Source organism: Adiantum capillus-veneris, chromosome 8 (assembly GCF_014529385.1).
Source record: "Adiantum capillus-veneris isolate H3 chromosome 8, ASM1452938v2, whole genome shotgun sequence".
Taxonomy (NCBI): Eukaryota; Viridiplantae; Streptophyta; class Polypodiopsida; order Polypodiales; family Pteridaceae; genus Adiantum; species Adiantum capillus-veneris.
The window spans coordinates 22152067-22224155 of NC_140938.1; the positions used below are offsets into that span (position 1 = coordinate 22152067).

The 72089-nt window shown below is 43.2% G+C and overlaps 2 protein-coding genes across 10 annotated transcripts; both read left to right on the forward strand.

The window, feature by feature from the left end:
* The first annotated feature begins 9473 nt into the window (after positions 1-9473).
* LOC147451791 (orotidine 5'-phosphate decarboxylase) lies at positions 9474-42438 on the forward strand. Of its 9 annotated transcripts, none has more exons than XR_015188980.1 (9): positions 9474-9610; positions 10397-10524; positions 10610-10712; positions 10816-10923; positions 40789-40947; positions 41183-41367; positions 41643-41748; positions 41885-42040; positions 42205-42438. XR_015188980.1 is itself a non-coding variant. In XM_086518822.1 (9 exons), exons 3-9 carry the CDS (start codon positions 10463-10465, stop codon positions 42322-42324), a joined length of 843 nt encoding a protein of 280 aa, XP_086374948.1. In that variant the 5' UTR covers positions 9558-9610; positions 9735-9823; positions 10397-10462; the 3' UTR covers positions 42325-42438. The 9 variants fall into 9 exon arrangements, 7 of the variants coding, with proteins under 7 accessions (XP_086374946.1, XP_086374949.1, XP_086374950.1 ...); XR_015188981.1 differs by having other exon boundaries at positions 41885-41985; XM_086518822.1 differs by lacking the exon at positions 41885-42040 and adding an exon at positions 9735-9823 and having other exon boundaries at positions 9558-9610.
* Positions 24278-26092, forward strand: LOC147451792 (uncharacterized). Its single transcript, XM_086518818.1, is given in 2 exon segments — positions 24278-25690; positions 25692-26092. Coding segments are annotated over 2 exon segments (1599 nt in total). The 5' UTR covers positions 24278-24445; the 3' UTR covers positions 26046-26092.
* Positions 42439-72089: the final 29651 nt, after the last annotated feature.

A 72089-nucleotide genomic window follows, 5' to 3' on the forward strand; every position in this document is an offset into this window, starting at 1 on the left:
TTGTGCAAAACGCGGTCTTTAGGATATCTTCATCCACTATCCTTATTTGATGATAGCCACTCTTAAGGTCAATCCTACTAAAGTAGGTAGAGCCTTGTAGCTTATCAAACAGATCTTCTACCCGAGGCACAAGAAATCTGTTTTTGATAGTGATATGGTTTAGTGTTCGATAGTCCACACACATACGATATGTACCATCTTTCTTTTGCACTAAAAGGATTGGAGAACAAAAGGGAGAGGAACTAGGCCTCACCATCCCTTTGTCTGCCAATTCCTGTACTTGCCTCATGATCTCCTCTTGTTGAGCTTGTGAGACTCGATAAGGAGGTTTGCTAGGCAGGGAGCTTCCTGGAAGGAGCTCAATGCGATGGTCATCATCCCCTCGTGTTGGAGGTAATTCCATAGGGATATCATCGATGAACACGTCTTGGAATCCTTTAGAAAATTAGACAAGTCTAACTCTTCTTGATTCCTACCATTTACATTTGATGAAACATTAGTATCTTTTAGAGACTCTTTGACAAAAATCATGTACGCAAAAACTGAGCTCTTCATTGACTTATCAAAAGAAAGAGGATTTACAAGTGGAATAGTGCGACCAAGTTCACTAGCATCTATATACATGTTCTTTCCCCTATAGGTGAAGTAGATTCTCCTTTCAGGGAACTTCATGTTGGCAGCCATGCGATCAAACCATGGCGCCCCCAGGATAGCATCCTCATGTTGGAGAGGAGAGATGAAGAAGTCTTCTTTGTCGACATAGCTTTGGACATGAAGCCTCAACTTCCCAATCAAGGGAGTAACGGAGGCTTGCTGTCCCTTGAAAGCTGCGTCAGCCATTACCATATCTCCCATCTCAAAAGCTTGAATGCCCAACTTGGTGCCCAACTCCATTGATATAAAGTTTAGAGTAGACCCAGGGTCAAACAAGATGAAGACATCATGCTCTCTTACCTTTCCCCAAGCATAGGAAAGTGATGATCCTTTGCAATGAGTATCCTCTTTTGGAGCTTCGATGGTGGAAGCCCTAGGAGTCTCATTGCGAGTATTCTTCTTGGGGCAAGAATGATAGCCATGTCCTTGCTCCCCACACTTGAAACACTTATGGTCCTTGCGAAAAGATTCAAGCTCTTCAGGAGAGAGTTTATTTTTACCTTTGTAAACTCCCTTCTCCTTGGACCGATTGTTGTTGTTGTTGTTGTTGTTGGAAGCGACTTGGGAAGTATTTTGAACATTGGTTTTCCCCTTTGCATCATTTTTGTCTTTGTTTTCCATGGGCTTGACATTACGTCTAGCCCCTTGATGGAAATTGATATGTGAAGCAACCATGGTGTGATGGATTACTTCACTAATAGTACCAGGCCGTTGAGAGTTGATGTATTCGGCCATCTCTTCAGGTAATCCCGCACAGAATTGCTGCCTTTGCTTAGCAAAGTCTATCTTTTGAAAGACAGTAGCTTTGAGATGTAAATCCCAAAACTTGTCTACGTACTTGTGGATAGACTCATGAGAGAGAAGCTTCAAGTTGCGCCATTCGGTAAGAACTTTGTCCTTTGCATCGCTTGCAAGGAATTGCTTCATGATGGAAACTCGTAGAGTTTTCCATGTCTTTGGGGCTTCACCATTGCCACGAACGCTAGCCCACCATTGACGAGCTGATTTTTTGAAGTGCATAGCTACATGGCATAGCTTGGAGGACTTTGTGAAGCCCTCGTCTCCACAGGCCGCATCAAATTGCTGGATGAAGGCCAACACTTTGTCGGTAGCACCAAAGGTGCCATCATAGGTGAGAAAAGAGATACTCTTTCCTCATTCCTTGAACTTATTTAGCTTTTGTGACCTTCGCCATGCAGGAAATGATTTGCGATGTCCTCCCCTCTTGTATTCTCTAGGAGAATAGCCATAACTTTCTTCAGAAGAGGAGGAAGGTGAAGAAGAAGGAGAAGAGGGTGATCTCTTCCTAGCCCTTTTCTTCCTTTGTTTCCTCTCTTGCCTTTCAGAGTGATGAGGAGAAGGACGTGTTGATCTTTTCCTCTTGGGAGGAGTGGGTGATTGTCTAGACCGCCGTCTTCGTGGAGCCACATCTTCAGAGGAACTTAAACTTTCATTGCTTTCTTGCTCTTTGGATTCCTCCTCTAGAATGGGAGAGAGTCTTCTTTTGGGGGTCTCTTCAAGAGGCCTCCTAAGCTCTCTCTCCTCTTGGAGAGGAAGGGAAATTCCATAAGCACGAAGTTGTTGAGTAACTTCGGCTTGCAAAGCAGGGTTGCCCATAGCTTGCTGCAACCTAGTGACGAGATAATTCACAAACATGGGAGCATCATCATTAGCACCTTCATGTGCAAAATCAAATCTATCAATGTTCATTCTACTCTCTTGATTATTGTCATCCATGTTAACAAAATTTATGTATGTACTTAGTGTATGCTTTGGCAATTCAAAACCTTAGTTGCCACTCCTCTTAGCCTTTGAAAATCGGCTCTTAAGTATCTACACCCACGGCTCAGAGTGGTTAATTATAGAGAGTAGAGGAGTAGGTCTAACATAGCAGAGTTGCCGAGGGCTAGCTCCTTTCGGACTTCTTATGGCTCAATAATGGTAAAGCCGTAGGCAATTCTAAAAGGACTCCATTATTAAGTCCAAAGCTCCTGAGGTGTGCACCATACCCCACATAGTGGGCTCAACAAAACAAATAATAGATCCCAGTTCCACTTACCCTAATATAATTAACAACATCAACCATTTATAGGCTACTTAAGGACCTCTCTTCTTAAGCAAGAAAAGAGATACCAAATGCTCTGATACCAATGTAATGGAATTGGCCTATTTAACTTGAGAGTAGCGGAAATTAATCAGAGTACTTTTGAAAAATGACTTTGTGAGCATAGCGGGTGAACATAGTTGAAGATAGCAACATAATCATAGCAATTAGTTAACTTGGCATGAACAATACTTTTGCAAGAGAGAGAATTTAGAGAACATGACAACAATTGAGGACCGGATTATGTGGAGCCGGTCCCCCCTCCAATAGGCATTGTATTATGATTTCTCCCATTAAGAGAGACTTGTTACAATACAATCTTTGTGTTCCTTGTGACCTAAGTGATGCAATGAAGATGGAAAGCTTTAACTATCCCAAGCCTCAGTCCCAAGACCTCAAACACCTTCGAAGGTGGAGAGAGCTAGCAAGGAATGAGGGTAGGGAAGAGGAGAAGAAACATTTCATAGGAGAAAGAATTAGTTCCTCACTTATCATAACTCTTGTTGCTAGCATACATAATAGCATAGTAATGAAGAAGAAGGAGATGGCAAGCTTAAGCATTGAAGCATGGCTCTTGGTTGGATTTGCACTCCATAGCCAAGAGTGTTGGTGTAGGCTCTCAACCTCTACTTGCTTGGAGAAGGAGAGGGAGCTCTTGCACTTTGCATAGCACACAATGAGAGTGTTTGTGAGTGTGTGTGGGTGATTATACCCCCTAAGCAACCCCCTAGCTTGCTTGGGTCGACCCCCCCTTGTAGCTCATGCTTGAAGCTCATTGGACCCCTCCAGGCCTAGCCAATCATAAGCAGGAGGCATTACAAGCAGCAAGGGTAGCCTTGAGACAAGTGTCCCCCTTTCCCCTTTGAGAGAGAGGCTAGATAAATGCTAAATCAATTAATTAAATCTCCTAATTTATTATTGGACCCCTTGGGTGGCCAATCAATAGGCTTTAGGCACACCATGAGGGCAACATGAGGAGGAACTTGACAAGTGTCCCTTTTGCTTTCTTTGTACCATGCATGCCTTGTGTGAGTGTGTGGGTGTTCTCTCTCATCCCCCTTCATGTAGGGCTCGCCCCCTCCTTGTAGGGATTGAATCTTTGAATTTTTGACACCTCAAGCCCCTCATGCATAGGCCCAGTTCCCACCACAAGCTTGGCTCTTAAGCACTTTAAGCTTGGGCTAGGTTCTCACCTCAAGTGCAACCCCATCATCTCAAGCATGTGAAGCACCTCAAGCATCTCAATCATTAAGCACCTCAAGCATCTCAAGCACCTCAATCATCAAGAACCTCAAGCACCTTACTCATCAAGCATGACAAGCAGGACAAGCATCTCGAGCTGGGTCGGGTTCCCACGCCTCAAGCTAAGCCCTAGCTTACCTAAGGTCAAAGGACTTTTACACACATTATTAGAGGTCTTCAATGAAGCTAACCCTAAGGTCTTATGCTCCATTGGTTAGCCTTGCTCTGTGATAGACCATCTCTCATTTGGGCCCCTTTACCATTGGCCCCGTGTTGAGATAGATCTATAAGCACATGTCTATATCTTAACACTTGTTCCTGCTTATTCTCCCACATTAAGTGATCAATTTAATATGAGAAAATCATTTGGGTTGGTTAGATATTAGATATTAGATTTTATGACAAGAACATGTTGCATCATATAAGCCCACATAGGGTAGTTGTCCCCATCCAACCTGTTCTCAACAGCAAACATCTTCAACACATCGTGTTGTTGTCAGCCATGGTAAATGCTGCACCTGATGTGAAAACTGCCCGAAAATAGGAGAAATAGAGCGGGAACAACACGTGCTATATAGCACAAACCGTAGAAGACTATGAGGCACTGTTATGCAGAAAACAGCACTGACAAAAATTTTGCACAAAATGACGAAATAGCATGTGCAGTACTGCCTGTAGTGGAAACGGAGGCCGAAATGAGTTCGAATCAAAAATCTGAGCAGACTAAGCTCTACTTTTTGTCGACCTGCGAACGCTTGCCAAAGCTCACTGAAATCGGAGAAAGTGAGCAGGCGTGTGCTGGAGCAGCTGGCGACTAAGCCCGAGAGGATGCAACCTGCTCTGATACCAATTGTTGGAATTAGGGTTGCAGAGAAACGCACACAGCTTGGAGAAGACTAAGGAAGCTCAAGGCACACAATAGAGAGTGTGTTACTTAGTATGCAATGGAAAGATAGATAGCCCTAGAGTGATGGGCGTATATACAATGCTCGGGGGAAAAAAACCTCCTAAAGAGGGAAAAAATGCCCCGGCGGTCCTAATGTGTTCACACACATCACTACCACATGTATATGGTAACATGTACATGAACAAAAGATGTATGTCTACAAAAGTAAGCATAAATGTTAGCAAAGCCAGCGTCATGAGCATACATATCAACCATTTTTGAAAAAAAAATTAGCAGACACAATGGAGATGCTATTAATCAATGGCATGGGATTTATTGAATCTGCAACCTTATTTTCATGCCCTAGTTGATATTGAATGAGTGGATGAATAAGAGATAAGTCATGGGTTAGTCAATGGGCAACCGGACACCAAACGTCTGGGCCAAGGCAATGCACATGTCGCCTTTACCCCAACATACTCCCACTTAAAGACGAATGTATCGATAAGTGGGCCCTACTAGATACCTACTAGCATGTACAAGATATGGGTGAGAGACTCTCTCTCAATCTACACCCATTGGCTTGCTCATTCGATCTACATACACGCGTGTAGGTGAGTGTACATATCCATGCTAGAGCCTAGACGTAGATCTTGCAAACATTCCATAATGATTTTCAAATCTCCATGATGTGTCTTGACATCACCATATCATCCTCTAGCTTGAGCATATTGAAGAACTCCATATCTGTCATCTTTGTCTGTGTCTCTAGGGAGCAAACCCAATCTACCTCCACACAGCCTATGATGACTGTTGTTGTGTCTCATTATAGCACTTCCTCTATAGAATCCCCTGACATATCTTCTAAAAATAAATTCTCTATCTCCTAAGGATACTAGAGCTCACTCGTGAACGAGACATGTCTCATCTCTCACTCCTCACATGGTAGCAGTAACACAATGAAGACTATGTCGTCTCATACCTGAGAAGCATCTAATGGTGGGTAGACAATGTAACTCCTAGCTCCTCGTGCAATCACTAGGGAGCCCAATTGTATGCAGAATGATTACTCTCTAAGCAATACCTAACATCCACTATCTCTTAAGCATCTCACTGAGATCAAACTCTGTCTCAACTAAGAAACATAATGCACATGTCAAAGTGCATATGATGCACCATTGGGCAATGACATTCATACATCTCCTGCTCCTGCAATGTCAATTGTACGGGTTGAACCAATCACCCTAACCTTGGCATGCCAAACCATCAACCAAGTGCACTCAACCAAGACTCCCACTAGAGAAAAAGCTAAACCACTCACAACATGGTGTGATGTGAAAGATTGCATCCTCGTCTAGCAACCAACATGAAGAAATGTGACGTGTTAGCCAGAAGTGTAAGCATAAGGAACGCTAGAGGTAAATGTGACATCATCATCATTAGCATATTGAGCCACCTCTCTAGCACGTTCCAAAATTGTCTTTGCATGTCGCATACATCACTGCTAGTGCCTCATCCATTGGAAGCAACAATGTTTAATTTGCCCTATGTGACCACAATGCTAACAATGCAAGAATTGGCATGATCAAGACTGCCATCTCTCATGAGTCATCTTTGTAGACTCTCAAACATCACACGTATTTGCTATAAAATCAAAACTATTGTGAGAAATCTTGGGAAAATTCCGACAGAGTCTTTCCTATAAATTGAGAAAATCTCAACCATAAACCGTATCAAAGATGACAAAGTAGGAGATCACCTTGACCATTACACAACCATAACCGATCAACACATCAATCCAATGCTTCCATATGCAATCTGTAGCTCAAGTATGGCTCTACTAAAAGATAACAAAAAACAATGTCCAAACCAGCAAGAAATTGTGCTTAATCAAGCACCAAAAGATAACACAAGCATAACCAATAGCAACAACTCAAGATTGGGATAAACAGCTATCAACCGAGCATAAAATGCACGATCACATGCATAAGTAGAAAGCAAACATGATCTAACTACACATCCCACAAATAGTGCTATGAAATTCGATAATTGTGTAAGCCTTTATTTGTAAGCCCGTAGAGCTATAACTTGGGACTACCTGTAAGCTATAGCCACTACGAGCATACACAAATCCCACTCCAGTGAGAGTGGATACAGGGACACTAAACCGTGTCCAAAAGCAAAAAGACCTGTCAAAGTGAGAGTCAAAACTCGATCACTATCAAAGTGGGAGTAAACTGACCACTATAGCATAAAAGAGTAAACCATGAATAAATAGAAACTATCGTGAGAAACTTGGAAAAATCCGTTAGATTTTCCCCTATAATTTGAGAAAAAATTCAGATAAAATCTTAGCTAATCAGCTAGCATACAAAACAATACATAAAAGCCTAAAGTAAGCCAATCCGGCCATGCGCATAAATAGAGATCAAATCTCTCATCCACAGACACCATACACCTATCCAAAACCTGATCGTATGGCTCTCTAAAACCCATTAAGAGAAGTAAGGTAATCTGATGGGTGAAACCAAAGCGCATAAACATGTATGAGGCAATTTTTTTTTTGCACAAATCCACATAGGGCATACACATGCCAAAAGCATGGCAATGGAGCTCACTCTCGCACCAGTTATCTCTGGACAACTCCACATGTCCAAAACCTATACGCGTGTGACCTTGCAGCCTATGAGCTGTAACTAGCCCACTTGTATTCGCATATGTCAAAAATGAAAAAAAAAGGCACAGAACCTTTGCATAAACATTTCTAACTCAATCCACATAGTTATACATGATCACAAAGGTGTGCCGCATAATCCACACAAAAGAGTGCAACTTGTGAGTAGAAAGCCTCATCTCGAATGCATGTCAGCCAAAAAATATGGACGCTGGAATCCGACACACTACCTTGTTGGCTGGAAAGCTCGTTGACCAAAAATCAAACACATGGAAGAGCCAACCACCTATAACAAATATGGTATACATATCCTCTAGACTTTATTCTTGGGAAAGTACAATTTGGTGTACAAATCCCTGTGATGGTTCGAGATGTACCTGTGGTCGTAAAGGTCCAAGAGTCGAAGCCACTTGTGGAGAAGACTACTCTGCAAAATCCATCAGAGTGGTATGAAGCAACCAATTTGGAAGAAGAGGTCGTAATTGATATTGATGTAAAGGGGATGTCAGAGGAGAAGACCGTTGATGTCGAGGCTACGCTAGAGAAAAGCATAAATCATCTCTCTCTCTCTCTCTCTCTCTCACACACACACACACACACACACATAGTATACAAGGTCACCGTGGGAAGAAACCGAGGGGATGTTAGGCGTGCTGGATGCTCCCCCTATGTTGCTATGGTGTCGATGTTGAAGACATATTGAAGGAGAGTCAAAGTGCTCTATACCTCCCTCACTATGTTGATGTTGAGATGAGCACCCGATGTTGAATTGGTGGAAGCAGGCCACCTCTAGGGGATGATACAACCCATGCACACTTTTTGTGCTTTCGATCAATAAACACCTTTGGCATACATGTTAATCAGAACATTGCCAAGCTCATGCTGCTTCCACGAGGCCCCTCCCCCAAAAATATTGCACCATGCATTTGTTCACCATCTTCAGCTTCTTGTGTAGCAACGACGCATATGTGGAGGAATGATGCATATTGACTTGATTCCTGAAGATGGGACAACTGTCAAGTTTCAACGTTCTCAAAGTCCTATGCCGATACCTCTAGTGAAACTAAGCCTAAGGCCAAAATTGCAATCCAAGCATGTAGACCTTTACTGCTGAAGGTCGTAACTCTTAGTGTCTGCATTGATGTTTATGAGCAGAAATTGAGACTTTTTGCCAAGCACATCAAGCGGCAGGGGAGCAGAGGTTGTACTTGGACATAAAACCTTAGTAAGCTATTTAATTATGGCATGTGGCCTAGCCGAGGATTCAAACTTCTCTTTGGTGCCTCTATGCACATGCACTTAAAAAGGTTTGGCTTCATTAATTTGCTATGTGGCATTGATCGACAAGGTTTATCCACATTCCATAATTGCTCCCAAGACTTCCATGCTTTACTAAGGCCCATGTCACACTGGGGCATCCACCTCGCTCTGTTATTCTTCTGGCTAGCAATGCAGTTGTCACTCATAGTTTTTTATATACATTTGCTGGAGTGCACCAACGCGCGAGGTGGTGGAAGCTTCAATGCTTCATGTTGTTTGCAAGAATTCAAAACCAATTGCATGTCTGGGCTTTTGAAATTGGCCACGGTGCTTGAAACATTGGTGAGGGGTTTTTCCTGCCCATCCAACAAGCCAAGTTTAACGGCAAATACTTGCTCGCCACCTAGGCATTGTTGCCTCATGCGTCCTGAGTGTCACATCCACCTAAGGCTGGATACACACTGCCTATGCGTCTGCCCATTACTTTTGGGCACGGGCAGGTATGTGTTACACATCACCCAGTCCATCGCGACATGCCCTGGCTGAGCTGTATGAAGTTTAACAACCGGCGCGGCTGTCCATTCTTTTGGGCGCTGCCCGTTTTTCACATTTTGCCAGCTGTCTTCCACGTCGGCACGCCCAAGCCTGGGCGAGCGGGTGGTGTGTAAGCAGTTTAAGGCCTTATGAAAATGAGCGCCCAAAAACTCTGCCACACATGCGTGATTGTGTGGCTGGTGTCCTCCCTGTCTCTCTCTTTTGACAGGAGAGCGCAGAATTGCTTCGCAGCCAGGTAATTGGAAACGAGTTTACTCTGTATGCATCGCAGGCATACGCGCAGTGGGATTCATGTAAGCTGTGAAGTGCCTCATGCCGCGCTGTAAATCAGTCTGAACTCTTAGTTGACGTGTTTCCAGCTTTTGTTTCAACAAGCCGGGCTATCACCTAGTTCCTCGAAACCTTGCAGGAGCCGCCATAGAACGGTGGAATAGACAAGGGAGTACCAGTATGTGGCTAATTCCTGTGCAATTTAAGGACCCATGCCTCCACTCACATTCATTGCCATGCTCTTCTTATACCTAGTCCATTGTGCTTTGTCAGCATCATTTTTGTACTGAATGAAATTCTCTAGGCATGAATGACCTTGTGCCCTGACGTTTCAACAGAACTTCCCCGCAATTGGAAGTCCCAAGAGGGGCATTTCAAGCACACATATTTTATTAAATGTTTCGCTTTTTCAAAGATTTGGAGATGAGTGAGAAGGACAGTGCTCAATATTACCACTTTTGCTTACCAATTTTTTTATTAAATATATTTGTTTTTCAAAGGTATGGAAATCGCACCTTCTATTAATTATTTTGTTTTTTCAAAGCTCTGGAGATTGAGTGAAGAGGGCAATACTTTTGCTACTAAAAATTCCTTGAACATAGAATTGAAGCCATCATGGCAGGTTCACCAGACAATATGGTCGTAAATTTTGCAAACACGTTTGCTGGTTGTTTCTGTGCCAATGTGGTGCTGATAGAGTTGTTTCTAGTTATCATTTGATGCCGATCAGTTGCTTCTCTTTGTTTCCCAGGTCCGTGACAAGTGATCAAACAACGTAAAATACGATAGACAATTCTGTAGCTTCCAAGAAGTTACTATGTTGTCTGAGACCTATTGCATGCCGCATAGCGAGTTCGAATCTAAATTAAATTGTTCAAGGTGTGTAGAGATTGAGAGCAGGGGCCCTTTGTGTTTCGGAACTATCAAGGTGAAAAAACATTCAGTTTTCCTTCATGTTTTCCAGTTATCTACTTTATCATCGTGGAAGTCGCTCCTATTGCAACAATTCGTTGGAAAAGAAGATCATAAGTCCTTGCCAGTCAGCTGGAGGAAAACAAACTTTGTTGGTTAGTTGTGTTCTTTCTAGATGTCACCTTGTTTTATATGTTTTGGCAATGTTCTTATTTTATGGGTAGATTTCATTTTACTGATTGCTGGACCTTTCAATAGGTGATTGGGTGCATTGATGATGAATTTCGATCTTCTCGAAACATAGCTTTAAGTCTACATCGGAGATACAAAAATGTGGTGGACGGTGGATTCAGCAAGTATCTCAAGGTATATTACTCTGCACTGAATGCATCTATGAAACCATGTTGTACACAGCTTTGAATCAATGCCGCAACTTTCTTTAGTGGTAGACCAAGTTTTCAGCTTGTTTCCCCGCATTCATAAGCTGTACAGGTCCACACACACACACATGCACGAGCGTGTGTGTGCGGGTGCACACACAAACACTCCCCCCCCCCCGGCCCGGTTAGAGTTTTGGCATCTCAAGTGAACTGCCCAATGTGATCCCATTATTTATTTTGGCTTTTAGGTATTTATTTTACTTATTTGTTAAAGTTTGGGTAGGGCAATTTATTGAGGTTGCTATTTAAGCAACCCCTTGCCTCCATTGTAGTAAACATTCAGTTATGCATTGCCAAGGTTCATTGGTTCAGTAGACTCTCTCTCTCTCTCTCTCTTGCTCACTCTCCTTGGTCTCTACGCTTCCGCATTGTCGACTTTGACATGGTATTAGAGCTCTTGGTGAAGCTTCATGCTTGAAGAACCTTGGCGGAGAAGAGCAAGTGGAGAAGCTTGAGAAGTCCCCTCCTTCGTTGCCGGTGCCGTTCATTTCCTCACACTCCTGTAGACAGCGTTCCAAAACGCTGCCCCTCCTCGGTGCTTGTTGCCCACCACATCATCTCAAAACACTGCCTCTCCTCGACACCAAATCCCCCCTCCTCTATCGCGAGCGTTTTGAAACGCCGCTAGCATTAGGGCAGCCGCCCCCACTCCCTTGCTGCGTTTTACAACATTGTTGATGGCGATGCCTTCCCCAGCAGCGTTTTAAAACGCTGCGTGCAGGCAGGGCTTGGGTGAAATTTCCCCTTTTGTGACCAGCGTCCTGAAATGCCCAACCGGTTACTTGGTGTCAATAAGTAAAGAGACACGGCTTTATACGTAAAGACACATCCTTTCGGCGAAGAGCTGCAACCGTTGGGCAAAGAGTCGCACTCGTAGAGCGAAGTGGTGTGACCAGTCGTCGAAGGAGTGTGGCTTTTGGCGAAGAGGCACGTCTCTTGGGTGAAGGGGTGTGACCATCCAAGCGCAGGGGTCCTCCTTGGCATGACACTTCGCGTATTTGCAACTAGGAGTAGATGTGATGTTGTTAACATAGTCACAATTGTGACATTCCCTCCCTCTTTAAATAAAACCTATGGTAGTTGTAGAAAACTCCGAGAGAAGGAAATGATTGTTGTCGTGCTTCTGCATCCAAAGCTATTTGTGTTAAGTCCCATGTCATGGCACTGTTATTGACCATGACTATTTTGCCAAACTAAAAACCGATCATATCTGTAACTTGTCTCATCTTTGTCAAAAGTATGAGTATCACATCCGCATCTTGATTAGTGCCTTTGTCAAAGTCTTTTGTAGCTTCGAGCTTTGTCCAATAAAAGACTGAATCCATATCTGCTTCAAGTGAAATTATTGGTAAACTGACTTGAGTTTTCTGTTGAGTTATGACCACTGGTTGGAAATCTGGAAGGTATTCCATTGGTTTGTTTGGAACAGTAAAATCCTCCTGAAGGGATGTCGTAGACTGAGACAAAGTAGTTTTTGAAGGTATATCCATCTGTAAAGGTATTCCATTGGTTTGTTTGGAACAGTAAAATCCTCGTGAAGGGATGTCGTAGACTGAGACAAAGTAGTTTTTGAAGGTATATCCATCTGTAAAGGTTTATCAATAGAACAAGTTGTGTCCAAAGATTCAATTGCAGCGACTGAAGTCATGCTGCAGTCTGCATCTGCTTTATCCTTTGCACCGCTGAAGGCAAGGATTGGAGTCTTCAAGTTTGAAGAATTATCATTCACTATAGCATCTGGTATCTGTTTAGAGACAAAGACTGTATTCTGCAGGGGCGGTGACGAGGGGAATTTTCTTGCTGGATCACGGTCAAAGAAGAGTTTATGTGCTTGTTGGTTGTCACATAAGAACTGGAATCTTCTGAATCTTCAGCTTTATCAGCTGGTATTAAGGCTTCCAGAGTAGGAGGAGCATGGCATGATTCGTAAGGGGGAACTTGTCCAGCGTTGCGGCGTTCACAACTGAGTACTTGACTAAGGTCGAAAATATGTGCCACTATGTGAGCCCACTTCGAAGAGGTTGAATGCTCTTCAAGGGGAGATCTTCTGAAAGCTTCATGTTGCTGCTTTTGCCGATGATCATTTTGAGTTTGAGGCTTGTTATAGTAGTCATGCTGCAAAGAATGTTGCTCTGAGCACGTTGTTGCTCAAGCAAAGTGAATTTGTGCTGGGTTGTCTCTGAAGAAACATGCTGAGGGTGAGAAACGGATTGCTGAGAAACCGTCGAAAATTGTTTGATACCAAAAGGTTGTTGCAATTGTCGTCGGAGAGCCTCCAATTTCACTGGAAGTGAGGAGATGTCTTGTTCCAAAAGGCGGCTATTGCTGCTTCCACAATGAGAGGCAAGAGTCCATACTCGAGCATGAACTGTTGATGAAAAGGAAGGCATTGCTTGGACGCCAATGAAAGGGGTTCCTTCTTGTTGAGGGGAATGAAAACTGTTCACCACAGAGGGGGCTGAAAAAGCATTTAGTACTCAAGCATTAGAAAGGGAGATTGATAACCATCACTACTGGGAGGTAAAAGTGGCGAAGAAGAAGATCATTTGGTGCTGAAAATTGAAGTATTTTGCTGCTGTAATTTCTGGACAGCCATGCAAATCCGCCTTCGAGAGCACACCGCGAGCCCACATCACGCAAATTGAAGAAGGGGGGCTGATATGCTCGCGCATCAAAGAGGGGGGTTGAAAAAAATATTATTTTTTTTCCCGTTTTTTGAGGTAGGAGAGGGTGCCCAATGGTTAGGTTTTTTTAAAAAAGTTCAGGGTCATTTAAAAAAAAAGAAAAAGGTCATTTGTATGAGAAAGGGCATGTTTTAAAAGATGTGTCCTTGCGAAGGGGTGCATCACTTGGAGAGGCTCCGAGAGGGTAAAAGGGACATGGGGGGAACTAGTTTGAGTACCTCCATGCGTGACGCAGGACAGGGCACCGCCATCACTGCCATGTCAAACCTCCGAGGCTTTAAGAGAGCATCTTGCATTGCACTAGTGTTGCCCGAAAGTGGTAATTTAACACATGTGCGGGAGGAAAAGAGGGAAAAATCTTGGGGATTTCATTCGTTCTCCTTCTTCCATACAACACACGTGCGGGTTGTCGAGGGGGGTACACTGAGCGAAGAGGCAAATTGGTCTGCATAACCCACGGGAGGAGGAAAAAAATTTGCTCTGATACCACTGTGAGGATTCTAGGTACTATTCTTAATTAAGTACTTAAACTCATGATTAAGACTTAAGAAACTTAAACTGACTTCCCGGGCTATTTGGGTTGTCAATCGACTTGAAAAGGCAAAGAAACAGAAGAAGCGTGTTCGATTTGAAGGAGTATCCAATTCTTCTTCTTCTGACAGTTCTTCTAGCTCATCTGACTCGAGCGAAGAAGACCGCAAAGGCAAAAAGCGAAGCAAGAAACAACGCTTCGGAAAAAGCAAGAAAAAGGCAAAGAAGTCTAAATCTCGCCCAGTGAGAGACAGTTCAACAGAGGGTTCGTCTACAGACAGTTCAAACTCTGACGACGACAACTTTTATGCAAAGAAGAAGAATTTTTATAAAGCCAACCAGTATGACTTTCTGGAAGATAAAAGCAAGAAAGTCAAGAGTTAAGGAAGGTGGACAATCAATAAAATTTAACACGTTTTCGGGATATGGAGATGCTTCGAAGGCTTTGTCTTTTGTACAACAGTTTGACATCGCTTTCGCGGGAGGACGCTACTCAGAGCACTCTGAGATTCGGAGAGCTGCGCCTTACTTCAAGGGGAATGCTCGAACTTGGTGGTCCACGCTTCTTTTAAACAAGACTGCGCCAATTAAATGGCTGAAATTTAAGAGCCTTTTTATTTCTTCTTGGCTGACTCGAGAGTATGAACGCGATATATGAATTGCTTGGAACCATCTTCGAATGACCAAGAAAGATACAGTGGACGCTAATTGCGAGAGATTCTGGAGCTTTTTTCTACCCGCCTCTTCATTCAAGAAGATCTCATTCAAAGAACAAATTGAGCGGTTTACCTTGGGTCTACCTACAGAGATCCGAGACCATTGCTTGGAACAGAAGTCAGCTTCCATTCAGGAGTTGATGAGTCATGCGAAACTGGGTTTTGCCATTCACTCTGGTAGTCTGACCTACCCCACCGATAAGATCATGACACAAAGAGCCGAACAGACTTTGACAAATGAAAGTAGAAAGAGAAAGAGCAACCCAAAAAAGAAAGATGCACGACCCAAGCTTACTCAGGAGAGAGATGGCTTCATTAGGGAAGGGAAGTGCTTTGGATGCGGGAATCTGGACATATCTCCACGAAGTGCCCTAAAAACGCATAGAGAGAACAGAACGACAAGGACGACGAAAGGCCTGAGAGTTCGAGAGCAGCTGAGGAACGTGGAAGAAAAGGCAGATAAAAAGCAGAACTGGTACCACATTGCGTGGGACCCGAACCGAATTACATAAAGGAAAGTACAAAACTTTGTCGTTTTTAGGGCAAAGCGACAGATGAGCAAGCTCTTTTAAAGGAGCCAAGGCCAACTTCTTTTGAATTGGCGGCTCGAATTGAAATTATGCCCGACAGGCTGAGGCCACAATTGGAGGTAGTTCGAGTGGCACTCGGACGAGATGTTGCCATTACACCGAGCATTGGCAAACTTCGTTTGCAATGACGGGGGCGTTTAGGGCACGAGGAGTTTTACGTAATTGCCTTGGAAGGTTCTCACGTTCTACTCGAAATCCCTTGGTACCACAAGAACAACGCCGTGGTTGACTACCGGGCCAAGAAAGCGACTTTGACAAATGAAGGGCTCAAAGATTGTACTTGATGAACTTCATCTTCTTTACTCACTTTGGGAGAGAACTGAACGATGGATGAACATCGAATATGTTTTGACCTGAACAAAAGAACGCCAAGATTTTCTCCACACTCATGCCGATTGCTTTTCAAAGGCCTGCCAGGCGAGTTGTCACCAGTTCGTCCTGAGGATCATTCCATTGATGGAAGCACATTACCGAACCGGCCACCTTACCGTGTGAGCCAAGCCTAGAACGAGAGATTATGAACCAAGCGAAAGACCTCTTGGAAAAGGGTCTTGTCCAGCCTAGTACTTCACCGTATTACTCTCCAGTGTTGTTTTTTTTGAAGAAAGACGGATCTTGGAGAATGTGCATCGATTATAGAGCCCTCAACAAAATCACCATCAAGAACAGATTTCCGATTCCTAGGATCGATGATATACTCGACAGATTACAGGGATCCTCGTGTTTTAGCAGGATTGATTTGAAGAGTGGATATCATCAGATCCGAATCGCACCGGATGCTGGACAAGATTTTTCGAGAGTATAGGCTATTTGTTGGCACTTTCTTTGACGATATCATTGTCTTCTCCAAGAATGAGGCACAACATAGAGATCATCTGCTTCAGGTCTTTTAGGCATTACAAGATCACAAGTTAGTGATTAATACGAAGAAAAGTGAATTATTCCTACCAGAGATGCACTTTTTGGGATAGCAGCAGGAGTGCAAATGGATCCGGCCAAGATAGAGACTATCCGTGATTGACCCGATTTGAAGAATGTCCATGAAGTTAGAAGCTTCTTGGGATTGTGTTCGTACTACAGGTGGTTCATTAGAAAGTTTGCAGAGGTTGCTTCCCCTTCGCATATCATGACACAGAAAGGAGTCCCTTTCTCGTGGGGACCCACAGAGGTGACTGCCTTTCAAACTTTGAAAGAGAAATTGACTACGGGACCAGTTTTGACTTTGCCGGACTTGCAGAAGTCATTTGAAGTATATTGTGATACTTGTGGTCGTAGTCTGGATGGGGTCTTAATGCAAGAAGGCCAATGTCATTGCCTACGAGAGCCGATTGTTCTCAAGGCCAGAATTGACAACATAGATTTGTGAGAGAGCTTTTGGTGGCTATCCATGCTCTTATTCAGTGGCGACATTACCTACTCAGAGCCGATTTTACGTTTGTCACAAATGATGGGAGTTTACGCTACTTCTTGTCACGGAAGCAGCTATCGAAAAAAGCAGATGCGGTGGGCAAAACTTCTTGTCACGGTTTACTTCCGGATTGTCCATGTGCAGGGACAAAAGAAATTGGTGGCAAATACTTTGTTCCGAAAGCCATTGGTTCTGGCTATTTCCGCGATACATCATAGGAACTTCGAGGATATGGTCGGTCAGTACGCCACAGAACAGAATTTACAGATGTATTCAGTTGAATACAACAAGGGGAGATAATAGCGGATTATTCCATTCGGGATGGCTATTTGATGAAGAAAACCATGTTGTGCGTTACACAGCCGTTGAGGGAAAAGGTTCTAACCGAATGCCACTGTCCGTCTTTCACGGGTCATTGCGGCATTGCTACCACCTTGAAAGGGGTAGAGGGATACTTCTTTTGGCCGAGACTCAAGAAGGATGTGGACGAGTTTGTGCAGTTGCTTGGTATGCTCGGAGGTCAAGTTTGACATGCATAAAGCACAGGGATTGTTACAGCCTTTTACCCATACCCACCCGCCGTGGGAAAGTATTGCAATGGATTTCATCTCCCGAGAACAGAGCGTGGGCACGACAGTTTATTGCCCAGGTCCTTAGATTGCATGGCATGCCTCAGACGATTGTCTCCGACAGGGCCCCAGGTTCACAAGTTTGTTTTCGACAGCTATTTGGGAGAACATAGGCACGTGATTGCAGTTCTCGTTCCACCCGCAGACTGACGGGCAATCAGAGATTGCTAATTCAGTGGTATTGGATTTGTTGAAGTCTTCTTGGTTGGATCAAAAGACTACTTGGGGAAAGGTTTTTACCTTTGGTGGAATATACCTACAGAAACATGTTTGACTCTTTGATGGGGAAGATGCCATTTGAGATTTTTGAATTTGCTACGAAGGTTCTACCCTTCCTTAGCATGAAAGATAAGAATTTTTCTTTAAAGCCGACCAGTTCACGCGGAACTTGGTCCGGAAGGCTTTATAGAAATTTCAGGAAAGATAGAAAAAGGCAGTAGGTCGCCATTGTCGCGATTTGAAATTGAAGGAGAAGAATGGGGTGCTCTTACATTATGGGAAGGCACGACCGAGAAAGAAGACAAAAGGGAAAGGAGCGTCTTCTTTGTAAGCTTAGCATGACATAGTGTGGAGCTTTCCAGGTTTTCCGAAAAGATAAATGATATCTCCTTTGGACTGAAGTTGCCAGAATACTTGGAGGATTCACAATGTTTTTTTTTTATGTGAGTCTCTTAAAGCCTTTTGAAGGCGATGTGCCCGATGATAGGAAGCCAGAGGTGCAACCCGAATTGGACGAAAACGAGCAGATTCTCGTTCCAGAACAGAAATTGGCACAGAAAGAAAGAAAGAAGGTAAAGCGAATTGACGGTTCTTGGTTAAATTCAAGACCTACTTCGCATTGGATGCGAAGCGAATGGAGGAGGAAGACCTAGCAGATATTCCTCGGATGTGAATCTTTACCTTGAAGCTTTTGGTTTAGCATAGTCTATTCCAAATGGAACCCAGAATTCAGCTTGGCCGGAGATCTGGTGCAGTGTTTTTGAATACTAGACTCACTGATGTCTCTTTGAGCTTCAGGGATACTGAGAGCTGACAGTATTCTGCTGATGACTTTATGAAATGGAATTCCTGAATATGAAACTGATTTGTTCTTGACTTTTTTTTAAGTGCAGGAACTGATAGACGAAATGATTGCAGCATTTTTGTCTAAATGATCTCAAATAGACATGGTTGCAATAGGGGTTAGTCAATCGGGCATCTATGAGGTCCAGACTGGATCTAGATGCAATTGCTAGCTACATTGCCGATAAATCATGGTCTAAGATCCGAATGAATGTTTGATGTCGAGTGATGTGACTGTGGATTGGTACATGTGCTAGATGTGTGTTCCTAGTACGTAGGTACTAACAGTTAGTGTCTGCTAAGACAGTTTATGGCCTCTGTCTGTTTTACAGGTGTAATCGAGGGAGATTACAATGCTTTCAAGAGGGGGGTATGTCACAAAGTGATGACATGGCTGCTCGCTATAAACCCTAACCAATTGCGGGAAACCCTAATTGCAGGCTGTACCCTAACCCTAATTGCTAATAACACGTGGCAGCAGAAATGACACGTGGCAGGCTGTACGAATGTCAACGCAAAATGCGGCGCAAATTGCGGAATTCAGTATTGCTGACGTGGCAGCACTGTACGACAACTTTTTGGCAGTTTTTTGTGCGGCAGATTTTTGGCATTGCTTTTGCTTTATTTTAGAGAGAGAGAGAGAGAGAGAGAGAGAGAGAGAGAGAGAGAGAGAGAGAGAGAGAGAGAGAAAAGCCTCTTTGCTTTATTTTAGCAAGAGAGAGAGAGAAAGAGAAACTCTGGTTTATTTTTACAAAGCTTTTGAGCTTTTGATTTTCAGCTTTTGGGGCATTGCTTTTGGCATCCCTTGTAACCTTTAAATACATACGCGGGTTGGCCTCTCACAACTCAGAGCATTTGGACACAGAGTCTGAGTGTGAGCGCCTGTCCGCACTCTTGTACTTTGAACTCAGATTAATACAAAAAGAAATACCGAAAGGGGTGCCAGTCTTTGGGGCCAATAACTCTAGGCACGGAACTCCGTCAGGCCAGTGTCAAATAAATTGTGAACTGTGAACTATTTTGAAGTGGTTATTTGGTGCTGTCGAGGTAGATTCTTGACTTGGAGTGTCCAAGTCTATTACAGTTCACATCTTCCTTAAAGGTTGGTTCAAGCTCGTCTACGAAAGTGTGTAATTTATCAGAGGGGCTAAGATTCTCTATCTCCAGAGTTAATTTTTGAAACTATGTGATATACGTGGCCAAGTAACCAGTCTGGCTCAGGCGGTGGAGAGAGGACCGGGCATGAAAATCCGCATTGGTAGGTTTAAACACCTTGCGAATAGCGCGCCGGAATTTATCCCAAGAAGGTATGTGTTTATCATCAACGACCTGTCATTGCCACCAAAGAAATGCGATGTCCTTGAGCAGAGAACTAGCAAGTACAACCTTTTTGCTCTGTACTAAATCCGTCTTGGACAAGTAGACCTCCATTTTGAAGAGCCAATGGTCCAGCACGCGCTTGTCGTAGTGACCATAATTAGGCTCATGCAATTTAACATCCAATTTCTTCTTTTGAGTAGCATTAAAATTTTTATAAAGTAATTGAAGTTCATGATTGTCTACCTCATGAGTTGGATCTGGTTCTCCATGTTCGTCCAGAGAAGCTTTAGAAGAAGGTGGCGGAGAAGAAGCATATGTAGTCCGAGAAGCAATAGGATGACTCTGGGAAGAGGTTTGCGTATGCATATGCTCCAAGCGATTGTGAATGGATACAAGGCTAGTTGAAAGTGCAGCCATCTGCTCCTTGATAAGAGTTAGAACATCTTCTGGTTGACCTTCTCCGTCTTGAGATGTCGGCATAATCACTCCTCAAAGAGAATAACAAAGGGAATAGAAACTCGAATACGTGCAGAAGCAGGTTTTGTGTCTGGAACTGTCTTTGGAGGGGTACTTCGGGAGCAGGTTCTGTTGTTGTGAACAAGAAGGGGATTCCCTGGCAAAGTCTCCTCTGGAACCTCGTCTATATCTATGTGTAATAGGCTTGGACACTCCAAGTCAAGAAACTACCACAACACATGGGAGCAATCTGAAAGAGCTGAACAAAACTGAGAGAGAGAGAGAGAGACACGACACGGCACGGCGTAGTTCCGCGCCAAGAGAGATTGGCCCCAAAGATTGGGGCCCCTTTCGGTATTTTATTATTATTAGTGCTTCACAAAGTACAATGTACGAGGGTTCTCGTCTCAGTAGTGCTCCCAAGCGTATCTGCTTGAGATTGAGGCCCTGACACTTTATTTATAGGCCCTAGGCCTTCCAAAAGCGGTGTACATGAAAAGCTTCAAGTCTAAAAGCATCTGGATCCCAAAAGCTAGTGCTACTGTTGCCAATGCAAATCGCGGAAATCTGTACAGGTGCCACGTCAATAGCCAGCGTGAATTGCAGAACGCTCGTACAGCGCTACCACGTTTAGCATCTCTACGCGATTTAGGGGTTCTTGATTTATTGTAATCTTCTACCGTTCCTTTAGGCCTTGTCGGACAGGAGCCCATAGTTGGAACAACTTTAAAATCCTCGGTCTTTATTTTCAAGTCTCTCGGCTAGGCTCTGCAAGTTCGTAGCATTTCTCTGGATCTTTCCATAGGGCCCTGACCCCTCTTTGTCTGAAGTCTATTCTTTAGGTCATGCCACGTCATCAATTTTGTAACATACTCCCCTCTTGAAAGAAATGTGATCGCCTCAATTACGCCTGCAAAACCAACATAAGCAAGCAACCAATTCAATAGACACCGATTCTAAGTACCGATGCACTAGACAACACATCGAGTACTTGCACGAAGACGAGTCACTGAACATCCACATGACATTCACATCACTATCCCCGTCGAGATCTTTGATGAGAATCATGATCATCGTAACATATTTAGCATAACTTATTTAACAATCACATCTGAATCTCACTGATCTCTAGTGGATGTCGAGATTGACGAAATCTTGCTACTTATCATATCTACATCACCCCTTAGGTGAAACAAGATCGAAATGCTGCAGTTATTTTGTCTCTCAAACATCACACACATGAGAGAGCACATATATCAAATTCATTCAAGGAATTCCCATTTTAAAGTACTTCTTTTCTTAAGTCATATAGCAAAATACTGTCAACCCATCAATACCCCTGAAGTCTCAAGAGAAATCAGTGACTTTAATCCATCTGGAGAATTTGTGACAAAGGAGCGGAGTGACTCCCCTCTTGTGCAGTCCGCAAGGTAAAGCTCTAAAATCCAAGGAGTACCTGCTAGGTGCTCCTTCTCCATCCATTTTGCATCCAATGCCGGATAGTGCTAAATACCAGCGTATTAGCTTACCTTTCACTTTCCTTTCCTTGTGAGCCAGTATCCGTTCTGGAATGAGAATCTCCTCTCTCTCTTCCACTTCAGGTTGCACCTTTGAAATGTTTCAACAGACTCACATGAAATGCATTGTGAATCTTCCAAGTATCTAGTAACTTCAGTCTGAAGGATACATCATTTATCTTTTCGTGGATCTGGAAAGGGCCATAGTATCTCATACTCAACTTTGGAAAAAGTCGCTCCTTACTCTTTCGTTTCAGTAGGCGTGCTTTCTCAAATCGTAGAAGCACCCAATCGTCTCCCTTTCCCTTCAATCGCAAGTCACTTCGATGCTTGTCCACTGCCTTCTTATGCCGCCTCGCGCACCTTTGCAAAAGCAGTCTCCAGATCCTGAACATACTGACTTGCTTCAAAAACCTTCTCTTTGGTGCTTAGAATAGGTGGAACCTTCTTAGCACCCTCAATGATTTCAAATGGCGCCTTCCCCGTAGACGTATGCACTGTGTTGTTGTAGGCAAACTCCACCAAGGGCAAATACTTCTCTTGTAACAAACTGCTGACGTGTCAAAGCCTAAAGAATGGAGCCAACTTACACATGCCGGCCGAGGGGCGTAAACCCTAAGAAGAACAAGTAACAAAAGAAGAAGTCCTACCAGCTTATAGGGACCCCGTTTGATGGCGCCCAAGTGACAAAAGGATTAAAATAAAGCAGGACCCGCACACACGCAAAAATTGATGACGTGGTAGATTTTCGAAATTTGTGTTGGCATGATGACGTGGCAGGCTGTACGAATTTCTGTGTTTTGCGATGGCTGATGACGTGGCAGTTGTACGGATTTCTGTGATTTACGTTGGCAGCTTTTTGGCTTTGCTTTTGGACCCAATGCTTTTGAGTTTGAAGGCTTTTCACTGTAATTGCTTCTTAGGCCAAGGGCCTTTAAATATGAGGCTAGGGCTCATTCTCTGGCATGCTTCCTAGAGAAGGTGTAGAGTCTCAAGTACCGGCTTGTACTGTGTTGATGCAATATAAAGAAATACCGAAAGGGGCGCCAAGGTTTGGGGCCAATACTCTTTGGGGTGGAATTTTGCCATTCCGTGTTGTGTGTCGTCTCTCTTTCAGTTCAATTGTTATTAAAGTGCTAAAAGTCTGTTCAGTCTGTACTTTTCTATTGGCATGTGGTGCCCGTTGGTGCGCCCAAGCCGTGTCGACTCGAGAAAGTGTCTGTGGGGGCAGGTGCACGGTAGCAGGTAGGTTGGTGGTCGTAGGCTTGGTCATGTACTAGATGCAGATTGGAGCAGGTACCGCAGGGACGTGTATGCTAGATCCAGCATTCTACAGGCCAAGTATGGTTGTGAATCTTTGTTGGAGAAATGGTGCCATTGTGTGTATGAAGGTACGGTCGTGCTCGGCAAGTTCAAGATACGACGGCCGGCCATGAATTGTCGCCATTACAAGGAAGGACCAATGTAACGAGCTGCAAACGTGATGGGGGTCGGAGAAGAAGTAGATGGACAGGCAGGACATCAACGGCGCGTGAATGCTCGCCACATCGAGGTTTTTTTTAAAAAACAAGAACAATTTTTTTATTTTCTTTTAAGGGCATGCAAACAAGGGCTGTGGGCTCTGTAGCTTGCATGGGAAAGTCGCCATTTGGAGGGAGGGCGCTGTCTGCATGCGGTCTGAAGGCCGCAAGTGGCTATAAGGAGCTGAGGGCCGCCATATCGTAAGAGAAGGGAGGCCATAAGCAGCCGGGCGAGAGGAGCGCTATCGTGAGGGCTGAGGGTAACACCGCTTGGGAGGGAGTCAATGGACAGACTCACTCAGGGGCCATCACGTGAGCAGCTAACACGAGAGTGCAAGGGCCATGAGCTACTGAGGGGGCCAAGAACGGCTTCAAAACTAGGGGTGCTCCATCAACAACACATAGAAGAGAAGGAAGTGTTTTCTTTGAAAAAAACATCATTGTACACTTCCCAAATCAAATCCAAATGCATTGACATCGCCACAACCCCCTTGTTTTTTTGGCACTTAAGGGAATGTTATCTTTCTCTTCCTCTCATGCCTATATGCGGGTCGCATATCTCAGGTGGTTCTACGAAAGAGTGATGCTGCTCTCTATTTGAATGTTGTGTATGCCAATGATCTCAAAGTGTTTGTGCACGCCACAAAGTTGAAAAGATTGCGGTAGAGTGGATGTGTGATCATGAAAGTACTTGCACGAGTTAACCTATTTTCTATTATCTGTTTGCGACTATGAGGTGCTTTTGAAGGGTCATAGATCGGGATAATTGATTGTATGCTTTGAGACTGAGTGTGTGCAATTAGGGATGATTGGGTACTGGCTTGGACATTGAATGTTTGCAGATCGGGAGTATAGGTGTGTGTTTGCTAGGGGATAAGGGTGTTGTGAAATCACTGGGCTATAGAGAGGCAAGCATTTAGTGTGCTGGTGGTTTTCTCATTTCCCCCTTTCCATCTTGTGGTGCCCCCACGGAGGACCCGCTGATTGCTTCCTAACCAAGTGTTCGTGAGTCAAGATGAAGAAAGAATTTGGTCCAGTGTTCAAAGGAGATGAAGATGTAAACGACTGGATAGCCGATTTTGAGCTATTTATGCTGACAGTATTGCGGATGCGAGGTAATGAAGCGAAGCTCCAAACTCTACCTTTGGTGCTGCGAGGTAAAGCAAAAGTTTGGTTCGATGGCTTAGAAGATGCACACAAGCAGAATTGGATCGGATTTCGAGAGCACTTTCTACAAAGGTATCGAAAGGTGGTGTCGGCTTCGGAAGCAGATGCAAAGATCAAAGGCTTGCAGCAGGACGTAAGTGCAAATTTTGATGCTTTTGTTGATAGTTTTGAAGCTTATTGGGGGGATCTTGCGGCTGCTACCCAAGCAACCAATGCGGGGTATTTTAAGCGGGAAAGGTTTCTATCTTGCTTGCATCCCTATGTTTGTGAGAGGGTGGACTATGAAGATCCAAGAACCTTTGATGAAGCTGTCAAAGTCGCCAGAGCAAAGAGTCGAAAGATGAAGAAAAAGATGGAGGCAGGATTGCTACAATCTACGATCACGGCAGCCAGTGGACCTAGGCCCAAGCAAATTGACGAGGAGCAAGAGGTAAAAGCTCCTTCTTTGATTGATATGCATTTGATCAAAGTACGTGAAGCTGATGCCAGGCTAGAAGAGGTAGAACAAGTACCAGTAAGGGCTCAAAAGGTGCAGAGAGGCATATTCAGAGTGCCACCCAACTTGCTTGCTCAAGAGAACAAGGTGATAAAGGACTTCAAAGAAGAAGTGTTGGTTCCAGAACCAGCAACGAGGAAGGTAGCAGTGGTCCAAGAATTAGCAAGTTCAAAAGAGGAGTCCGACAGCTCTCATAGCTCCAGTAGCAGTTTGGATACCGATGCTACATGGGAGACAGAATCCATGTATTCTAGGTATGAAACTTATGATGTTTTTCATGTAGATGAAGTGGAAAAAAATGTATGCAAGTTGCCTGCCAGTCATTTGAAGGTAAAAGAGGAGCATAGTGCAAGTGTGGAGATGCCTTGTGTGAACAGGCCAGTCGAACAGCCCTATCCTGTGTCTGGTGGTGGTGAGTGCTTGCTAGAAGAAATGTGGTTTGATTGTGCATCCGACTTAATTGAAGAGCAGGTTTTTGAGGATGACTTGCAGGAGCTAGGAACAGAAGCAGTGGTAGGTCAAGTTGATTTGTCTATGCAGGGGGTGGGGCAACCTTGTCTTGGGGGGCATGTAGAGGTGCACAATGTAGTTTGAGAGTTTTGTGTGTAGCCGTGGAGAGCTAGCTCCGGCAGATGACTCTATGGAAATGAATACAAGTGCAGCCTATAAGAGTGATGCTCCATGCAATGAGGAAGGTGCCACCAACCTTGCAGGTGATGAGGTATTTGAAGAACAGGTTGAAGCTCTAGCAGGTCATACTCTTGAGTATGAAAAGGTGGCCTTGGAGCCGTTTACAGAGGGTTTGGATACAGGTTTGCAAAGGGATCAGGTTTACTTGGCTATGCGACAGGTGGAGGCAAATGGTCTTGCTATTTTATGTGATGATATGGATACATGTGTTATTGGAGGTTGCTTTACAGGTATTTTTGTATCAGTGGCGAGGCTTTTTTGAAGTGGACTATACCATGGAGGGTTCTGTAGCAGATGGCAGGATAGCTGCTTATGATTCAGGTTTCTCAAGTGATGGCAAGTGTGCTTATAGCGGACACGAAGACTTATGGATGCAGGGTGACAAAGCTCCATGCTATGAAGAGCTGAAAGGGTCGTGGCGTGTCTATTGGCCTACAAGTGCAAAGGAAGGCTTGGATGTGCATGCTTTATAGGTGGATGGCCACGGCCAACGTGTTGTTTTTGATCCAGATGGAGCCTACACTATGATTGGGGAAGCTGTGAGCTTTCCATTTGACCCTGGAGGGTGATACATTAGCAGAAAATTTTCTCTCTATCTCTACCCTATTTGTATAGCCACTATATTATCATTTTTCTTATGCAGTCTATGTAGCTATTTTATATCATTCTCTCTATGCAGTACTATTTTACCTAAATAATAATGTGGTTGAGCATGAATGCTCAACGAGGGGGTGGGCAATGATGGTGCGCCCAAGCCGTGTCGACCCGAGAAAGTGTCAGTAACAGGTGCACGGCAGCAGGTAGGTTGATGGTCGCAGGCTTGGTCATGTACTAGATGCAGATACCGCAGGGACGTGTATGCCAGATCCGACATTTTGCAGGCCAAGCATGGTTGTGAATCTTTGCTGGAAATCGTGCCATTGTGTGTGAAGGTGTCGGTCGTGCTCGGCAAGTTCAAGATACGACGGCCGGCCATGAATTGTCGCCATTACAAGGAAGGACCAATGTAACGAGCTGCAAACGTGATGGGGGTCGGAGAAGAAGTCGACGGGCAGGTCGGACATCAACGGCGCGTGAATGCTCGCCACATCGAGGTTTTTTTTTAAAAACAAGAACAATTATTTTTATTTTTATTTTTAAGGGTATGCAAACGAGGGCTGTGGGCTTTGTAGCTTGCATGGGAAAGTCGTCATCTGGAGGGAGGGCGCTGTCCGCATGCAGGCTGAAGGCCGCAAGTGGCTACAAGGAGCTGAGGGCCGCCATATCGTAAGAGAAGGGAGGCCATAAGCAGCCGGGCGAGAGGAGCGCTATCGTGGGGGCTGAGGGTAACACCGCTTGGGAAGGAGTCAATGGATAGACTCACTCAAGAGCCATCACCTGAGCAGCTAACACGAGAGTGCAAGGGCCATGAGCTACTGAGGGGGCCAAGAACGGCTTCAAAACTAGGGGTGTGCCATCAACTACACAAAGAAGAGAAGGAGAGTGTTTTCTCTGAAAAAAACATCATTGTACACTTCCCAAATCAAATCCAAATGCATTGACATCGCCACAACCCCCTTGTTTTTTTGGTACTTAAGGGAATATTATCTTTCTCTTCCTCGCATGCCTATATGCGGGTCGCATATCTCAGGTGGTTTTACGAAAGAGTGATGCTGCTCTCTATTTGAATGTTGTGTATGCCAATGATCTCAAAGTGTTTGTGCACGCCACAAAGTTGAAAAGATTGCGGTAGAGTGGATGTGTGATCATGAAAGTACTTGCACGAGTTAACCTATTTTCTATTATCTGTTTGTGACTATGAGGTGCTTTTGAAGGGTCATAGATCGGGATAATTGATTGTATGCTTTGCGACCGAGTGTGTGCAATTAGGGATGGTTGGGTACTGGCTTGGACATTGAATGTTTGCAGATCGGGAGTATAGGTGTGTGTTTGCTAGGGGATAGGGGGGTTGTGAAATCACTGGGCTATAGAGAGGCAAGCATTCAGTGTGCTGGTGGTTTTCTCATTTCCCCCTTTCCACCGTCATGTGACAGTGGTATCAGAGCATCATGCGTGTGCTTTTCTGAAAGTATACTCTTACAAAAGAGCAGACAAAGCTTTTGGAATTTTATTTGAGGTATCTTCGCCCTCCAACCCGGACTTATTAGCCACTCCCGCCCTTACTTCATCGCGCATCAGGAGCGCTCCGTCTTCATCGCTCATGTCTTACAGGGCATAAGCCAATTAAGATCACTTGCAAGAGAAGGATCCAGATTTGTTTCAAGTCACTGTTTTTCTCAAAAGCAGTGCCATGCAGATGTTGATGTCTACAGCTACGAAGCAACATACTCCAAGTACTTGGCAAGCTTTCAAGAAAAAGAAATAAAAATTGCCCGAAGTTATATGGTTTCTGACATCTTCCTTCGGAGTGCAACTTTTGGCAGAGTGGAGTATCCTGAAATGCTTGCCATGGAAACCCTAGCAGATCATAACTTGAAGTTTCTCGACATCTCCCAATAGATGTCTCTTCACGAGCAGATGACCTTGGAGGTCTGTTGCGATTGTTATGTCTTGGGACTACCATCGCCGCCAGACGAACACTGTCTGTCCAAGAGCTGATGGACCATGCTGTGGTTGTCTACGACCTTATGGAAGGAACCTAACCTTAATTTTTGATGCAGGTTTCAGGATGGAAAGTCAGTCGACTTTTCGAGCTCGACTGATGTCGAGATTGCTTTTTAAGTTTCAAATCTGTTTGAGAACTTGTTTGGTGATCCTGTTTGGAATTTGTTTGAAATGGATGTTATCTGTTTTAAACCTGTCATGGTGCCGATTTGAATTGTTTGACTCTGGTTTGATACTGGTTTCAATGATTGGTGATTTTACTCTCGGGTGGAGTAGTGAGAAATTATGTTTGAAAATGCTTGTTCATACTCATGGCCCGGACCCTTGTGGTTATTTACGGGGGGAGTATTGTTGTTGTGACTCTTGGCCCGGACTTGGATGGTTATGCGGGAGGAGTATTAAGAAGTCTGAGTAGTGGTTACTCTCAGCACCTCCAAACGACGACCTGGATGGTTATGCGGGAGGAGTATTAAGAAGTCTGAGTAGTGGTTACTCTCAACACCTCCAAACGACGTAGGTTGCAGTCTGGGGGGCGTTTGGTTGTAAAAGGCCTCTATATCTCCCGGCTTGGACCTTTTTGGGTTATGCGGGAGGAGTGATGAGGGAGTCGTTGAATATCTCCCGGCCCGGACTTTGTTAGATTATGCGGGAGGAGTGTTCGTCGGCGGCTTTATGTTTCTATGTCTTGTAACATGCATATGTGAGCATTTGTGTTGCATTGTGATGTGCCAACCACTGAATATTCCTAATTGGATGAGATTGCCTGGGTATGTAATTTTAGTGCATCAAGACACCCGTGGAAGATCAGTACGGTCTGGGTGTGATGGCTAATTTTACTACGCCGGAATATCAAGAGTTCCGATCTGGAGAAAGGAGAAGCTAACTCCTTGATCAAAACAGCCGAAAGGAGAAGCTACTCCTTGATCAAAAGAGCAGAATGGAGAAGCTAACTCCTTAATAAAAAGAGCAAACTGATTGTCCCTCAGAATGTCCCTCGTGAAGGCTTCTCACTGTAATTGCTATTTAGGCTAAGGGCCTTTAAATATGAGGCTAGGGCTCATTCTCTGGCATGCTTCCCGGAGAAGGTGCAGAGTCTCGAGTACCGGCTTGTACTGTGTTGATGCAATATAAAGAAATACCGAAAGGGGCGCCAAGGTTTGGGGCCAATACTCTCTGGGGTGGAATTCCGCCACTCCGTGTCGCATGTCATCTCTCTCTTTCAGTTCAGTTGTTATTAAAGTGCTAAAAGTCTGTTCAGTCTGTTCTTTTCTATTGGCACGTGGTGCCCCTCTTGTGACATCTCTCACTGAGCCTTCTAATCAAGGATATAAGACTTCAATAAGTCTAGAATCACCGAATTTGCAATCTTCGAGTGCCCATCTGTCTGCGGGTAGGACGAGAATTGTACCCGAGTACCAATATTCTCCCAAATTGCCCTAAAAAACAAACTAGTAAAACGAGGATCTCTATCTGAAACTATAGACTAAGGCATGTCATGAAGTCGAAATATCTGCGAGACAAACAGTTTAGCCAAATGATCTAGCTTAACCATCTTCTTGACCGGAATAAAGTGAGTCTACTTACTAAATCTATCGATGACTGACGCCATCGTGTCCACTCTGAGTCCTCGGAAGATAAAAAATAAATCCCATTGCTATACTTTCCCAAGGTCAACTAGGTATAGGTAAAGGTTGCAAAAGACCTGGTGTCTTAATCGTGTCGAACTTGACCTTCTGGTATATCAAACAACTGCGAACAAACTCATCTACATCCTTTTTGAGCCTCGGTAAGTAGAAAAACCGTTCCACATCTATCAAGGTGGTGTCTATGCCGCGGTGGCCCGAAATAGGTAGACAGTGGCACTCTGTCAAAACCTTATTTCTCAGCGCTTGTGTAACACACAACAAGTTCTTCCGCATCAAATAGCCTTCCTTGAGCGAATAGCCCGCAACTACTTCCCCACTCTACAATCGGTCAAAGATGTCTGCAAAATCCGGATCTCTCACGTGCTGATCTACCATATCCTCGAAGCTATGATGATGAACTGCCAAAATAGCCAAAACCAAAGGCTTATGAGATAGTGCATCCGCCACCAAATTCTTCTGCCCTTGCACATGCACAATCTGAAAGTGAAATTGTGACAAAATGTTTGCCCACCGCATCTGCTTGTCCAAAAGTTGCTTGTGAGACAAGAAATGGTGTAAACTCTGGTGATCGATGAACACTGTAAAATTGGCTCCGAGTAGAAAGTGTCTCCAGTGAGTAAGAGCATGGATGACTACCAACAACTCCTCGTAATCTGTGCAACCCATTTTGGTCTAGAAAACCTTTTGCTCGTATAGGCTACAACATGGCCTTCCTGCATCAAGACCGCTCCCAGATTGAGGCCATAGGCATCACAGTATACGTCAAATGGCTTTTGCAAGTCTGGCAAAACCAACATCGGCCAGTCGTCAACTTCTCCTTGAGAGTCTTGAAGGCTGCAATCTCAGATGGTCCCCAAGTGAAAGGAACCCCTCTTTGTGTCAAAGCATGCAGAGGAGAAGCAAACGCAAACTTTCAAATGAACCGCCAATAGTAAGAGCACAAACCCAAAAAGCTTCGAACCTCATGAACATTCTTCAAATATGGCCAATCTCTGATGGTCTCAACCTTGGCCGGCGGATCAATTTTGACACCCTCCGCAGAGACAATGCGTCCCAAAAAGTGGATCTCTGGTAAGAAAAACTCACTCTTCTTCCCATTCACCACCAATCAATGTTGCCTCAGTGCTTGAAAAACTTGTAGCAGGTGGTGTCAATTCTCTGCCTCATTCTTGGAGAAAACGATAATATCATCGAAAAAGGTGCCCACAAATGACCTATACTCTCGAAAATTATTGTCGATCATCGTGTTGAACGTTGCAGGAGCATTTGTGAGACCAAAAGGCACCACCAAACACTCGTACAATCCAAAGGATGTCCTAAATGCGTCTTGTATACATCAATCCTGATCTGATGATAGCCACTTTTCAGGTCAATTCTTCTGGAACCTTGTAACCTGTCTTTCAAGTCTCTCGGCTAGGCTCCGCAAGTTGGTGGCACTTCTCCGGATCTTTCCATAGGGCCCTGACCTCTCTCTGTCCGGTGTCTGTCCTTAAGGTCATCCACGTCATCACTTTTGTGACACTGTGCACAAGAGGAAAGGGATGGGTACCCAGAACTCGTCGTCTGCCATGGGTGCGGTGCTGACGGTGCACGGAGGAGAGGACCAGCGCTAGAGGATGAGAGAGTGGGGGCAGCGTGCGGAATTTGGTGACGCTCGCTGGTTGGCATTTTTTTGTGTTATGTAAGGTTAATTGTTTTCACTTAAAAGGGGTTTTTACATTGGGAGTAAGTTAAGGGCTGGCTGGTCATTTTTGCCAAATTCACATAATTCATTAAAATTGTGTAACGTAAAATGCCTTGCTGTGGTAGGGTAGAGGGGCCAGTAAGAGTACATCTAACTTGGGGATCTTCAATCTCTCTCGTCTGAGCTCAATTTCTTGCGCTGAGCACTCATTTTAATCGCCTTCTCACAAGCTTTCAAGAGAATTAATTTGGGGCTGGTTGGGTTTGAGAGTCGATAATTACGGTACCATTTTTGGAATCACGTGTATCAAAAATCGGCATGAATAACAACACCAACTAGGGCCAAAAGAGGTAAAATGCAACCACGGAGACTTGAGCCCACGTGATGGCCAATGGCTTGGCGTTAATTAGCCGTTTTGGCTCCACTTTTTCGTGCTTCTACTGGTCATCAAGTGTAATACAATAAGGGGTTCATTTGTCTATTGGTCATCAAGTGTAATATAATAAGGGGTTCAGCTAGCCGTTTCGGCTCCACTTTTTTGTGCTTCTACTGGTCAAGTGTAATATAATAAGGGGTTCATTTGTCCTTCCTCTGGGGGCCGTAACACAACTGGCCCCTCTACCTTACGTAAAACTCCAGCGAAAGGATGCAACGATTGATTTCCAATAACCCAGCACGGCGCAAAGGTTACTTCGCTTGGGGAAGGATGTGAGCACGGGAGAGAGAGTAGGCCGGTGCTCTTTCGCATGAAGGGGTTGCGAGCGCAAGGGGGTACTACCCGAGAACAGCGGACTCGAAGGGTCACCGACAAAAATTTCCCAAGTACGCCACATACACATACCTGTGTTTTAGTCGGTTATTTATGTAATAAAAATAGAAAAAAATCAAGCTACCTCATGCTCGTATGTGTGTATCACTGTTCTTCAGATTCCATACAATTCCGGGAGAGGGTTAGAGGCTCACAACCTTCGGGGTCCCAGAAAAAATTTGTTCCGATACCACTCTTAGGATTAGTGTTGCTAATCCTAGAATTAAATTAAGAATAAAACTTTATACTTAAGATTAAATTGAGACTCAAGAGACTGTGTTTGATTGATTTGATTGATTGAAACCGAGTACAATAGGCTTCTTATATAGGAGACGAAGAGTCACAAATGAAAATACATGTCTCATGGTGAAGAGACATGCTTTAGATGTAAAGACACATCCTTTGGACGAAGAGCTGCAACCATTGGTTGAAGGGGTGTGACCAGTCGTCAAAGGAGTGAGGCTTTTGGCGAAGCGGCACGTCTCTAGAGCGAAGAGTCGTGACCATCCAAGTGTAGGGGTCCTCCTTGGCACTTCACTTCTCATATTTGCAACTAGGACTAGGTGTAATAATGTAACATAGTCACAATCGTGACACAACTTATCCCAAAATCTAGCGCCCTCTGGGCAGTCACGTCATCACAAATTCCAGGTGCACTACCACATCATCTTCCGTTACGCACATTGGGTCCTGGCTTTATTTTTAATGAGCTTGGGCCCCTCGGTCCGGTTTTGTAAGTTGTGTGAGGTTATGGTATTAACCCTAACCTGGCTGGAATCTGCAAGTTAGGCCATGGCACGTCACAAATTTGTGACAAACAGCCAGGAGACGAGCCACACACATTATATATGGGGGGCCAAGAGGTAGAGGTAGTGACTTCATATGTGTAGCTGGGGGTGACTTTCACTACAGCGAGGGGCAGATTTTCTATGATGCAGGCAGTTGAGACCAGCTTGGCACAGGGATATGCAACATTAACCATGACTATGCTATCAGACCCATTTCCAGGAGCCTATCACCAAGGGATGGTTGTTTGATACTTTGGTCACGTCAACTCTAATGTATGGGCCCAAGGGTTTTCATAGGAGGACTAGAGACAGATAGAGAGGCCTGAGGTTGTTATGTGTCGAGGATGATTCGCAAAAAACCTCTGGTACCCCATGATATAGTATGGGCCATGTTTGACGCTCAGCCCTCTTTTTCACGCAGTGGGGCTCATTCATAGAATTAGAGCCATGAGCAGCGATAGAAACTGTATCATTGTGAGGGCTTGGGAGGCTTCGCAGGCATTGGCTGCCCATACACATGCATGCTATAGTAGAGAGGTGGTTTGCTAGACATGGCGTGGATATGGAGAGACCACCAGCATCTCGGTATGATCCACATGCGATGTTGGTTGGGAGAGGAATCAGGTTATCAGATGTGGTCTGATGTAGGATTATTTGAGGCCGACATGGGTGTAGACCCACCAACTCCATTGCCCACAGAGATGAAGCTCTACAGAGATCATTTCTTACATATTACAGAGCAGGGCTTATTCGCTATATGAAGATATACATGTCGCATGCCATGAGGAGCACAATTGGCCAGCTTAGAGTATCCTCGCATAGACTCGGGTCGAGACTGGGCGTGCAGCTCGCATACCCAGAGAGGACAAGACTTTCAGACACTGCAAACTAGAGCCAGAGACAGAAGGAGCATTTTATATGTAGATGCCCAGTATATACTGAGTTGAGAGGCAGATATCTGCCTCTTCAGGGAGGGCTTTGGATCCATCAATCGCTTCAAAAGATTTGAGGCTTGACGATGCTTCAGCCTCTTCTTGCCAGAAATGCACAAGTATCGGGAGAGCCTTATAGCTTCCATGAAGGAGCACCCCCAGCAGCGCCAAGTTAGACAGCGTCAGCAAACAGTGAGGAAAGTTGATCTGCTGGAGCCACATCCATTGATAGCGAGGCCTACTTAGGTTTCGCCTTATGAGGAGCATTGGAGGCTCGGGCCCAATGGAGACTGTGTTTGCCTGGCCCACGGGACCGACATTGGACTCTCCAACGGGCATGCAGAGATTTCTACCAGATGCAAGGCACAACGAGAGGTGAGGCGTCACTGACCCCTTCCTCAGTTCTACTCAGTGGCCATCTCACCCTCTCCTGTGGATTTTTACCTTAACCTCAAGAGGAGAGTAGTTTTTTGCCCAGAGAGCATATTGTACACCTATAGCATGCTAGGATTAGGTTGCATTTTGGTAGCCTCCATATATCCACAGTTCTCGGCTACGCACATAAGAGTTCTATATACCCCATCATCCAGCTTTTTTCATTACTGTCATCTACCAGTTTTCATTTTAGTTCATGCATGATACTACAAGGGCATGTACATCATTGTGAACTTTGTCTCATAGGCCAACATGGCCTTTCGCAGATGTTAATACTCTCTCTCTCTCTCTCTCTCTCTCTCTCTCTCTCTCTCTCCCTGCTCCCGCTCTGCACCCGCTGCCCCCTGCTGATGATGACATTTTTCGATCCTTCACAGTGAGTTCCCATCTTGTGCTTTTGTTTGTGTTGTGAGGTCTCTCTCTCTCTCTCTCTCTCTCTCTCTCTCTCTCTCTCTCTCTCTCTCTCTCTCTCTCTCTCTGTCTGTGCCCCTGCTCCCGCTTTGCACCCGCTGCCCCCTGCTCTGCACCCGCCCTCGCGCTGCCTCTGCTCCCGCTGCCCCGCCCCCCCCCCCTCACACTGCCTCTGCTCCCCCCCCCCCCCCCCCCCCCCCTCTCTCTCTCTCTCTCTCTCTCGCACCTGTTGCTCCCTGCTCTGCCCCCCCCCCCCCCCCCCCCCCTCGCGCGATGAATCTGATCCCCGCTCCTTGCTCCCCGCTTCCCCTACTCGTAGCATGTCCTAGCGTAGCCCTACGCGTAGCATGTCCCCCCTTTTTTGATGCGTAGAAAGTCTCATAGCCGGTACCCCCCCCCCCCCCCCCCCCCCCGCTCACGCGATGAATCTGCTCCCCACTCCTCGCTCCCCGCTTCCCATACGCGTAGCATGTCTAGCGTAGCCCTACGCGTAGCATGTCCCCCCTTTTTTGATGCGTAGAAAGTCTCATAGCCGGTTACCCCCCCCCCCCCCCCCCCCCTTCTACGCATAGGAAGTCTTAAATTTTTTTATTTTTTTATTATTATTATTATTATATATATAAAAAAACCCATCCACCGCCTTGCAACTTCCCGGTCTCATAGGTCACTATGGCCTTTTGAAGACGTTACTATAACATTTCATCTCATTTCTTTTCAATTTAATATATATATATAAAAACCATACTGTACCCCCCGCCCCCCCCTCCCCCATTCTCTTTACCATACTTTCCCCCCCCCCCCCCCCCCCCCCCCCCCCCCCCTCTCTCTCCCTCTCTCCCGTCTGTAACTATCGCCGCCTCTCCCTGGCCATACTGCCTCACGCTCCCCCACTCGCCGCGCCCGCCGCTAGTGTGGGTGCACACGTACATCTAGTGACTCCCTTGCGGACGGCTCCCCCACTCGCCCAGCTGTCGCGCCCGCTGCTAGTGTGGGTGCACACGTACATCTAACTCCCTTGCGGACGGCGATCAAGCATGAGGAAGATGAACGATAAAGCCGGCCCCCTAGAGGATGCCATTCAAAAATGCAAAGAGGAAATGACGGAGATCATTACCAAGATGAACCGCAATCTCTGGGGCACAATAAACATGCTCGAAGGACGCGTGCTGATCCAAGAGAGCAATATAAGCACGCTGGAAGACCGAGTGACGACCCAAGAGGAAGAGATCGCGTCACTCAAGAAAGATCTCGCCGAAGCACGATCAAGAAACACACTGGAAGAGGGCGAACTGCAACCCTCAGTAATCGAAGAAATCAACATGATCAAGGAGCAAGTACGGGCCATCAAAGAGGGAGAAGAGCAGCACAAAGAAATGACGACTTCTTGGGTGGATGTTCTTACCAAAACTCAACAGAAGGCGGACGAAGCCGAGAAATGGATCAAGGTGGCCAAGAAAGGAAAAGGCAAGGAGATAACGCCCACGTCCACACCCAACAACATCATTAATCAGACACTAGAGAAGGAGCAGAGGAGAAGGGTGCGCGCTTTACATGTGAGAATTTGCGGTCTTAAAGACAAAGGCAATGTGGACGAAGAAGTAAAAGAACTCACAGCCTTGATGGGGATTCATGAGCCGACGCACACAAGGGCATGGAGAGTGGGCAACATAAAGAAAAATGGAAGCAGAGGAGAAACCTCAAAAGAAAGAGCACTCATCCTCCGTTTTCCCTCCATGGAAGCGAAGAAGTCCTTCTTGAAGAAAAGACCAACTCTTAAAGAGACTGGCATCTTTCTTGGGGATGATCTCACCCTCTCGCAGATCGCTCATATGCAGGAAGTAATGCCGGAGATTAGAGCGGCAAGGAGAAAAGGCAAGATCGCTTTTTACCGAGACGGAAAAGTGGTAATACTAGAGCGACGCTCCACATGACGATGCGAGACTTATGGGACCACACTCAAAGTAGCTACGTGGAACTGCAATGGATCTATGCGTCTTGATGTGGGAGCTTTTGAGGATAGCTTTACTGGAAGAGATATCATCTTTTACTCTATGAGACACACCAGGCCCCTGGGCAATCCATGCCTCACATCACTGGATATAGGTGGGAGACAGCCTATAGACAGAAGACACGCTCAGAGCACAGAGGGTGGGGCTCGGGGGGAGTGGCAGTGTTATTTAGAGAGGATCTGCAGCCACTGATACATATAGCCCGCAGGGACGAGCAGGCTAGGTACATGTGGGTGAGACTGAAAGTAAAGACAGACAGATACCTCTATCTAGCTATTTGCTACTTTCCCCCCAGTACATCAGTTTATGCATCACCCAGAGGAGAGTCCCCTTTCTCTATTTTGGATGATGACATATGGGAGTTCTCTAGGGATGGTGACATTATCATCCTAGGGGACTTCAATGCTAGGATTGCCCATCACCAGGCAGTGTTTTTTGGATACTTCAGAGGAGATGCTAAGAGAGCTAGATGTTGCAGAGACGGGCCTTTCCAGACTATCACACGATGTGGAATATATTGAGTATGGGCGACACTTGATAGACATGGGCACTGAAGATGGATTGGCCATCTTGAACGGCCTGCAGAGATTTCCTGCTGCGGGAGGTTTTACATGCTTCCCACACAGACATGGAGCCAGCATAGTGGACTATGTCATGGCACAGCCGAATCTCATCTCTAGTATCCAAGATCTTACAGTTGGGCCCAGACCGGTCGGGGTGGCAGTGGATCATGCTCTGGTGTCGATGACCATCTCCTTCCAGTTCAATGTAGCACACAGGCCACGAGTAGCAGCCCCTACTCGCTACACATTCACACGGGAGACGGATTCTGTATACATGGACGGAATCTACAGACACCTATGCATTGAGGACCCGGGGCGACCTCTGGAGGAGCTAACTACTATACTGACACAGACATTACATGAGGCAGCAGCAGAAGCATACCCACACACCCAGCCCGAGCAGAGCCGCCGATCAGCGAGCATGCCTCAGAACAGCTGGTACGATGAGGAGTTCCGCCAGACTAGAGCCAGACTTCAGAGGGAGACGTCACTCACAGACAGTCATAGATTGATTTCCGACGCCTGGTGCGGCGGAAGAAGAGGGCTTTTTTGGCTCAACTCAAGCAGGATCTATATCAGCTATTCTTGAGTCAGGACTCGCGTGAGGCGTGGCTGCTCTTTCATGAGAGTCCCCCCCCCTGCTATTTCCTCCACAGAGACCTTGGGTCAGTACGCATCTTCAAATCAAGAGACCCCATGGAGCCTGGGAATTATCGCACTATTATGATTGGGCACACACTGGCACGGTTGTATGCATCCATTCTTGAGCAACAGCTGAGTAGATGGGCAGAGAGGGAAGGAATACGTGCAACTGGGCAGGCAGGATTCAAGAGGGGCTTCTCTACTCTTGACCATATCTTGACACTCAGGGCCATCATCGAGGAAGGCAGATCTCATGGGAGACGGATCTATTGTAGCTTTGTGGACTTCCGCAAAGCTTTCGACACAGTACCCAGAGCTAGACTGATGCGCAGATTACAGGAAATGGGAGTACCATCAGAACTCATTTGGGGGACCATGGCATTGTACAGATTAGTAGTAGGGCATGTACGCACCCCGGAGGGGCTTTCCACACCGGTTCACTCCACTATTGGGGTGAAGCAGGGCTGCCCGCTCTCTCCTACTCTCTTCGTTATGTATGTGGATGAGATTTCTGACTACATTGACAACGATGGGGATAAAGGTGCTCAGTTGGCAGGGACATGGATTCCACTTTTGTTATATGCTGATGACATAGTGTTTATCTCCGAATCCCCAGAGGGAATGCAACGTCAATTGGATGCTTTGCATACGTTTGCCCACGAAAGTGGTTTGTCTGTCAACATGGGTAAAACCAAGGTTATGGTGTTTAATACCACCCCACAGTGGATCAAGAGGTCAGCACCTACATTCACATACGGCCAGGAGACTGTGGAGTACACAGACGCTTACACTTACCTTGGAGTGGTTTTTAGCGGACCTGCATTCTCACTCAGAAGAGCAACTGAGACCAGACTTACTAGAGCCCACGCAGCATTGGGTAGATTGGAGAGGATGTGTTCGCAGGTTCAGTTTCAGGAGCCCCAGACGAAGCTCTGGCTCTTTGACACCTTGGTGGCTTTAGCATTGCTCTATGGAACCGAGATATGGGGACCTTCACTGGATCACCACGGGAGGCCGGGTCGCACAGACGGATGGGGAACATGGAGAAACCTCTCGTCTCTATGATCTCGCAGCTCATTAGAGCCAAGGCATCAGTACCACGGGCCATTATCCGAGCAGAGCTAGCGGTCCCCCCACTAGTGGTGGAGGCGCTCGCCAGATCAGTCTCCTTCATAAACCGCACATGGGAACTTCCTAGAGACAGATATGCTCGCATAGCACTTGAATCCTCTCGACAGTTAGCCATACAAGGAGATACAACATGCTGGTATGGGGAGATGACATCATGGTTTCAGGCACATGGGTTCAGCATAGACAGGCTGCCACCATTCCATTACTCATTGGATGCACCATCTCTCACTCTTACACAGCCAAAGATCACCAAGCTCATCCGCCAAGACCTGACCCAGCTAGACACCAGGAGGACATGGATACAACCAGCACAGGAATTGGGCACGAAGATGGCTTTCTACAAAGACCACCTTCTCCAGCTTACGGAAGATGGTTTTGTGATGAGACCCAGATACATGGATACCCACTTGTCTCATGGGATACGATGTGCTATTGGCCAGTTACGCACATCTTCTCACCAGTTGCGGATTGAGACTGGGAGATACAGCGGAGTACCAGCAGAGGACAGGACATGCTCCTTGTGTAACATGGAACATGAGACAGAGCTACACTATACATGACGCTGCCCCGTCTACTACGAGATACGAGGCCGCTTCCATTACTTGTTCAGAGAGGGTTTTGGACCACTCTCAAGAGTCATGGGATACGAAGATCAGAGATGTCAGGGTTTGTTCTTGCTCGAGCTGCGCAGACACAGAGATAGCGTGATGAATGGCGAGGCTAGCCGGTCTCAAAGACGGATCACAGACTTCTTCAGAGCAGACACGGGACAGCCGCAAGAGCCACTCCCACAGCAGAGCTCCCCCTCGTCTCACACCAGAGGCACACTGATTGACCGAGCGATTGAACTCGGGAAATCCAGGCGCCCGCGACTGCGAAGAACTACACAGCATCGACGGAGGCTACGACAGAAAATTCAGAACACGTTGCCAGGCATGCACGACGCCCGGTCAGACTACTAACCATGGAGGAAATTGATGAGATTTGCCAACGACCGATGCTAGATCTCTTGTGATTCAGCTATCCCAACAAGCCGCCCATTTTTTGCGTAGTTTTTTGCTTGGCTCACATCGACCAGCTTAGGACCCCATAGTATATATCTTTGTTTTGTATTGTTGTTAGGTTATTTTGTTACTCTGACTTTGTATCAGATCCACCACTTTGTAACTTTCAGGTCTCATAGGTCACTATGGCCTTTTGAAGACGTTAATATAACATTTCATTTCATTTCTCTCTCTCTCTCTCTCTCTCTCTCTCTCTCTCTCTCTCTCTCTCTCTCTCTCTCTAGTATGCTTGAGAGATCATGTATGCTGACAAGTCTTTTTTTTCAACTATCAAGTATTTACTTGCAGGATTTCATAACTGCAGGAGTCACGGCTTATGCTGTTGGTTGCACCGATGAGGGATTACGAAGTGAACTGTTGAAAGTGAGAGATTCTCCCGAAGATTTTATTGAGAATCCTTCTACTGGGATCAGCACAAGTCGAAAGCTGAAACTTACAACAGAGGAGGTAAAGTTTCTGCTTTGAAATGTTGGATGAAATTCAAGTGGGTAGGTACAATAAAGAGGGAGTGTAACACAGGCTGACTCAGCGTGCATAATGTTCACTAGGGTTTATGATTTCAGTACTTACATTGCAACAGTGATAGTCATTAATTATGTTGCTTTGGATAATGTCAGACATCTGGTTCTAAGATTTTTCTAAAGTTGTTCTGAACTGAAATTGTCCACCATAATCACGTCAGGTGTACTTGCAGATCAATGAGTGCATCCTTTGGTCCACGATAGTATTCATTACCATTTTATGTACCCCTCAACCCACAGTGGTGCGATGGTCCAGTGTATCTCCAGTGTCTGCTGAGGCTCAAATAAAATGGAAAGGGTTTTGTGCATTGATAGCAAATGCATACTATATTCGCGGCATGGCTTGGTAAACTTCATTCAGAACATTCAGCTATTGATTTTTTTCAGTATGGTTATATTGTTATTGTGAACATAATTCACCAGAATGACCTGTTTAATCATTTTTCTGGGAGTCTTGCTGGTTTGCTTCCATAGCAGTTTTGTTCATGTTGTTCATATTTAGCTCTTTGGATTTTGTTTCTATTTCTATATTTGTTGAGAGGCTAAAATTTTTGTGGTTTGATGAGCAATAACATTGGTTATTCTCCTTGATATCAATTGGGTGGATTGTACATTGTACAGGCTTCCAGTGAAAACCTTGCAGCTTGAGCAAATGGCTGTCATGGGGCATGCAGAAGAACCATCTCTAGTAGCAGATAGGATGCGAATTGTGTTTGCCACACTAGAGGTTCTCTCTCTCTCTCTCTCTCTCTCTCTCTCTCTCTCTCTCTCTCATTCTCATGGAGGCATGCATATACGCGCACTGAGCGAGTTTAAGCTTCCTTATTAATCTGGTTGTGCTTGTAATGATTTTTCTGAAGCAGAATGTGAGTCCACAATGGCCAAAGGGCTGAGCAGAGAATTCTAGCACATGCTGTTGGCATATCGTGTAGCCAGATGCTCTCTTGCAATGATCACCGTACAGGTTGACCGCCTCATTCCGTAGGGAGACAATCTATGGTCTTTGTAATATTTTCAAGGTGTAAATATTTATTGAATTGTAGCCAACGTCTCAAAAGCATTCCTTTGATGCGTGTTCATGTTCACGTTATTATTCTCATGTACTAACAGTTATTGTTTTTTTTGGATTTTATTCTTATTATTCTATACAAGAATGTAACCAAGCATTCCGGTCTTTTGGCAGGTTTGTCTACTCCCGAACCTTTGGTGGTGGTTTATAGCTAGAGAGAAGAGAGAACCAAATGCATGCGCACATCCAAGCACAAGCAAACACCAAAAACTATCACATTCTTCACATCTTTAATGGCAATGGACGATGTTTAGTTCTGTTTAAAAGTCCCCACCATCCAACCCATCAGTGATTCTGCAGCTAGGATTGCTTTTGCCTCAATCATTTAGTCTGAGTATTCTTCAACTACTCTTTTCTCTCTCTCTCTCTCTCTCTCTCTCTCTCTCTCTCTCTCTAACACACACACACACGGAGAAATGACCAACCATAGGATCAAATGAGCACCAATGTATGTTGAAATTATTAAGCGAATTTTGGATGATAATAATGCACCATTGGAAATGAAATGAAAAGCTTTCAAAATAGTTATTTATTCTTGTGGTGAAGAACGATATGCCATTTTCAAATTTGTCAACAAAGGTAGATTATTTAGGAAGTGGTTTTGATAGAGTTCTAAGATGCTCGAAAGTACTCGTTAAAGTTGGAAGCAATCAAGGATATGTAACCACCAAAGTCATTTGCATGCATATAAGGCACTAATACAATAGAAGAGGAGATGGGAAGTCAATTGACATTTTTTTCAACTCCAAGAAAGCCACTTATATGTGAAAGATTTAAGAGAAACTTGAAGGATAAGTAGGTTAAAGGTCTTGGTAACTTTGTGTCATATGGATTTATACATGCGCTGTAAGCAACTATATGAGCGTCCTCTATATCCTCCTTTTTTAATATTGTAAAGTTGGCTACTTGCAAAGAAGGAGACTTTGGAGCTATCAAATAAAAAATGATCAAATGGATGGGAAAAGTATTACATTGTTAGATGTGTGATATATTCAACCTTGCACATCAACATGGTATGCCTTGTGATTAGAGCACTAATTGAAAGACACGAAGTAAAGAATGTAATAGCTATCAAGTTGTAATGATTGTCTCCTATGTGGCAAAGTTATTTTAGTGTATAATGGAGATAGAATTGAATAAATGGGTTGAAAAGAGCAAACAAAATGACAAAGGGCTTTTTGTTGATGTCATTGTATCATTAATCATCTTGTCACTAGTTTCTGCATAGAGAAAAGCTAGTTGAAAGGTGAATGATTGTATTGTTGCTTCGTGGGCTTCAAGAAATCCTTGATATGATTCCACGAAACAAATTGAGAAGAATGAAAGAACTTGAAGTACCAAATGAGTTTATGCTTGTGGTTTCTCGCATCTACTATACGAAAATGTGAAATGCTAATTGCGCATGAGATGAGGAATTTAGACCTCTTTGCAAGCATTGTTGGGATTAACTAAGGATGTCTATTGTCACCAGCTCTCTTTTGACTATTTATTGATCGATTGGAACAAATGGCACTTAAGTATAGGAAGGCATCAAAGAGGTTACTGTTTACAATGTGGTCATCATGCAATTGTCGTATGTGTTTTTAGCACATTGTTTAGAAGATGCACAAAAGCTTATGATTGTCCTTGAGAAATTTTGCTTGCAGAGTCGGTTGATTGTGAATGAATTCAAAACAAAGGTTATGCGTGTGAAAACCAACCACAAGCAGAAGAAATACATTGTGAAAACCAACCACAAGCAGAAGAAATGCATTGTTTACAACAACGAGACATTTAACTAGTTGAGCTTTAAGTACCTTGGCCTTGAGTTTAAATACCAATCACAAGTGGCATAGATGTGATATGCTTCATTTGAAAGCTAGAAAGAGACTACACTATGCATTTGAGAAAATGGGGATAACAGAGTATGTTAAATGTTGGGTTCTCAAGAAGTTCTTTTTGACACATTGGGGGGACCGATTCTTCTTTATGGAGTTCAAGTGTGCGACGGAACATCTCAAAGTCTACTTGGAAAGAATTTGAGATTGGTCAAAAGTGCATTCTTACAAACTTTCTCCAAGTTAAAACACACACACACACCATATATGCTTCTACTTCTCGAGTCCGGATCTCTTCCAATTGAGGTTATGGACATAGAGAGAGTTCTAAAGTACATGTCAAAGATATATCAAAATCTTTCAAATCAACTTCCTACTATTGCATGGGAATCAAGAAAAAAGTTCAAAAGACGCATAAAAGCAAGATCTTCGGCATCGGATGGATGCAAGACATAAAAAGCTGGTTTGGGAGATCGGATGCACTACATTTGCTACATGATGATTTTATAGACTCCCAATTGAATGAAGCTTTTCTACAACACCAACGTATAACGATTTTCGAGGAATTTGATGGGTCACGCTTCATACATTACACCACCCATATTTCCCCGACTACAAAACCATGTTTTTTGTTGAAAGAGAAAGTCATACTCACCTTTAAATGTGTGCGGCTATCCCCTAGTTAGTGATACACACTATCACAACCATTCAACTTAGTTCCAACTCCCTTTGATGTGATATGGGACATTGGGGCAATGGAAAAGAGTTTCATGTACATTATGCTCATTGTAGGTTCAAGAGTCTGAGTACCACACACTAATAGAGTTCTCATCTTTTTGCTCACATCCAAATTGCTTCCCTAGCATTTGTAGCCATGATTGCAATCTACACATTTTCCTCCCCGAGTCATAGTGTCCGCTCTCCGTTGCGATTTTCATCACCACGACCCTTGAGTATTGAAAATCACTTATGAGTCCCATGCATAATATATCACATGTATCTTTGGACCATAGGTCATCTTTTGACCTTCGAGGATGATATTAAATGTATCTATATATGTGTGTGTGTGTGTGTGTGTGTGTGTGTGTGTGTGTGTGTGTGTGTGTGTGTGAGAGAGAGAGAGAGAGAGAGAGAGAGAGAGAGAGAGAGTACGTGAGTAGGCCTATCACTTCAAAATACTGCATAGGAATCCCCTAAATTTTTTATGATAAAAAATTAAGGATTTAAAGAGAATGACACCAAAAGTAACCCAAGAAACTATTAAGGCACTTGTATTATTGAGGTAAGTACAAGAGGGGAATTTCCCAGGAGAGCAAGAATTTGCAGCTAGGATATCTTTGCTGTAAATATTAAAAAACAACTTCTTCTATTACCTGCCACCATCGCCAGAAACAAAAACATAAAAATGTTAGTATTTACAGGTGGAAGACATGCATCAACAAAGAAGGCTACTTATTATTGTTGTCATTTTGATAAAAACACCAAAAATATGCGACTAGATAGAGGGCTCCATAAGTAAGGTGGTTGAGTGTGAGAAAAAGCATAGTCCCTCTAGGTAAAGTTCCCCTTTGTAAGTTGTACCCTACCTCCCAAAACACAGGCCCTTTATATACCTTTTGCTACAAGTCCCCCCAAAAATCCCAAGAAGTTTGAACGGTTGAGGGAGTGGGAAGGGGGAGTGGGGGGGGGGGGGGGGGGGGGGGGGGGGGGGGGGGGGGGGGGGGGGGGGGTCCATTTTAGGCCTTAGGGGAGGGAGTTAGTGTAACCTCCCTATACCCTACTCATAACTTATTAGGCCCTTTGTTTTGAACGCCTTCACTCCATGGGGGTGAGTAGTCAACAAATGAGACTAAGGGGGTTCCCATGTAGCATTTGACATAAGAGAGAGAGAGAGAGAGAGAGAGAGAGAGAGAGAGAGAGAGAGAGAGAGAGAGAGAGAGAGAGAGAGAGAGACCCTCCACCACCCCACTAGGATGGTGATCCCTCTTTGGGGGCACTAGGACCCCTTTGGGGGTCCTAGTGCCCTCCAATTTTGAGATGCTCTAAAACATCATTAGGGTTGTATGTATGGGGAGAAGTTGTACATTCTTGGATGTACCCTCTAACCAGTCTCCAAAGTTTTTCTCTCTCAAAGCCATTATAGAAAAAAGCCTTGACCAATTTTTTGATGTCATTTGCAGCTTCTATGGGATCCGAGTTGCAAAGACGATGGGTTATAGATGGGAAAGGATGACCTTATGTGCCCAGTTAGAAGGTCTATTGCTTGCTCTCTTCAAATGTTTGATAGGTACACAAGGGAGGTTGGCCTCCTTTTAGGAAAGGGTTTTGTAAAGTTGCCCATTGCTAACCTGCAAATTTAGGTTAAGAAGTTTGGTATGCTCACCACTGTCCACTTCCATTCTGAGGTACTCGGGATAGATTCTGTGTTGTTCCATGAAGAATGTGGGGTCTTGTGAGTTTATTAGTAAGATGCCGTAAAAATAGCAAAAGGGTAGTCCAAGTTTGGATAGGATGAGCTGAGGTTGTGGGTTCTTAAGAGTTTGAATGATGAAATCAAATTCTAAGGAATGTAGATAGAAATTTCACCATAGTGGTGAGCACGACAGTCCCATTCGTATACCATTCATTTGTTGGTATACCTTACCCTTCATTGAATAAACATATTGTTGATCAACCATGTGTTGAGTGCTAGTGTGGTTTTAAGATCAAAGAACAACTTTGACTTGTATGATGTGGAGAACCATATTCCTTCCAAACAATGAGAGGGACGGTGTCTGAAAGAGATGAATTTCCCATTCACACAAGAGAAAGCATACGCAAGTAGCTTGTTAATGTGGTGTATTAAACCAATGGAGCCTTGATGTGGTATATTCTTGTAGCACCTTTCAATGTCACTTGAGTATAAAGTTTTTGTGTGTGTCCTGGTAGATTTAGAACACATTCATGTAGTGATTCTACAATTCACCAAGATTGTAGGTGTACTTATGATAAAAGAGTGCCTTTTGGTTGAGTTTCCTTGCTCGTCCTTTGAGAATTGGAATACAAGTTTTAAGGATACAAGCCATAAGGAAGAAAAGATATCAAATAACAACATGAAGAGCCGCAAGTTATCCATCTAAAGGAAGCTTTGTGTATTTTATAGATGGCTACCATGTATGGGAGTGATATATAAAGAGGTGTGATAATATTGGTGAGGAATCGGAGTATTGATTTGAGGATTTTCTCAATAGTGTTATCCATGATTTGTGAAGTCCGTCCCAGTGAGCCGTTTGTGTGCTTCCAAGGAGATGAGCTTCTTACATACAAGCACAACATTGTTGGGTGCCTTGTCAAGGCAAGTGATAAAAAACTTTTGTTGGAGATCCTCTATCTCATGGCACAAGGAAGGGTGTGGTTGATGCTTCCTTTTGGTAGGGAGATGTATGAGACAATAACGAAGGAGGTAGAGTGATGCATGTTCCAAAAATGTAGAAGGTAGGAAGATATATTCCAGTTCACACAATAAGCAAAGCACATGATTTAATTCATTGTAAGCTTGGTTAATGCTTGGTGTAGTGGTGGGGATGTGCCCCAGTCCTTGTTTACATAAGTTAGTGCGGGGCTCATGTGTGTATCAAGTTGCATTGTAACAATATGTTGCTCTTGTTTGGGAGTTTTATGTAACATTTAATGGCCTAGTAACTTGTATGTAGCGGAAAATAGCATGAACTAAGTGACATTTCATTAGAATAGATTCCTAATGAGGATAACAAGAGTGCTTGGGTGGAAAGAGCAACAAAAAGCATAACACCTAGTTAGATAGGCATAAACAATACTTCAAAAGAGAGAGAAATTAAGCTATTGACAACAGTTGAGGACCGGATTTACATGGGACCAGTCCCCCCTCCAAAAGGCTTTGTATTATAGGTTTCCCCCATCAAGGGAGACATTTTACAATACAATTCTTTGTGTTCCTTCAAAAACTAGCTAGTGCAATGAAGATGGAAGCTTCAAGCACAAGGCAAACACTTATAAAACACAACATCAATTCCCTCACGGTCTCAGACCCAAGACCTCACACACCTTCGAAGATGGTGAGAGCTAGCGGGGTATGAGAGTATATTGAGAGGAAGGAGTAGTCTTACGACAAAGAAGTACATCTCCTCACATAATCACTCCTAGTAGCATAGCATAGCTTAGTAATTAGCATGGTAGAGGAGATGCGCATGCATTGAAGCTTGGCTCTTGGTTGGATTTGCATCACAAAGCCAAGAGTTGTTGGTATAGGCCTCCCTTCTCACAAGCTTGGAGTAGGTGATAAGCTTGAGAAGGAGAGAGAGAGTCTTCTTGCTTCACACATGAGCTGGTGTGAGAATGCCTTTGAAAAATCAGCCCCCTCTCTCTCTCTCTCTCTTGGTCGACCCCTCTTGCTAAATCCTCTTGCCGGCACCTCATTAGACCTCTCCAAGCTTAGCCAATAGGATTTATGAAGCGTAAGTGATAGCCTTCTGACGTGTCCCCCTTTCCCCTTTTGTGAGAGCTTTAGGTAATTAATTAATGCAATTAAACTCTCATTGGACCCCTTTGACTCATGGCCAATAGGAATCAGGCAAGCCATTGGACTGTTGAATGCTCATTGAACCCCTTCGGATATTGTCCAATAGTCTTCTAGAGAGCTTAATTCTTATTGGTTCTTTTATTAAGTGTTTTTGAATTAATTAAACTAGATTTACTCTAGCCTAATTCTCATTGGTCCACCTCCATGGCCATCCAATAGGATTTGAGTGCACCTTGTGGACATCTGGGCTAGGGAGCTGACATGTGTCCCTCATTCCCTTTGTGTAAAGGGATCCCGTGAGTGTGTGTGTGTGTGTGTGTGTGTTTTTCTCTCTCACCCCCTACTTATAGGGCTTGCCCCCTCCTATGTAGGAATCATCAAGACTTTTTGGCACTCACTAAGCATCCAATTTAACTAAGCTTTGACCATTGGACACAACCTTTTGAATTTTGGAACCTTAGCATTTTGGAAGTCTTAATGGGCTGAACCTTAGGGTCTTTAAATCCCATTGTTGCACATTGCTCTTTTGCAGATGGACCCCACTTTGGATCCCTACTATGGCCGGTCTGCCAGCTTAACCAATATTCTAGCTTTTTCTCCCCTAGCACTTCCTCATATTAAATGATCAGTTTAACATGAGAAAATCATTTAGGAGAATTAGATATTAGTTATTATGACATTACCTCTCTCTTGAAATCATAGTCGTCCTTGACTATGGGGTAGAGAAGATAAAGACTTTTTATTAGTCCTTTTTCTAGCGGGTAGAGGATCCCTATGTTACCCTCCGACATCGTTCCAGAATGGATGACTAATCCATATGGCGCTTGAGAGCCTAAGGCTGCCGCAAGCATGTTTGGACATTAGTCCTATCAATCTTCCATAGTAGAGCGACAACCTCTACTTGGTGTTTGGGAGATGTCGTCTCCGCAAACTTGATTCTAAGCATGCATACTACTTCACATTTGTGCACAATAAAGAAAAAGAGAGTCTAATAAGACAAAAACTTTGTTCATTTTAAACATTTGTACATTTGCTTACTCTAAGGAAGCATTGTAAGCATTGACAAGGTTTAGGTTATCCTTTAATTGTATGCGTTGTATCTATCTAGCATGTTCAAAAGGATAAGTTTTAAACTTAATAAGATATCATCGGATAATCTTACCACCTCTTAATACCTTGTCTTCATGTCGGAGAATGGACTCGGGTTGCAGCACCTCTTCTTAGTCCTCAATCTCCGGTGGGTCTTCAATAATTGGTTCTTTAGTAGGCTCACATGGAAAGCATTGTGTATGAGCCAATGGTTGGGCAACTTGAGTTGATAGGCCATCTCATTGATTGGTCTAATAATCTCAAAGGGACCATAGTACCTTTTTGCTAACTTAGCATAGTACTTTTGGTGTCCCATAGGATTCTTGTCCGTCATGTGCCTTAATCGAGCCTTGGGAAATTTAAGTAAGACCCAATCATTTTCTTTAAAGGCTTGGCTCTTCTGTGCTTATCAGCAACAGTCTTTTGCCTTTGCTATGAGATAGAGATAGCATCCTTAATCTTTTGGAAATATTCTTTCAGGTCTCGGCTATACTCATCTGCAGCAAAGATCTTCTTGTGTACCTTAAGTAGCAGGGGAATTTTTATCTTCCCTCAATTACCTCGAAAGGTGCTTTTCCCATGGAAGAATGTTCAGTGTGATTGTAGGAATACTCCACTAAGGGTAAGTACTTCTCCCATTGGGACCTTTGATCTACTTCCGTTACATAGGCTTTTAGTAGATCAAGAATGGTTAGGTTAGCTATTTCACTTTGGCCATCCATTTGCGGGTGATAGGCCGAAGAGAAGTTTAGCCTTGTCCCTAAATTCTCAAAGAGACCCTTCCAGAAATTAGTGGTCATTCTAGGATCTCTATCCGACACTATGGACATTGGCAAGCCATGGTACTTGAAGATTTGTGAAATGAAGAGGGTTGCCATTTGATGGGCTCTGATAGTCTTTTTGACAGGTATAAAATAAGCTTGGTTACTAAACCTGTCTACTATCGTCCATATTCCCATATTCCCATGGATAGACTTTAGGCAATCCAAAGATAAAATCCATGGATATGCTCTTCCATAGTGAATTAGGGATTGGCAAAGGTTGTCTACTAAACCTGTCTACTATCGTCCATATTCCCATATTCCCATGGATAGACTTTAGGCAATCCAAAGATAAAATCCATGGATATGCTCTTCCATAGTGAATTAGGGATTGGCAAAGGTTGAAGCAATCCAGGTTGCTTCCCTCTATTAAACTTCGTCTTTTGGCATACCACACATTTAGAAACATACTCTTGTATGTTTGCTTTCATGGTAGACCAATAGAAATATGTTTCAATACCTTTTAGGGTAGACTAAATCCCTCTATGCCCCGCATAAGGAGGAGCATGAGATTCATAATTACTTTCTCACGTAGTGAGTTAGTAACACATAGTCTATTGCCATAGAGAAGATAACCATCTTGTAAAGTAAATGGTTCCTCTTTCTTCCCTAGTGCAAGGGCTAAAATCACATCTCTAAACTCGGGATCTATAGTATACTCGTCTATCATAGAAGATAGATCATTGTGAGTTGCTATGGAAACCGCATTCACTCTCCGCCATCTTGAGAGTGCATCGGCTACTTGATTATGCTTGCCAGCAATGTGAGCAATATGAAAATGAAATTGTGAAAGGAAATTTTCCCACCTCAGTTGTTTGTCGGAGAGCTTGGTCCGCGTCATGAAGTACTTAAGGCTTTGGTGATCCGTTCACAGAATGAAAGGAGTCCCCAGTAAATAGTGCTTCCATGAGTCTAAGGCATGTAGAGCTGCGAGGAGTTTCTTTTCATATATGCCTAGAGCTTGCTCAACAGGGTCGAGCCTTCGACTTTCAAAGGCTATGGCGTGCCCTTCTTGGAGCAAATCAGCTCCAAGGCAATCATCACTAGTGTCAAATTGGACCTCAAATGGATTTGAGAGATCCGGAAAAATAAGCACAGGTTGAGAGATAAGCTTTTCTTTAAGCTTTTTGAAAGCATTGTTCTCCTTGGCAGACCATGTATACCTAACGTTTTTATTTGTTAGGTCAATGTAATGGTCCTGCAATTTGTGAGAACTTTTCTATGAAGCATCTATAGTATGCACACATACTATGAAGCATCTATAGGTATGCACACATACCTATAAAGCTTCTTAGTTCATGAAGATTCCTTGGTTTAGGCCATCCTTTTATTACCTCTAACTTTGATGGATCCATTTGGATGCCATCTTGAGAGATAATGTGACATAAATACTAAATCTCTTGTAGGAAAAACTCACTTTTCTTTCGATTAACATAAAGTTTATTCTCTCTTAGAACTTGAAATATTACCTGGGGGTGTTGCTTGTGTTCATCTAGTGAATTAGAGTAGATGATGATATCATCAAAGAACACTCCAGTAAAGGTTTTTTGAGGCCTGAATAGCTTCTCCATCAAGCGGTTGAATGTGGCCGGTGCATTGGTCAAGCCAAAAGGCATGACAATGTATTCCTAAAGACCAAACGTAGTACGAAATGTGGTCTTTACAATGTCTTGATCAACTATCCTTATTTGATGGTAGCCACTTTTTAGGTCATTTCTACTGAAGTAGGTGGACCCTTGTAGCTTATCAAAATAGGTCTTCTACCCGTGGAACGGGAAACCTATTCTTGATAGTGATACTATTTAGTGCTCTATAGTCGACACACATACGATATGTGCCGTCTTTCTTTTGCACTAATAACACGGGTGAGAAAAATGGAGATGAGCTAGGCCTAACCATGCCCTTCTCAACTAACTCATACACTTGCCGCATAATCTCCTTTTGTTGAGCTTGAGAAACTCTATAAGGAGGTTTATTCGGCGGTGAACTTCCTGGAAGAAGTTCAATTGCATGGTCATCATTGCCTCGTTTAGGAGGTAGTTCACAAGGGATGTCGTCAATAAAGACATCTTGAAATCCCTTGAGAAAATTGGATAACTCTAATTCCTTGTGATTGTTTATGTTTTCTTTTGCTACATCATTAGGTTTATTTTGAGAATCTTTAGCAAAAATCATGTACACGGAAATAGAGCTCTTTATTGACTTATTGATAGCTTGTCTATGTACAATGGGTATGGTGTTACCCATTTCCTTAGCATCTATGTACATATCTTTTTCCCTGTACTTAAAGTAGATTTTCCTTTCAGGGAATTTAACATTTGAAACCATGCGATCAAACCATGGTGCCCCTAGGATTACATCCTTGTGCTTCAGAGGAGAGATAAAGAAGTCCTCTTTGTCCACATAGCTTTGGACATGGACCCTCAATTTCTCAATTAAGGGAGTGAATGAAGCTTCTTGCCCCTTGAAAGCACCATCTACGGGTAGGACATCTCCTATCTCATAGGCTTGGATGCCTAGCTTGGTGGCCAACTCTGTGGATATGAAATTGTGAGTAGAACCAGGGTCAAAGAGAATAAAAGCATCATGTTCTCTTACCTTTCCCCAAGCATGGCACAGAGGAGATCCTTTGTGGTGAGCTTCCTCTTCTTGGATTTCAACCAAGGTAGCTTTAGGAGGCTCATGACGGGTGTTCTTTTGGGGACAAGCGTGGTACGCATGCCCTTGCTCGCCGCACTTGAAACAACGGTTATCCTTGCGATAACGCTCAATCTCTTCAGGAGAGAGTTTGTTTTTGCCTTTGTAAACTCCCTTCTCTTTAGCGTTGTTGTTATTAGAATTGCCTTTCGGAGACTTTTGGACATTGTCCTTCCCCTTAGGCTCATTGGAACCCTTGTTTTCCATGGGCTTAAGATGTCTCTTAGCCCTTGTTTGAAAATTGATTCGAGAAGCCACCATAGTATGGTGTATAACCGCAGATATTGTGTGTGGCCTTTGGGAGTTGACATAATCCGCCATTTCTTCATTTAGATCCGCACAAAATTGCTGTTTTTGCTCTCCAAAATCCATCTTTTTGAAGACAGTGGCTTTGAGATGTAAGTCCCAAAACTTGTCTACATATGTATGAATGGATTCGTAGGGAGAGAGCTTCAAGCTTTGCCATTCGGTGAGTACTTTGTCTTTCGCATTGGTGGCCAAAAATTGCTTCATGATGGAAGCTCTTAAAGATTTCCATGTTTGTGGAGCTTCACCGTTGGCTTGTAGGCTAGACCACCATTGCATGGCAGACTTTTGAAAGTGCATGGCTACATGGCGTAGCTTAGAGGACTCCATGAAGCCCTCACTCCAAATGCTGCATCGACTTGTTGGATAAAGGTCAAGACTTTGTTTCTAGCACCAAAGGTGCCATCGTAGGTAAGGAAAGAGATGCTCTTTCCGCCCTCTTTGAACTTCTTGATCTTGGACAATCTCTTCTACGCGGCATAGGATTCCCTATGGCCTCTTCTTTTTGATGGTTCAAAAGTTGCACCATCGCTTTCTTCAGAAGATGAAGAATTTGAGGAAGATGGAGAAGAGGGTGACCTCTTTCTTGCCTTTTTCTTGCCTTGATCCTCTTTGTCTGCACCATCACTTTCTTCATAAGAGGAAGAGGATGAATAAGATGGAGAAGAAGGTGACCTATTTATCGCCTTTTTCTTCTCTTGTTTTTTGTCATCCCTCTTTGAATTATGGTGTGGATAAGTGTGCGATGGTCTTCTCCATTTAGGAGGTGATGGAGAGTGTTTTTCCCACCGTCTTCATGGAGCCATCTCCGTCGAGGTGGCAGGAGACTCACTTGTTTCTCATTCCTTTGGTGGGGATTCTTGAATTCTCCTTTGGGAAGAAGATGCGTCACAAATTTTTGAGCCCTTCGTATGGATCCTCTTCTTCTTCCCGAATCGGAGAGAGGCCTCTTTTGGGAGTCTCACAAGGAGGCTTCCTAGGTACTCTCTCGTCATGGTGGGGATTTTGGAAAATCCCATGAGCATGAAGTTGTCGTTGCACTTCACTTTGGAGGGATGGATTGCCCATGGCTTGTTGAAGCCTAGAAACAAGGTAGTTAACAAGCATAGGGGCATCATTAGTAGCCTGCTCATTAGCAAAATCAAAGCTATCAACATTAATTTCACTCTCTTTACTATTGTCAGCCATTCTAACAACTTTAGGTGTAAACTTTTGTAGGTGTACGTTGGCACTTCAAGCCCTAGTTGCTACTCCTCGTTACCCCTTTAGAAAAGCACTCAAGCTACTGTACATGTGGCTCGAATGCCATTAATTGCAAGGAATAGAAGAGAGGGTCTTTTAGCACCAAAACAACACCGGCTCCTATCAAGCTTCTAATAGCTCAATAGTGGAGCCCTATAGGACTCCACTATTAAGACCATAGCTCTCGACGGTGATGCCCCGTTATCTACACAAAGGCAGGCAAACTGCAAGGCTGAAAAATCCCTATTCTACTTACTCAATTGCAATTAAAAATAACAACCATTTATAGCTAGCTTGAGGACCTCCCTTCTTGAGCAAGAAAAGAGAAATCTTGTGCTCTGATACCAATGTAACATTTAATGGCCTAGTAACTTGTGTGTAGCGGAAAATAGCATGAACATAGTGAGCATTTCATTAGAATAGATTCCTAATGAGCATAACAAGAGTGCTTGGGTGGAGAGAGCAACAAAAAGCATAACACCTAGTTAGATAGGCATAAACAATACTTCAAAAGAGAGAGAAATTAAGCTATTGAAAACATTTGAGAACCGGATTTACATGGAGCCGGTCCCCCCTCCAAACGGCTTTGTATTATAGGTTTCCCCCATCAAGGGAGACATTTTACAATAATTCTTTGTGTTCCTTCAATAACTAGCTAGTGCAATGAAGATGGAAGCTTCAAGCACTAGGCAAACACTTATAAAACACAACATCAATTCCCTCACGGTCTTAGACCCAAGACCTCACACACCTTCGAAGATGGTGAGAGCTAGCGGGGTATGAGAGTATATTGAGAGGAAGGAGTAGTCTTACGACAAAAAAGTACATCTCCTCACATAATCACTCATATTAGCATAGCATATCCTACTAATTAGCATGGTAGAGGAGATGAGCATGCATTGAAGCTTGGCTCTTGGTTGGATTTGCATCACAAAGCCAAGAGTTGTTGGTATAGGTCTCCCTTCTCACAAGCTTGGAGTAGGTGATAAGCTTGAGAAGGAGAGAAAGAGAGAGAGTCTTCTTGCTTCACACATGAGCTAGTGTGAGTGTGTGTGTGTGTGGAATAATGCCTTTGAAAAATCAGTTCCCCTCTCTCTCTTGGTCGACCCCTCTTGTTAAATCCTCTTGCTGGCACCTCATTGGACCTCTCCAGGCTTAGCCAATAGGATTTAAGAGGCATAAGTGATAGCCCTCTACATGTGTCCCCCTTTCCCCTTTTGTGAGAGCTTTAGGTAATTAATTAATGCAATTAAACTCTCATTGGACCCCTTTGTCTCCTGGCCAATAGGAGTCAAGCAAGCCATTGGGCTGTTGAATGCTCACTGGACCCCTTGGGAGACTATCCAATAGTATTTTAGAGAGCTTAATTCTTATTGGTTCTTTTACTAAGTGTTTTTAAATTAATTAAACTAGATTTACTCTAGCCTAATTCTCATTGGTCCACCTCCATGGCCATCCAATAGGACTTGAATGCACCTTGTGGGCATCTGGCTAGGAAGCTCACATGTGTTCCTCATTCCCTTTGTGTAAAGGGAGCCTGTGAGTGTGTGTGTGTGTGTGTGTGTGTGTGTGTGTGTGTGTGTGTGTGTGTGTGTGTGTGTGTTTCTCTCTCATCCCCTACTTGCAGGGCTCGCCCCCTCCTATGTAGGAATCATGAAGACTTTTTGGCACACTCACTAAGCATCCAATCTAACTAAGCTTTGACCATTGGACACAACCTTTGAATTTTGGAGCCTTAGCATTTTGGAAGTCTTAATGGGCTGAACCTTAGGGTCTTTAAAGCCCATTGTTGCACATTGCTCTTTTCAGATGGCCCCCCCTTTGGATCCCTACTATGGCTGGTCTACCAGCTTAACCAATATTCTAGCTTTTTCTCCCCTGGCACTTCCTCATATTAAATGATCAATTGAACATGAGAAAATCATTTAGGAGAATTAGAGATTAGTTATTATGACATGTATCACAAAAACACTCCTCTTCCTTATGCAAATTAAACACACTTTTGGCATTACATAAGGTGATTTTTAATGGGGGGTCGAATGACCAACTGAAATTACTCCACATATGTGAACTGATAATTCCAAGACAAAAAAAGAACAAATTAAAAAAGGAGGTAAAACACCTAATGTCCATCCAAGGGATTGGCAAAATTGATGGAGATGAACAACCTTTGCTACTTTATTTGGAAGCAAAGTGTAATCTTCCATGATGGTCTCTCTGCACCTGTTCAATCATACAAAAGTGACTTAGCATTAGCTAGACAATTAGCATTAAACATAGGCAGAGCTTTTGCGTTTGCTGCGGAAGGGTTGGCAAGAAGGGTGGGGGAAGTGGGGGTGGTTTGAGGAGTAGGGTATGGGGTGCAACTACTTCTAGATGAGTCGGCCAGTGAGACCGGTTTCCACCAAGGTAAATGAGAAGAGCCCGTCGATCATTGTGGAGTATGTGTGCATCCATGCCCTCTTGGAGTTCACCCACCATCACCTCTTTCTCTCTTGTGTTGACGCGCATCATGCGGTTCCCGGTGGTGTAGAATGGCTTGAGCAATGTAGGCATCTACTTACAAGTTAGTAAAGAAAGAAGGGGGAAGTTGGTCGAAGAGTACGGTGTGCTTGATTTCTTCCTTGAGCTTCTCTCGGTCGAAGAAGTGGACTAACATGGCTTTGGTAGCTTCGTGAGCTTCCTTAGCAATCCAACTAACATGGCTAAGGTAGCTTCCTGAGCTTCCTTAGCAATCCAACTAAGGAAAGAAATGGTGAACTTCTTGAGAGAAGAGCTAGGGAAGAAGAGGGGAAGGTGGTTGAGAATGACCCAAAGCACGTGGTCAAACCAAAGTACATTATTATCGTGACAATGGTCAACTTGCCCAACATGCTCATGCCCACATTTAAGGAACGGTAGGTGCACAATCCAAATCTGGGTTGTGTAGTTAGTTTCCTGATCTAAAGTGCAAATTACACCCTTGACCCCAGTCACATACCCGAAAGATGCATTGCATCTCTTAGATTCAAAACACTACATGGTAAATGGGGTAGCCATGAGGGTGTTTCCTATGAAATTAGAAGAGTTAGATTAAAATACTTGTTGTAAACCAAGCTAAAGAGCTATCTTATCAGTTTCATTTAATAAGAATAAGTAGATGATGTTTTGTAAGAGGGGCGAGTAAGGTGAAGTTACCAAAAGCCCAAGGCTTGCGAAGCACATCCGTCATGTAGATCTTGAGGAGCCGACTTGGGATGAAGGGGTCAGTGTAAGTCTCAAACGATTTCTTGTTGAGACTCTGACTCGAGACTCCGACTCGGGCTCACAATAATGAATTCTTGGTTGGACAATGCGTCGTTCCTCCTCGTCGAGGTTGTCCGATATGAGGGCATCGCTGATGGATTTTGTAGGCGACATGGATACTTTCGATAGCCCATTGAGGAGCATCTTGCGTCATTGGCGAGTGATAGGGTCGTTTTTTAGTTTGCGGCCATGGCTGTCTCATGAGGCTAGGGACACATTCAATCCATTCTTTGTGAGCTTTGTCATATGCCTTAGCAATGGTCTGCAGACCAGTGATGAACTCCTCAGGCGCCATACAATAGCAGCTGGGTCTTCTCGGGCAATCCTATATAGGCAAAATCAGGCTGTCATGTCCAAAAGCCCGCACAAATTCATTCTGGCCTTCTCAGCCTTCACCTTACGTTCGAGCTCGCTCACACACATCAATAGTCCTTGAACTATAGAGGGCAATGCAGGTGAGCAGGAGTCATACCCTAAAGCTGTAAGTGAGACATCCCAGTCACACCGAGTACTTGAGAAAGAGAGAAGCAAATTCCTTCATCCCATAAGCAAAGTGTGAATGTGGTACCTCAAAAAGTAGGTCTAGCCTTTATTTCTACATTACTTTTTTAGTGGTTTGTCATTATTTTTTTATAAAATGAGGTGCTTAACCACAATCTTCAACTTTTTCATAGTATGTAATACTCTAAGACCGATTGAGCAATGTGAGCTCCTTCTCATTGGTTCGGATTAGCAGAAAATTTCAATGGTTTTATAATCTCTAAGTATTATTGATAGCTGCCTCGCTCAGATTACTTGGCTAAATAATGAGCTTTCAGACTTTCATACCTTGTATTGCTCTGTTAAAACAGTGCACATTTTTCCTTTTAGGGCTTTAAAGGGTATGTTCTATCTCAAACAAACACTGGTACACACTTTGGTATTTGATGGCTCTTAACCTACCTAGTGATGGGTTGACAAACCACAAAAAATTTCATCTTATGCTCGGTCAGTAGCTTTGGGTCCCTAAAATAAAGCAGTGATATTTCACTCTTGTGGTTGCACAATTCTTTAAAGATAACCTCATTATTGCTTATATTGGTTCAAATTCAGCCATTGCATATTACAATGATAGCTATTTTTTTCATTTTCTCAGCTTGTGTGTGAAGGAGTACGAGCGGAAGTGCGACGCGAGAGAGAGTGCGAGAAGAAGAGCACGACGATATGGTGAACTCGCTCTACTGTAATGTGTAGAGCATAGTGAGTTCTTATTAGGTTTTTACAAAAGAATATGTGTACATACCTGGCGGCCCGCCCACTTACCTGGGCGACCACATTGGGCTTTATACCCCAACAACCTCCCACTTAAAGTCCAATGTGGTACTTTAAGTGTGAGAGAAGCTACTATACAAGCTAATATACAAGAGATGTAGAGAAGTGATGTACTACCCTACACCTAACTGCTTGCGAAAATGCGCAAAGCTCTCTGAGGGAAGTCCTTTTGTAAGTAGATCAGCAGGATTTTCTGTGGTGTGAACTTTGACAAGCTGAAGTTTCTTATCCTCGAGCATTTCCCTAATGAAATGATACTTCACATCCACATGCTTTGTCTTTGAGTGATAAACTGGATTGCGGGCCAATTGTATAGCACTTTGACTATCACAATATAACACAGGCATCTCTTCTTTGATTCCCAAATCTGTTACTAGTCGATTAAGCCAAATTGATTCTTTGCATGCCTCTGTTGCTGCAACATATTCAGCCTCTGTAGTAGACTGAGTAACACAATCTTGTAATATAGAACGCCATGATACTGCTCCACCAGCCAATGTAAAGACATATCCTAACGTAGACCTTCGGTTGTCTAAGTCACCTGCATAATCTGAGTCTGTAAAACCCTTTACACTTAGCTCTTGACTCCCATAGCATATACGCATACTCTTTGTAGCTTTCAGGTATCTCAATATTCCTTTCACTGCCTCCCAATGTTTCTTGCCTGGGTTTGACATGTATCGACTTACTACTCCCACTGCAAATGCAATGTCTGGGCGAGTAGCAATCATTGCATACATCAAACTACCCACTGCAGACGCATATGGAATCTTATCCATTTCAGCCTGTTCTTCCTCAGACACAGGACAATCTTGTTTGCTAAGTTTCACATATGGTGGCAATGGAACACTCAATGCCTTTCCCTTCTCCATATTGAAACGTTGCAAAACCTTGTCAATATACTCTGTTTGAGATAACCAAATCAACTTCTTTGATCTGTCTCTCTCAATGCGCATACCAAGTATATGACTTGCCTCACCCATGTCTTTCATGTCAAACGATTTTGCCATCTTTGACTTCAAAGCTGAAATTTCTTCCAAGTGCTTGCCAGCAATCAACATGTCATCCACATACAAAATAAGGATCAGCCAACTACCATCCTTAGCATTCTTTGTATATAGACAATGATCGAACTCACTACGTTTGTAGCCTTGAGAAAGCATAAACTTGTGGAATTTATGGTACCATGCCCTCGGTGATTGTTTTAAGCCATAAAGACTCTTTAACAATTGGCATACCCAATCTTCCTTGCCTTTCTCAACAAACCCTTCTGGCTGCTGCATGTAAATTTCCACATCTAAATCACCATGCAAGAACGCTGTCTTGACATCCATTTGGTGCAACACCAAATCTAATATGGAAACCAATGCAAGAAAGCATCTCAATGTAGTCATCTTGACCACCGGAGAGAAGACTTCATCAAAGTCAATGCCTTGTTTTTGCTTAAAGCCCTTGGCAACAAGCCTTGCTTTGTACTTTGGCTGACTATCATGAGCGGTGATCTTATACCTGTAAACCCATTTACAAGGTAGAGCCTTTTTGCCCTGTGGTAATTTAACTAGCTTCCATGTCTTGTTTTTATGCAAAGCTGTCATCTCTGACTGCATGGTCAATTGCCAATTCCCGGAGTCCTTCATTTGCACTGCTTCCTTGTAACATGAAGGCTCATTGCAATCAGTCAACATGACATAGTTCATAGATGGAAAAAACCTATTAGGAGGTCGCGTGACACGTCCAGATCTACACACAATAGGTGGCTCAGGCTCAGCCACAACCTGTGGTTCCACTCTATCCTGTCCTTGCTCCTCTTGAGCCCTGACATTTTGTCTTGCACGTGCAGGTCCATCTTCTTGGAAGACAACTCTTCTAATCTCCTCAACCCTCTCTGGTTTAGAATGATATTTGGATTCATTAAAGTGGACATCATTGCTGCGGACAACCTTTCTGGATTCGGGATCCCAAAGTCTGTACCCCATCTCACTAGAATTACCATAGCCTAGAAAGATGCACTTTCTACTCTTTGGCTCAAGTTTGTTCCTAAATTCCTTTGGAACGTGATTATATGCCTCACAGCCAAAGACTCTGAGATGCTTGTATGAGGGCATTTTGCCTGACCATACCATCTCTGGCACTGAATCCTTCTGCAAAACCTTGCTAGGAGATCTATTTACAAGATGAACAGTTGTTGATACAGCTTCAGCCCAAAACCCATTTGGCAGCTGTGCATTAGACAACATACTTCTGACCTTCTCTTGTATGGTCCTATTCATCCTCTCAGCAACACCATTTTGAGGAGGATTGTAAGGAGCAGTAAGTTCACGGTTTATACCTTTTGACTCACAAAAGTCATGAAAGGCCTTTGAAACATACTCTCCACCATTGTCAGTGCGTAAGTATTAAAGCTTCTTGCCACTCTGATTCTCCACAAGTGTCACAAACGTTTTGAAAACACTAAACGCTTCATCCTTGTGCTTGAGAAAGTAAACCCATACTTTCCTTGAGTAATCATCTATAAATGTCATAAAGTAAGAAGCTCCCCCTAGAGATAGGTTAGGCATAGGTCCACACAAATCACTATGAACAAGTGCCAACTGTGTATCTCTTCTACTGCTTCTATGCTTATGTGGCTGCTGTGTTTGCTTACCATACAGACAATGTTCACAGAATTCAAAATCATTAAATGAAAAGCCAAGCAAATAACCAGAACGAGACAAGATTTCCATTCCCTTCTTGGACATATGTCCTAACCGGCTGCTCGGTTACATTGATTACATTTTTAGAGACATTTGATACATAAATCATGTAAAGTCCTCCAGACTTTACTCCATGTGCTACTGTCATAGAACCCTTGGATATCTTCCACATGTTCTATCCAAAAGTGGTGACGTAGCCAGCATCATCAAGTAAACATGTGCTGATCAAGCTCTTTGTAATTTCGGGAACATGTCTCACATTCTTCAGCGTGAAAGAAGAGCCATTCTGAAACTTCAATTGAACATCTCCAACACCTAAGATCTCACATGTCTGCCCATTGCCTAGCCGAACATGATCTTTAGTGGGCACATAAGAGGTAAACCACTCCTTGTTTGGAGACACATGAAGTGATGCCCCTGAGTCTATAATCCAGTCACTCAGTGCATTTCCATCAGATGCTGTAAGAAGAGCTGAGTCCATTGTATTCTTCAAGAAGTAGATGTCTCCTGACACTAGACTGTCATCCACTGCAACAGTGTTTGTCACATTTATTTCTTGAATCTTCACTGAGGACTTGTTCTTCTCACCATGGTCTTCAGCTTTCTCTTTGCCTTTTTCTACTTTCCATTCTCTGCAGTCTCTTTTCATGTGACCCTTCTTGCCACAATGGTAGCATTCTATGTCACTCTTGCCTTTAGCACTGTGAGACTTGCTACGAGACTGATTCCTCTTTCCACCTTTGTACTTTTCTTTGGTCCTTCCCCTGACAACTAAGGCTGTTCCTTTACCTTTGTCCATTGTCTTTCTATTGGTTTCTTCAGTAAGCAGACTTCCTTCTACACCTGCTATGTTCAAACCATCTGGAGGTGCAAAAGTACTCAAAGCTGTGCGAAAAGTGTCCCAACTTTCCGGCAATGTGATCAACAGGAACATAGCTCTAACAGGTTCATCAAACTTGACACCTTGAGCTGACAACTGACTATAGATTGTGTTGAATTCATTCAAATGATTGGACATAGGTTCCACAATGGGAAATTGGTTCCATCCAGCTTCTTGATATTGTACAGAGCAGTGTCCTGTGATCCAGCCATAGCTACGCTTCACAGTAGTTTACTTTCCTGGGAAAAATTCGGCAGAGTTTCCCTTGTAAACTGACCTCTGAACCAATATCAACCTGTCAATTGAACCAAGAAAGCTTCAGATTCTGCATAAATTTCGACAGAGTCTCCTTTGTAAAATGGCTCTAGTGTACTCAAAAAACAGACCAAAAAACAGCTCAAGAACACTGTCTCTCTGACACTGTAAGCTGTGGGTAAACCTGTCCTACACATGTACTGTTTCTGACTGTTCTGTCAATGTCCTGTAAGCATAGACTGCGACAATGCCTCAACGGCAGTAAAGCAAAGATGCAATCCCAACTGTCTAACTCACAGTCAATACATCCTAGCTGCCTATCTAAGGGTGCTCGAGGGATCGCTCCAAGACCTGTATCACCGAAAGGATCTCAACATTCGAGAATCCCCCAGCTCAATAAAACCTCACTCGACCCTCAACAAAGGCTGCAGTAAATCTGACAGTACATAGACTTCCCACAAAGTCATACATCCACAAATTTCCCACTGTATGTTGTAACCGCTGCTGCGGTTGTTTGCTACGTGACTCACAACCAGCAAACCCTCAACAGACATACATCATCTCTGACAATACATCCCATGTGGAAGTACCTGCAATGTCAGGATGAAATCTGGAATATCAAGCAGCAAACACAAGCTACCTGATGAACTAGTGGATGTCGCCTACAGTCTGTGTGTAGATACGCCCGTGTCGTATGTGACACGCCTCCAAGAACTGTGAGCCGTCCTTCGATGTGTAGACAGCCACAAATCAACACCCTGAGAGTGTCGATATCCTCAGCACCTGCAGTCGTAGGCCGAAAACCCCAAATTTGCAGAGTCGGATCTGCACCCGTCGAGACCACGTAGTCGAAAATGGTCTGCGCAGACCTTTGTCGAAGCCGAACGGTGGCCAAGATGACCTCAGAATGAAATTCTAACAACACCAAGCCCTTCGGGCTTGCCCACGAGATTTGGGGCCGTGTCTTCGCCTGTCGAATTTCACTCCAATCTGAGTTGGTGACTCTAGCCTCCTGCAGTGCTGCCCCGAGCCTCGATCTGAGCTCTGATACCAGTTGAAGGTGTACGAGCGGAAGTGCGACGCGAGAGAGAGTGCGAGAAGAAGAGCACGACGATATGGTGAACTCGCTCTACTGTAATGTGTAGAGCATAGTGAGTTCTTATTAGGTTTTTACAAAAGAATATGTGTACATACCTGGCGGCCCGCCCACTTACCTGGGCGACCACATTGGGCTTTATACCCCAACAGTGTGTTGATGAATGTTTTACAACTGGACTAGTTCTGATGATTTGACTTGGTATGATTTAAAACTCTAAAACATCCATTGTTTTTGAACTTTTGATCCTAAAACCATTTAGTTGAATTGCATAAATTGCATTAATTCTTATAGGCTTGATCAAATCTATAATGATGTTGTTACCACTAGAATATATTTATTGGAATGCTTGTACTATTGCCTAGTTCTGATGATTTGACTTGGTATGATTTAAAACTCTTAAACATCCATTACTTTTGAATTTTTGATCCTAATTCCATATAGTTGCATTGCATAGACTACATTAATTTGTATAGGCTTGATCAAATCTATAATGCTGCAAGTTACTACTGGTTTATTTATTGGAATACTTGTAGTACTAGAGTATTTATCACATATATTGCACTGATTTTCAATACATGTCTAGATAGGAACAAAAATCAAAGAAAAACAGCCAGTTTCTTTTGGTTTTATCAAATACTACGAGTTTTTTTGAAAAACCTGGTTACCTTTGGAATTTTTAGGATTAGGGGTACTCCTCGTATGGCTTGAGATATTTGTTGGTTTATGACACGTGTAAAAAAATAGATCTATTTCTTGATTATATTACTTTAAAATGTAAGTGGTTTAGCAAGAAGGCTTCTTGAAAATAAAGCCACTTGTTGGCTCTGAATACTTGTTTTTGGCCAATTGCTGGCTTGGAACATCTCGATGATTTGGGGTTGTTAGGCATTCCTACTTGGTAATGTTTTGATGTTAGACATGTTAAAATGTTCACTTTAGTCCTTTTAGGTTATAAAGGGGGTGTTTCATCTCAAGCCTAGCTTACCAATGGCGCATACTTTAACTATAAGATCATAACTTGCCTAATGCCTGGTTGATATACACCTTTTACTACATCGCTTGTACTGATGATATTGACTAGGAATGATTTAACATTTGTAACTCTTAAACTTTTTCTATTAAAAAAATCAGTCAGTTGTATTGCATAGATAGTGATTAAACCATTTTTTGGTGTTTAAACCATAGATTTTTTGACTGAGAAGTGATTGAATCATTTTTTTAACCTTAGATTTCATTGGTTACAAGAACATCTTAAATCCTGAAGTGGTTTAACAAAAAGGCTTGATGGGATAAAAATGGATTAAGCACTTGGATCAGAAGGGGTGATGGCCTTTTGATTAGAACTTAATCTAATTAATATTATAATTTGTTTCTAAAAATGGGGTAACTACTTACTTTTACAACCTATTATAAAGATTCCACTTGGATCAAAAGGGTTGATGGCCTTCTAATCACAAACCTAAAATGAATTTTAAAATAAGAAACACACTTTACACTTGATAAGGAGGGGTAATGGCCTCCTGATCTCACCGTGACAGCCTCATAATATTTTTTCTGAGAATGGATACTTGTTGTATTTAACTCTTCATGGATGGTACTTATAAGTTAAAAAAAGGTTTTAAGTATGACATGGATAATAACTGATAGGGCTTGTTGACACTTGTAAAGTGTATTCAAAGCTAATGAATTTGTTGTCTTGTTTATATGGATGCATGTGAGGACTCTATCTTTACTTAGGATCTTTTTGGCTTTGCTATTATCCGTCACTATCTAATCTGACCTCGTTCACTTTAGAATCAGTTGTTCTTGACTATCTTATGTACAAAACACTAGAATGGTACCTCATTATCATTATGATGTACAAAAATGAATCAAAGATTGAGTCTTTTTTGTGCTAATCCTTGCCCTTTGTCTAAAGCCAGCTGTCTTTTGAACTTTTATGTTTGCTTGTGTATAAGTATAAATCTAATACAGCAACACACACGTCCTAAACACAAGGTTCTCCCAGAAATCTGGGAAACCAGGACACTAGCTTTGGAGATTTTTGTTTATAGGCTTTGATGGACCCGCTGTCTATAATTCCTTGTTAGGTTGACATGTGTTAGGTGGTCTTTCCTTGTCTATAGATCGGATTCCTGCTCACAGCTACTGTAGTCTTTGACTCTATTGGTTTTAGGTTGCAGGTTAATCCAAAATTACTTACACTTGTGTAATTATTTTGATTTTTATGAATTCAAGATCATTTTACATGTAAACGGGCTAATCTTTGATGGACAGTTTGTTTAAAGACTATCCGTACAAACTATTAAAAGCATGCAAAACATTCGTAAACTAACTATGAACGTTTTCTACTAGCTAACAAAGCCTTAAAACTCCGACTGGAGTATAATCCTCTCTGTTTACATTGCCACTGATAGCTTCAATGAGACTCGTGGATTCTTTGATATGATACAGCTCTTTGACTTCAAACTTGACTATTCTACTCGCATCAACTTGATGAGGCAGTAGGCCCATACTCAATGGACCTACTTCCTACTCATTGAGTATGGTGCTTAGCTTAGGGAGGGCATGCATGCACGCGCGTGCACACACACTTGGTCACTTCATTTGGCTATGATTGATTCATCTAGCTACACTTGCACCAGAACTACTGATATAGCAGATAGTTGTTTTGACACACACACACACTTGGGCACTTTAATCTAATTGGAATTGCATTATCCAAAATATTTTGCCTAATAGAGCTGATGGGAAGGTTTGCTTTAGTTGAGTGTGATTGCGGTACCCGACTACATTAAGCCAATTATATGTACTTACACTAGATAACTACTTCAGCTTGCTATTCTATAGACAATATTGTTAGCTTGTACTTACTAGATGAAGCAGATGGTTATATTTGGCACACCTTGTATATTTAACCCAAACTGGCCTGACGGGGGATTTTGGCTATCGAAGCTAATAAGTTTATTGATTATGGTTGACTTATAGGGTGTTTACCTGGGGTCAAATCTCCAAATTGCAGTGTCTAATTATGACTTTAGCTATAACTTTTAAACTACAATGCTTATCTTTGTTCATTTTTATTAAAAAAAACCCTTCCAATAGCTGCCTATACAACTGTAGCTCTTTTTGAGGGCTAAAACCCTTCCTACAATAGCTCGACTGAAGCAGAGTGTGGGTGTGGTTTAATTTGGTTTGGTCTCACCCCTATAAATTCATGTATAACCTATCTTTTGGCCTAGAAAATCTTGGCAAAGTGTGGGTGTTGATTTGCTTTGGGTTGGTCTCACCCCTATACATTCTTGTATAACCTATCTTTTGCCCTATCGGACCTTCCACTCTCCTAGTGAATTGAAACCCCGCTTGTACTAACCCGGCTTTGGTGTAGCTCTTTGCACAAATGAAAGGCCGACAGAACTCACCCCTAGACATAATGGTAAAAATGACCTTCGTGCAGTCATGTGAACACTTCCCTTATAATTATCACAAAGGATTGATGACCCTTGGGCCTTGTGTAATCGAATACAGGCCATTTAATATGGGTTCTCCGCTCGAGCGTAGTCTTGAAGCTCTGTGAGTGCTTCGTCCCCCACATCTTAGCAGAGCTATATCTACTTCCCATTTCCTCTCTCTCTCTCTCTCTCTCTCTCTCTCTCTCTCTCTCTCTCTCTCTCTCTCTCTCTCTCTCTCTCTCTCTCTCTCTCTCTCTCTCTCTCTCTCTCTCTCTCTCTCTCTCTCGGTCCACTGCCATAGACTCATACAGGCTTACTAAGGGATGGATGATGTCTACCCACTTGGATTTTGTGCCGATTCTGTAGGCATGACATGCGGATGTCTCTGTCCTAAATCGATTGGATCAACCTCTACTTAAAGGTGAGGGTTTCTCTTGACCCTCATGTAGCCTTGGCTTGTGTTTGGGTGTGCCTTGGAAAGGCAATTTAAGTGTTTATTTTACTGTTGAATATACTTCTACACCACAAGTCTTTGTGGGTGAGAATCGTGTTGCTTCATGCACTAAAACCCTACTCTATGGAGTTGATTAAGCAAAGCACCACCTCTCACGTTGGTGCTGTATTGTTGATATTAAAAAATGGCTGTATTTTATTGCCGATTTTCTCTACCGTAATTCTTAATTAGGCTCTTCAACTTTTTCATAGTATGTAATACCCTGAGATTGATTGAGCAATGTGAGCTCCTTCTCATTGGTTTGGATTAGCAAAAAAATTTAGTGGTGTTTTTAATCTTTAGGTAATATTAACAGTTGACTGGGTCAGATTACTTGGCTAAATAATGAGATTTAGACTTTCATGCCTGGTATCACTCTATTAAAACAGTGCAAATTTTCCCTTTTAGGGTTTTAAAGGGTATGTTCTATCTTAAACAAACACTAGCACACACTTTGGTAATTGATGGTTCTTAACCTACCCAGTGTTGGGTTGACAAACCACGAAAAATTTCATCTTATGCTCGGTCGGTAGCTTTGGGTCCCTAAAATAAAGCACTGAGATTGCACTCTTGTGGTTGTGCAATTCTTTAAAGATAACCTCATTATTTCTTATATTGGTTCGAACTCAGTCGGTGCATATTACAATGATAGCTATTTTTTTCATTCTCAGCTTGTGTGTTGATGAATATTTTACAACTTGACCAGTTCTGATGATTTGACTTAGTATGATTTAAAACTATAAAACATCCATTACTTTTGAACTTGTGATCCTAATACCATTTAGTTGCATTGAACAGATTGCAGTAATTCTCATAGGCTTGATCAAATCTATAATGATGCCAGTTACTACTAGTATATATTTATTGTAATGCTTGTACTACTGCCTAGTTCTGATGATGTGACTTGGTATGAATTAAAACTCTAAAACATCCATTACTTTTGAATTCTTGATCCTAATACCATTTAGTTGCATTGCATAGATTGCATTAATTCATATAGGCTTGATCAAATCTATAATACTACAAGTTACTACTAGTTTATTTATTGGAATGCTTGTACTACTGGAGTATTTATCACATATATTGCATTGAATTTCTAAAACATGTCTAGATAGGAACAAAAATCAAAGAAAGAGAGCCAGTTGCTTCTGGTTTTATTGAATACTATGAGTTTTTTGGAAAAACATGGTTACCTTTGGAATTTTGAGGATTAGGGGTACTCCTTGTATGGCTTGAGATATTAGTTGGTTGAGGATATTGCGTATGACACATGTGTAAAAACTTAGATCTATTTCTTGATTATAAAAACCACTTTAAACTATAAGTAGTTTGAAACTGGTAAAAAGTTTTTTATGGAAAAACAACAACAAAGATTCGACGCCTTGGCAATGGGCTAGATGGGAGTCCGTTGTGGGACCGATAGAGCAAGGTGGTGTCGGGATCCTTAATCTTAGCACTCACATGAGAAAATGTGAGCATTTATAGTGCACTTTATAGATACTGCAATCAATGCATGAGCATGTGCATCTCTTACATCCCAACGAAATTGCTCAGTCGTAGGCAAAACATCTAATAGCAACATACCTGCTAGAACCTGCAAGATCCTCAATAGAGCCTATATCCACAGAAGGAGGATGTACATCAATGCCTTGCCCAACATTTCAAACTCCCTTTGGCACAAGAACACACATCATCATTTTAGCCCACATTGGGTAGTTTCATCCATCCAATTTGTCATGAGTACTAGCAAACATTTGTGTTGTTGTCAACCATAGCGAGTGACTACTCTTGATGTGAAAACTACTTTGAAAGAGGAAAAACAAAGTAGGACTAGCACATGATATGTAGCAGAACGCAAAGAGGACTATAAGGGACCTGTTCCATAGAAAATTGTACTGATGAAAATTTTGCACAAAAGGACAAAATTGCTTGCACAATACTGCTGTAGTGGAAACGAAGGTCGAAATGAGTCCAATCCAAAGTTTTGAGCACACCAAGCTCTGATACCAATTGTTGGAATTAAATTTGCATGGGTGCACACACAACATAGAGAAGGTGAAGAAACTTAAGGCACACAACAAAGATTTTATTGCTTAGTGTGAAAATAGAAAGATAAGTTAGCCCCCCTAGAGTGATTGACCCATATAGAATGCACAGGGGGAACCTCCTAGTGAAGGAAAAAGTGTCCAGTGGTCCTAAGTGTGTTCACACACATCACTACCACATATATGGTAACAATAAAATCAAAGGATAATAAATCATTAATGCCCATATTCTTCAGCTACAAAGTTGTTACCTAATGATTATTCTCTTAATTTCAAGCACAATTGTTGGTAACATTTCATTCCTATATGAAGGCTCTCCGTCCACTATTGGGAACTAAAGATGTAAGTTAGAGGTCTTATGTATCTAAAATGGAGCTGATGGTTATAATGCCTTGTAGATAAATACGACAAGTCTACACCTTACATTCCCCTACCCTACCCTACCCTGCCCTACCCTACTAGGTCATTCAGCAACCCAAAGATAACATCGGTATGCAAAGCACTAGAGAGTGATTATCTAGATGGTGCACTAATTATTGTTATGCAGATACACCTAACCCAACCCAAAGGTGAAGCCCTTCTCTCTTTGGCAGGATAGATATGAGGAAGAAATTGATAAACCATACCAAATCTTGTATGAGAGAATGAAGGGGTTGGGTCCTAATGTTTCAGAGCTAATTATACTCCCAACTTATAGTATGCTTCGTAGTGAAATGCAAATAAGAAATTTTGACCAAGCACCACCAAGAACAAGGAAAGTGGTGGTTGTAACCAACATTTTAGAGTCTTCTTTCACCATTGGTGTTTCTTTAGGATGCTCATTATTGTGATATTTGATGTATGACCCAAGTTGACCTCGCTCTCTCCTAACTCATGAATATCATCAATACATGTAAGGGATCTTCTCTACTCGTGTCTAGCATGTACCAAAATGTCTATAATCCCAAGATTAGGTTAGATTCCCTTGTTATCACTCCCATTTCTTAATCTTCTACAAAGGAACTAGGGAAAGCATGGAGAACAGATGTACATGAACTAGCCAAGATAACACTCTTCTAGCGTGTGATCTTCTCAAGGGAAATTTTGATCCTTTGGGATAAAATCAAGCAAGATCCTTTGCCGTCGCTCTTCCAAATCTTTCTCTATGTGGCTAAAGCAAATTGTGTCATTTTATCTCTCTCAACCACTCTCTTGGCTACCAAAATTTTGGCCCCACTTCAAGGTTGTGGATAGCCAATTTTTCCTTTTGTTGTATACACTACTTCTGCTTCCATCTTCCATTGTGTTATATCATACATTGAGAGAACTAGACCAACCAAGGTGGAACTCTTTTGGCTTGCAATCTTCCGAAGGGAAATTCATATCATTTGGAATGTAGTCAAGCATGCTTCTTTGCTACCGCCCTTGCAACTCTTTTCTTTGTATGGGTAAGCATCTAAATTTCTTGTAATTTTCACAGGTGATGATCCAATGGAGTATCGTGTTTGAACCCATAAGAAGTTTGGTTCATAACTCAATTTCAAGTCATGTTTAGTGCTTTCATCATGATATAAGAGTTTGAATCCACTAACATCAAAATAGGGATAGTTCCTCACATCCAAGACCATTCTTGATATTAGTTGCTTAGTTTTGAACCAAAAGCTGAATGCATTCACATTCGTGGTTGCCTAGAAGATCTAATTTCATCATATTAGAGTAGCTTTATGAAATGCCTCTGTCTTCCATTGCATTATGCCATATGCCAAGTGACCTACACCAATCCTCAGATGGCACTCTTCTAGCATGCAGTCTTCCGAGGGAGATTAGAAACCTTTGAATGGAATCAAGCAAGCTCCATTGTTGCCACTTTTATAACTTTCTTCTCTCTTTAGTTAAATTAGATTGTGTCATTTTATCTCTCTCGACCACTCCCTTGGCTACATACATTTTGGCCACTCTTCAAGGTTATGTACAACCAATCTAAGTTCTTTTTGTTTC

Bases quoted from the DNA above. Each gene is read 5' to 3' on its own strand.
- LOC147451791 (XM_086518820.1), top strand. From the start codon at position 10,463: ATGTTGTCTGAGACCTATTGCATGCCGCATAGCGAGTTCGAATCTAAA. The intron at 10,525-10,609 runs GTGTGTAGAGAT...CATGTTTTCCAG, and splicing joins TCTAAATTAAATTGTTCAAG to TTATCTACTTTATCATCGTG. The intron at 41,368-41,642 runs GTAAACTTCATT...TACATTGTACAG, and splicing joins TATATTCGCGGCATGGCTTG to GCTTCCAGTGAAAACCTTGC.